This window comes from Benincasa hispida, chromosome 1 (genome assembly GCF_009727055.1).
Source record: "Benincasa hispida cultivar B227 chromosome 1, ASM972705v1, whole genome shotgun sequence".
Lineage (NCBI taxonomy): Eukaryota > Viridiplantae > Streptophyta > Magnoliopsida > Cucurbitales > Cucurbitaceae > Benincasa > Benincasa hispida.
In genome coordinates, this window is record NC_052349.1 from 2,134,017 (window position 1) to 2,196,950 (window position 62,934).

Consider the following 62,934-nt stretch of genomic DNA (forward strand, 5'->3'; position numbering starts at 1 on the left):
GTATAGCCTCAGGTAAACGATCGTTGGGATTTGCTACACGATCAAGTGACGAGGCTTTAAGCGAGCGGTTCAAGACTCTGTTCACCTATTCGAACCGGTTGACTCAGATTTTTTGTAATAGTTTAGCTTTTTTTTTTTTTTTCCAATTTTTAGACATATTATCTCGATCCATCAATTTTTATTGGATGTACATGTGATGTATGTTTAGTTTATATGCCATAATGTATGTATTTTATTCATGCATCATCTTTATATTATAAGTGATATAATATAGTAGTTTGCACGATTAAATTACATTAAAGCGTGCTCATGCATCATATAATATAAGAGTTATAATATATGCATGCATTAAAGCATGTTCATGCATCATCTTTATTATAAATATTATAATATAAGGATGTATGTTAGCATGTATGCTTAGTTCATTACTTATAATATAAAATTTATATATTAGTAATGAATGAACATTGCATGAAGCATGACATTTAGGTTTATTTAACAAAGTTATAAATGCCTTGTGAATGTCTAGCTTAGCAATGTGGTTGGTTTTAATTTTTTCATTGTTTATAAGTGTTATAATTAATGAAATTAGTATTAAAATATATAAGAAAGGGTTGCATAAAAACTTAGGCTTTAATCATGTTTTAAAAGAATTTTAAAATTTTATTGAGATAGACCTAAGATCACGGTTCTAATGAGATTAGATACCTAAATTTATTCTTTTAATTCGATTTAATATGATTAAACTGACTAATAAAAGATTAAATATGTACCAAATATATCTATAGTGACCTTTTGGCTAAGGCTGGTTCTAGCTAGGCTGGGGTATTTAAGTCAATGGAAACGCCGCACCCCTACCTGGGAACCTACCTGGAAAGGTGAATTAGATAGATTTGTTACATATATGCAAATTTGATGATAGTCTGTTAAAATGTTTAATAAGACTTGAATCAAACTTGTTTAATCATCAAAAGCAAGTGTTGTTTTTTAGCAAATTAAACAGCACTTTTATATTACAAGTAATTAACTAAGCATACAGTGGAAGGTCATTGCGGTATATGATACTTCACTTTACCTCTACACATTTCTCCCTTAAAAGTTCACACCGTGAGATCTATCCTCAGCCTTGAGGCACCTTGAGAGTCTCCCCGTAAAGGATGGCATTTGGGTAGGTCAATATCAAGGTAAATGGAGAGAATGTTCATAGTAAGTGGGAGCGGGACGTGTGACAACATATCCCTCGGTCTCTACCATTAGGATGAATAAAGTTTTCGTGCATCGCCTCGAGAACCCCTGGGGAGTGTCCCCCTAAAGGATGGCTGTATTTGCATGAATATTTATTTGATCTCCAAAAGTGGATAAGGTTGCTTAAGTCTCTTGTCCTAATATGCTTTTTCCCTTCGGTGGGCGCATTAGGGTGGGACTCTAGGGCCTAAAATGAGGGGTTACACTTATACAGAATTGTTAAGGATGTTAACAAATTCTGGACCGAATAATGGTGACTATTAGATTCAGTTACAAGGAGTTGTTTCTGTCTAATGGTTGAGATTGTCTCATTCCAGTGAAGGGGCACTTGATCACCCTACAGTGACTTTTGTCCTTCCTCACTAGAGCATCATTTGCAAAATAGATGTCACTTAAGGTACAATAGAACTATTTTGCTAAAACTTAATAGGTGTTAAAAGTGGTTAGATGCAAACAGATTTATTAAGTTTGTTCTTTTTTCAGCAACTTTTATAATTATAGCAACCGCTACTTTATCGCTTTCAGCCACCGATAAACTGACTAGCGAGAATTACGTTAGTTGGAAGAATACCATTAACACGATATTTATCATCGATGACTTGAGGTTCGTCCTTACGGAGGAGTGTCCTCCTATTCCACCTCCCAACGTTGCTCGAAATGTTCGAGAGGCATACGAGCGTTGGACACGAGCGAACGAAAAGGCCCAAGCATACATCTTGGCCAGCCTTAACGATGTTTTGGCCAAGAAGCATGAGCCCATGATCACTGCACCTGTCTCTTATACACATCTTGGTAGGGGAAGGCGCCTGCTAACCCACGATCTGTTGATCTGCGGGGTAGGCAACTAGTGCGGGTTGACAAGAGAAAGTGTTTCCACTGCAACCAGGATGAGCACTGGAAGCAGAATTGCCCTCGTTATTTGGCTGAGAAGAAGAAGGCCAAACAAGGTAAATACGATTTACTGGTTTTTGTGACTTGTTTAGTGGAGAATGATGATTCTGCCTGGATTATTGACTCTGAAGCCACTAACCATGTTTGTTCTTCGTTTTAGGGAATTAGTTCCTAGCGGCAGCTTGGTGCTGGTGAGATGACAATGCAAGTTGGAACTGGGCACGTCATCTCAGCTGTGGTAGTGGGAGGTCTCTGGTTGACTTTACAAAATAGGTTTATCATTTTGAATGATGTGTATGTAGTTCCCGATTTAAAGAGAAACTTAATTTATGTAAAATATTTGCTTGGATGTAATTATACACTTAATTTTTCTTTTAATAAAGTGTTTATTATGAAAAATAGTGTTGATATAAGTTCGGCTCAATTGGAAAACAATTTGTATGTGCTAAGGCCGTTAGCAACAAATTTCCTCCATAATATAGAGATGTTTAAAACGGTTGTAACTCAAAACAAACGCCTTAAAGTTTCTTCTAAAGAAAATGCCCAACTTTGGCACCTACGTTTAGGGCACATTAATCTCAATAGGATTAAGAGGTTGGTGAAGAATAGACTTCTAATTGAGTTAGAAGAAAACTCTTTACCTATGTGCGTGTCATGCCTTGAAGGCAAACTGACTAAAAGACCTTTTACTGGAGAAGGTTATAGGGCCAAAGAGCCTCTCGAGTTAGTGCATTCAGACTTTTGTGGTCCGATGAATGTGCAAGTCAGTGGAGGCTATGAATACTTCATCACTTTTACTGATGATTATTCAAGGTATGGGCACGTTTATTTAATGCAACATAAGTCTAAATCTTTTGAAAACTTCAAAGAGTTCAAGGCTGAAGTTAAAAACGCATTAAGTAAAATGATTAAAACGCTTTGATCTGATCGAGGTGGAGAGTTTTTAGATTATGAGTTTTAGAACTATATGATAAAACATGGAAATGTTTCCCAACTCTCAGCACCTGGTACGCCTCAGCAAAATAGTGTATCAGAGAGGAGAAATCGAACCTTGTTAGACATCATTCGGTTAATGATGAGTTATGTTTCCTTACCTGACTGGTTTTAGGGTTTTGCAGTAGAGATTACAGCATATGTCCTCAACTGCATTCCCTCCAAGAGTGTTGTCGAAACACCTTTGGAGTTATGGAATGGTTGTAAAGCTAGTTTACGAAACTTCTGCATTTGGGGTTGCCCAACACATGTGCTTGATGAAGGAACTATATACAAAGAGAAACAATTAGCGGAAGCAAGATAGTTCCAAACTCCATTGTGACAGAACATACACATTTACAATGAAACAGCACCAGTTATGCATAAACTCTAAATTACAACATGCTTCATAAAAATAACACTAAGAATCAAGTGAACTTACCCTTAAAGAACTTTTCTTTTTATTTCCCTCGATCTAACAGTACAAACATTCAATAGCACGAACGTCACTTCTCAGCAATCTCCTTGAATAGGAATAAATAACATTTGACCCTCAAATAGCAAGCAGACACCACCACTAGGCTACCTTGGTATTATTGGTGTGAGAATCAGAAGTGGTGGGCTCTGTATGGATTTAGTAGAGGGAAAGAGGAATTGGTAGAGGGCCTGGTAGCAATCTCTTGTTGCCCAGGCTTTACTCTTCTCTTGCTCCGCCTTAAAATAAAAAGGAAAAACTATGGACAAAGACGAGCTAACCTTTTAAATTCGTAAACTGGTGAACTCGTTAACGGCTGAACCCCTTTTCTGAAAGATGCCTCTGGTATTTATAGAACTTCCAAGGTGAAAGGCGGCTTCTCTTTCATGATTGCATAGATGGGACGACTTTAATTCCTGACTGATGCGTCGAATATTTGTCACCGAAAAGCTAAATGTACTTGTTCGTTAACGATTGTCAACTTAATTCAGATTCGACTGTCATTAGCTTTCTGTCCTATCGTAATTAATTATGCCTTTCACTGGAATGCGCTCGCCATGTTGCACCGACCAAGTTGTAGAAATCCTTCTTGGGCAAATGTTTGCGAACACAATCACCGCAAAGCCTTGTGGTAATGCTGTGCTCGATCGATGATTTCCTATGATCGCAATTTTTCCTTGTGTCAATGCATATTCTGCATAAAACCACAAAAATCAACTGTTCCTATGCGTTGAACGCATGCGGCCACAATATAATAAACTTAATGCTTTTTGGATGCAATTTAACATATTTTTATCAACGCAAGCTAGCATTGTTTAAGAACTTAGAACTATGATAACCTGCATTTCTGCTCGTTATCAGTAGCTGATGGCGAGGTTGAGGATCCGTTGTCTTACAAGAAGGCAATGAAGGATATTGACAAAGATGAATGGGTCAAATCCATGAATCTCGAGATGGAGTCTATGTACTTCAATTCAGTATGGGATCTTGTAGATCAACCTGATGGGGTTAAACCTATAGGTTGTAAATGGATCTACAAGAGGAAATGGGGTGTTGATGGGAAGGTACAAACCTTCAAGGCTAGTGGCAAAGGGTTATACCCATGTAGAGGGAGTCGAATATGAGGAGACTTTCTCTCCTGTTGCCATGTTGAAGTCTATCCGCATCCTCCTATCCATTGCCTCATATTATAACTGTGAGATATGGCAAATGGATGTCAAGACTTCTTTTCTGAATGATAGTCTTGAAGAGACCATTTATATGGTGCAACCCAAAGGATTCATAACCTAAAGTTAAGAGCAAAAGGTTTGCAAGCTGAATCGGTCCATTTATGGACTGAAATAGGCATCTCGATCTTGGAACATAAGGTTTGATACTGTGATCAAATCTTATGGCTTTGACCAAAACGTTGATGAACCTTGTGTCTACAAGAAAATCATCATCAATAGTTTTCCTAGTGTTATATGTAGACGATATCCTACTCATTGGAAATGACGTAGGTTTATTGACTTCGGTTAAGAACTGGCTAGTGATTTAATTCCAAATGAAAGATTTGGGAGAGGCTCCGTTTGTTCTTGGGATTAAGATCTTTTGGGATCAAAAGAACAAAATGCTAGCATTGTCTCAGGCATCATACATTGACAAGATATTGATCAAGTACTCGATGTAGAATTCCAAGAAAGGCCTATTGCCTTTTCAGCATGGAGTTACATCGTCTAAGGAACAATGTCCTAAGACACCTGAAGAGGTTGAGGAATGAGGCGGATCCCCTATGCATCTGCCATCGGCAGTTTGATGTATGTGATGTTATGCACTAGTGATGACAAAAATTAGAGGGTTGCAATATGCGATGCATGTCTTAAGGTATGCATTGATTCTCATGCGTCGGTGGTCATGCGTTGGAATGAAACTATGTGTTAACGAATGTATGCAATGTCCATGCGTTTCTGTCACAAGTTTTCTTGCACTCGCGCCAAGTATAACGTGAACGCAAGATTCTCGGGTGATCCGAGGTCGAACTCAGGGACTTGTAACTAAATATATGTGGTAATGTCTTTGTGGCGGATGAATAAAATAATGATGGGGGTTTTATGCTAAACTACTCCTACTCCTAACTAACAGTCAAAGCAATGAGAACTATGAATGAGAGATAGAGACACGACAACTGTTAACGCGTAGTAAATGAATGGAAAAACAGATAATGACTTCATCGCAACCCTTAAGATTGATCGCAAGGGCAACCTTAGCCAACGCAAGCTATGCGATCATGATACACACACTTGTGCCTAAATCTAGGACGTATGCGATGTGTATGCGAAATGTTGAGAGGCCTTATTCCTAAGTCTCTATTCCTGCTTATGTGCTCTCACACATAAACAAAATGACCGCATACCGCCACCGTATCCTACTTCTGGAACGCATGCAATATCCTCTCCATAGGGTGCATATGCTACGTAATAACAAACGAAGCTTATTCCTAAGTTCCCCATTCTTGCTTATGCGATCCAATCTGCCCTCTCGAGTCTTGGATTTGGATATTAGACTACTCTTCCAAGTATGTCTAAATGATGAATGATGTGCTCATAAGACAAGGTAATCGCATAAACCTGGCTGACACAAGATTATTCCTATCTCTAGTGAACACTGGCTTACATTGCTTAATGCGACCAACCACTTACCCTCCCGAGCAGTTGGTTGTTACTTATTTAATCATGGACAAGCATTGTGTCTGCCTGTAGATAGGCGTTGCTACAGCTTCACACTAAGAAAATAAAGTTTTCTCACACACTCGCACAACGCACACCTTCCGGTGGTTTGCTACATGCTTCATATCTCTAATCTGCATGACTAAGTATGTGATACTCTAACAGTCTCACTAAGTGATGCAATCAAGGTTAAAGATGCTAAGTAAAGGAAGGTGGAGATGGAATCGAAAGAAATATAGAAATGCATTAAACACATAATGTATTAATTTCTGAATCCTAAATGTAATACAATACAATACAAGGAAAGAAGAGAAAATGAAAGGACCAGCTAGAAGCAATGTCTTGCTTCCAGCAGATGTGTGTCAAGACTGCTGGTGGTGCCATGGATGGGCGGAGGAGCTGACTCTCTCGAGATCTAACTCCGGCAAAGGCTCCGGTCGTCACTTGGAATGGATGAAGGAGATGAAGAACTCTCAAGCTTTCTTCTAACGCTTTCGTCTGGATCACAAGGATCCATCCAAAGGTAGGGAACCTTGGATGAAAACCTTGGATGATTTGGAATTCTGCTCAATGGTTTCTATTTATAGAGCTTGATCGCTGACAGCATTTATGGACCTGCTCTGATTTTGACATTCGCGATGCATTGGTCCTTTTCTGAATCTTTACTGCTAACGGCGTGGTAGGTGAAATGTCAACATCATCTTTTGGTTTTTCCAAGATATGTGTTGATGCTTCCATTCCACCAACCTTGCATTCATCTCACTATTATGGTTATCGTGTAGCCGCAATCGTGCAGTGACCGCATTCGCTTGATTACCGCAACTTCTACACGATGACCGCAATCGCTTGACGATCACAACTCCTATGTGATGGACACATGTGGTTGATTACTGCAACACCCATGCATTGAACTTATGTTTTTGCACTTGCGATGGAGATTTTCTCTGCATGCGGTCGTCTATGCGATAGCCCGGCTTCCGCATTTGTGTCCACTTCCTGTACTAGCTACAAAAATAGACAATTGAACACACAGTAACGCATAATAGTGGGTTAACCGAGATTCTTCATGCTGAATGACTCAAACTTATTTTCTTATGAATTCCTAACATAATTGTCGCATATTCTGCTTAACAATCCTCATAATTCTAAATAAAAGGCCTAAGATGATGTGCATTTTTGCATGTCATCAACTAGACCTGACATTTGCTATACAATAGGGATAGTTAGTAGATATCAGTCTAATCCAGGACCTGGTCACTGCACAACCATCAAGAACATCCTCAAGTATCTTCGGAGAACGAGGGACTACATGCTTATGTATAGTTCTAAGGATTTGATCCTTACAGGATACACGGACTTTGATTTTCATACTAATAAGGATTCTCGGAAATCCACTTCAGGATCGAGTATGTAACGGATATTGAAGCTGCTAAGGAGGTCATTTGGCTTAGAAAGTTTCTGACTGATTTGGAAGTTGTTCCAGACATGCTAGGTCCATCACCCTTCATTGTGATAATAGTGGTGTTGTGGCAAATTCCCTTGAGCCTTAGAGTCATAAGCGTGGTAAGCACATTGAGTGAAAATACCATCTCATCCGAGAAATTTTGCATCGAGGGGACGTGATAGTCACGAAGATAGCTTCAGAGCACAACGTTGCTGATTCATTTACAAAGGCCCTCACCGCTACAGTGTTGAGGGTCACCTGTAAAGTATAGGTCTATGGGATAAACCACGGTTGGACTAGGGCAAGAGTGAGATCTTGTACTAGGCGTTTGTGCCCTAGTTTATTGTTTTATGTACTTGTAATTTGATTATCTTGTACACCCCACTAGCTTTAGGACAAGTGGGAGATTTTTGGGGTTAATGCCCTAAATCTCTTAGGATCTTGTAGTTTGTAAACACTTGTGTGAACAAAGATTTTGTGATTTATAATATATGATTTTTATTCACTTCAGTCTATGAAATATTTGATATTTCAGTTGCGTTAACCAAAAACCAATTGTTGGGGTTTGGGCCCTAAAGTCTCATGTCCAGTAGTTTTTTAACAACTTTGTATGAACAATTATGATGTATAATATAATTGATATTTACTTCACTACTTGACTTCACACATTAAGATTTTACCACAAACTAATAAACATAAAATTCCTAGTTATCTATATGTGACTCAAGCATGTATATGGTGACATACAAGTGGATCATATCTTAAGTGATAATCAAAATGGTCTGTAGTATATGGTTATAGGAGGGAAACCTTATCCTAGTAACGTTACGGATGCGGCCTGCTTTGTGGAATGGTCACAAGTGTTGTGACTTGTCACATATGGTTTGATCCTAATCATTTGTGTAGGGGACATGCGAGTGGGGGCGTCCTATACAAAGAGTTTTTATAAGACCTAATTTTTGCATGTCATCTTAGACCTTTCACTCAGAATTATGAAGGTTGTTAAGCAAAATATGCGGCAATCATGCTAGGAATTCATGAGAAAATGAGTTTGTGTCGTTCAGCATGATGAATCTTGGCTAACCCATTATTATGCGATATTATGCATTCAATGTTCTATTTTTGTAGAAAACGTAGGAAGTAAACACAAAAACGGAAACCGGACCACCACATAGACGACCACATGCGGAGAAACTCTCCATCGCAAAGACAAATGCGTCGATCAACGCATGGATGTTGCGGTAATCAGTTGTATGTGTCCATCGCATGGGAGTTGCACTCGTCAAGCGATTGCGGTCATCGTGTAGAGTTGCGGTATTAAGCGAATGCGGTCACTGAATGATTGTGGCTACACGATAATACATACTAATGGGATCGACGCAAGGTTGGTGGAATAAACGCATCGACGCATCTACCTTGGGAAAATCTAAAGATGATGTTGACATTTCACCTACCACGCCGTTAGCGACAGAGGTTCAGAAAAGGACTAACGTGCCGAATGTCAGACTCAGAGCAGTCCATTAAAGTTGTCGGCGATTCATGCTCTATAAATAGAAGCCGATGAACAAAAATTCAAGTTATCCGGGGTTTTCGCTTGAGGTTTGCCTAGAGAGAATCCTTGTGATTCAGACAAATGCGTGAGAAGACGCTTAAGAGTTCTTCACCTCCTTCTTCCATTTCGAGTGACGACCGGAGCCTTCGACCAAAGCTAGATCTCGAGAGAGTCAGCTCCATCACCCATCCATGGCACCACTAGCAACCTTGACGCACGACCGCTGGAAGCAAGTCATTACTTCCAGCTGGTCATTTCATTTTCTCTTCTTTTCTTACATTGTATTGTATACATTTTGTGGTTAAGGAATTAATACATTATGTTTTCAATGCATTTTTGTGTTCCTTCGATTCCATCTCCACCCTCTTTACTTAGCATCTGTAACTTTCATTGCATCACTTAGTGAGATTGCTAGAGTATCGCATACTTAGTCGTGTGGATTAGAGATATGAAGCATGTAGAAAACCACCGAGAGGTGTGCGTTGCGTGAATGTGCGAGAAAATCTTATTTGCTTAGTGTGAAGCTGTAGCAATGCCTGTCTATAGGTAGACACAATGCTTGTCTATGAGTAAAGTCAACAACAACTAACTGCCCGAGAGAGTAAATGGTTGGTCGCATTAAGCAATGTAAGTCATTGTTCACTAGAGATAGGAATAATCTTATGTCAGCAAAGTTCATGCGGTTACCTTGGCTTATATATGCGCCCATCACACCTTTAGAGCTGCTCGAGAGAGAGTCTAAAGAAAGAACCTAAGACTCGAGAGAGCTAAGTTAGAATCGATTCTCGAGAGGGCTAGATTAGGTATGCATAAGCAAGAATGGAGACTTAGAAATAAGCTCTGTTTTTTATTATACATATATGCACCCTACGGAGAGGACAATGGCTACGTCCAGGAAGAAGGATATGGTAGCTATATGCGGTCATCTTGACATTTATGCATACACACTGCATACGTCCTAGATTTAGGCTTTTAGTGTGTATAGCATGATCGCATGGCTTATGTTGACTAAGGTTGCCCTTGCGGTCACTCTTAAGGGTTGCAATGAAATCATCCCACATTTTATTTATTTTTCCCATTCATTTGTTTCCTGTCAAGAGTTGTCGTGTATCTACTTCTCTTTTATATTCTCATTGCATTGTCTGTTAGCTAGAAGTAGGAATAGTGTTAGTGTAGAAAACCTTCTCATCATTCTTTTATTCAAACCCTGCATGCACATTACCATATTCATTTTTTTACAAGTCCCTGAGTTCGACCTCGGATCACCCGAGAAACTTGCGTTCGCATTATACGGCGTGAGCGTAAGAAAACTTATGATAGGACGCATGGTCACGCATACATTTATTAACGCATAGTTCTTCCAACGCATGACCATCAATGCATACCTTAAGAACATGCATCGCATATTACGTCCAAGGGATTTTAGTTGTCAAGTAAATTGACATCTAATTTCCCGTCATCAGAGTTTTTGCGTCGTTACGGGGACTTGGTAGCTAAATGTTTGTTGAGTTTTTGTGTCTCTACAAGCAAACTTTTTATCTTGGTTGCATTGCAGCTTGTGCGACCAGGTTGCAAACAATATTGAAGAGTAGGTGATGCGCTTGAAAGCCAATATTGACCCCAGAGTAGAAGGGAAATCAGTTGCAAAAGAGCTGAAGGTAATTCTAAGCACATGACGGCCGCATCGCGCCCAACAATTGCTGGAAGTTCCAATGGGCAAGGAACTTGACCCGAGCAGTTAGAGTAATATCCTGCATGGAAGACTCCTTGTGGTGAACAATATTTTTAATTTTCCAGGGACGTCTTCTACTCTATCTTTAACTTGCTTTCTTATTATAGTTATTTTTTTATTTTTATTTTCGTTGTTATTTTGGATATATGGGTGCTTTACTTGGATTGTGGTCGTTCTCTTGTAGGTGCAACCATAAGTCTCCTCGGTTCGCAGAACAATGGAAGAATTCCTTTCATCCTTCAATGCATGGCTTCGATCGTGTAGATACCAATGCATGATCGAATGCGTTGTTCCGCTTAAGGTCTTTTCCTGTCATCTCTGTATTCCACTATTCCTTTTGAATTCTTTCTTTCCGATTGCGTTGTTTTGCGATGTTTCTATGATTGGTACGTATAGTTCACCGCATCATCTAACTAATCAATGCAAGCGCTCTTTACTTTATTAGCTTCTTCAAATTTTGAAAGTCTTAAGTTTTATTTTGTGCAAACCTTTGTTCAAACATTATATACCACATTCTGTAATTTGTTTTTAGCTTTGCGGTGAGAACGCTGCCAACCTCTAAGTTTTGGGGGTGGCAATTGATCTTGGAGGAATTGCGTTTATTGCATTGCGATCATTTGAAAAAAAAAAAAGTGAAGTGAGTTTTTGAGAATAATATCTCCACTGTCAACGCAATGGGGAAACCCATGTTGATAAGAGTTAAGCTGTGAAGGCACTTGCTCAAAGTTGGATGTCCACATCACACACGTGGGGCAAGACAAAACGAAGGCAGGTCACCAGGATCAGCTCATAGCGCAAACTCCTCTGTCGGGCGCAAGCCTAATCAAGCAAGACAAGAGTTGAGTTGAATATGGAACGCAACCGAAGTTGGATGCCCGCATGACACACGTGGGGGTAAGCCAAAACGAAAGGGCATAACCAGGTTCAACGCCGCACTTGAATAAGTCATCGTAAGGTTTTGAATTATTTGACGAACCCATTCTCAAAAGTAAACGCATAATTGCGGTGAATGAATAAAAGTTTTTTAGTAAAGGCTTGCTGGATATTAAACTTAGAAAAGATTCTTTTTGAAGAAGCAGCCAAAGTGGAGGAGAGGCTTTGCAGCGATGGTTAGAGTATGAGGAAATTATATTTTGAGAAGCTGGTCATCGCAAAGGAAGGCATGAAGGTGAGTAGATTCTTTGGTGATATATGCATTGCTTGAGGACAAGCATGATTTTAAGTTTGGGGTGTGATGGCATGCAAAAAATGCATGTCATCTTAGGTCTTTTCACTTAGAATTATGAAGGTTGGTAGTAGATTTATGCGGCAATCATGCTAGGAATTCATGAAGAAAATGAGTTTGCATCATTTAGCATGATGAATCTCGGCTAAACCCATCATTATGCGATATTATGCGTTCAACGTGCATATTTTTTGTAGCTAACGCAGGAAGTAAATGTCAAAGCGGAAACCGACCACCGCATAGACGATCGCATGCGGAGAAACTCTCCATCGCAAAGTGGAATGAGTGCATCAACGCATCTACCTTGGGAAAATCAAAAGATGATGTTGACATTTCACCTACCACGCCGTTAGCGGTAGAGGTTAAGAAAAGGACTAACGTGCCGAATGTCAGATTTAAAGCAGTCTATTAATGCTGTCGGCAATCCAAGCTCTATAAATAGAAGCCGATGAGCAGAAATTCAAGTTATCCAGGATTTTTGGCTGAGGTTCGTCTAGGGCGGATCCTTGTGATCCAAACAAATGCGTGAGAAGACGCTTGAGAGTTCTTCACCTCCTTCCTCCATTCCAAGTGACAACCGGAGCCTTCGACTGGAGCTAGATCTCGAGAGAGTCAGCTCGACCACCCATCCATGGCACCACCGGCAGCCTTGACGCACATCCACTGGAAGCAAGTCATTACTTCCAGCTGGTCATTTCATTTTCTCATCTTTTCTTACATTGTATTGTATACATTTTGTGGTTAAGGAATTAATACATTATGTTTTCAATGCATTTCTGTGTTCCTTCGATTCCATCTCCACCCTCTTTACTTAGCATCTTTAACTTTCATTGCATCACTTAGTGAGATTGCTAGAGTATGGCATACTTAGTCGTGTTGATTAGAGATATGAAGCATGTAGCAAACCACCGAGAGGTGTGCATTGCGTGAGTGTGTGAGAAAACCTTATTTTCTTAGTGTGAAGCTATAGCAATGTCTGTCTATAGGCAGACACAATGCTTGTCTATGAGTAAAGTCAGCAACAACTAACTGCCCGAGAAGGTAAGTGGTCGGTCGCATTAAGCAATATAAGTCATTGTTCTCTCGAGTCTTAGGTTCTTTCTTTAGACTCTCTCTCAAGCAGCTCTAAAGGTGTGATGGGCGCATACATAAGACAAGGTAACCGCATGAACTTTACTGATAGCTACCTTGTCTTATGTATGCACCCATCACACCTTTAGAGCTGCTCGAGAGAGAGTCTAAAGAAAGAACCTAAGACTCGAGAGAGCTAGGTTAGAATCGATGCTCGAGAGGGCTAGATTAGGTTTGCATAAGCAAGAATAGAGACTTAGGAATAAGCTCTATTTGTTATTACACAGCATATGCACCCTACGGAGAGGACAATGGCTGCATCCAAGAAGTAGGATATGGTGGCTGTATGCGATCATCTCGACATTTATGCATACACACTGCATACGTCCTAGATTTAGGCTTTTAGTGTGTGTAGCATGATTGCATGGCTTGCGTTGACTAAGGTTGCCCTTGCGGTCACTCTTAAGGGTTGCAATGAAATCATCCCCACATTTTATCTATTTTTGCCATTCATTTGTTTCTTGTCAAGAGTTGTCGTGTATCTACCTCTCTTTCATATTCTCATTGCGTTGTCTGTTAGCTAGAAGTAGGAGTAGTGTTAGTGTAGAAACCCCTCCATCATTCTTTTATTTAAACCACCGCATGCACATTACCGCATTTATTTTGCTACAAGTCCCTAAGTTTGACCTCGGATCACCCAAGAAACTTGTGTTCGCGTTATACTTGGCGTGAGCGCAAGAAAACTTGTGATTGGATGCATGGTCACCGCATACATTTATTAACGCATAGTTATTCCAACGCATGGCCATCGATGCATGACCATCAACGCATACCTTAAGAACATGCATAGCATATTGCACCCAAAGTATTTTAGTTTTCGAGTAAACTGACATCTAATTTCCCATCATCACCTGACCATGGAGTGTTAACGTCTCGTTATATAACACCATTCATAACTGAGACTTCACTTCACTAGGATGACCATAGGTAACATGACCTCATTCCTGAGTGAGTTGGGAACTCCTACCATTGAGGGCAGTCCTTTGAATGCATGGGTGCGAGTGGCCAGAACACCGACTCAAACCTACCATTTTGGGGATTCATCTGATTTGGGAGCTGGGAACTCAGCTACACAAGATAGAATTCACTCCTTCCCCGAGGTAGGGGTAAGTAGATAGATAGCTCCCTTAAGGGCTGATTCCAGGGCTTGAACGATGTAGCGCCACGCACCTTCTCATGGCCCGAAAGGAGTTCACATATAGTAGGACTATGTTGTATTATTCATTAGAGGGATCAGTGGTACTTGACGAGGAAGATGTAATTACATGGGCAAAAGGGTAAATTGGCCTGTTATAATTACGAGCATCTGTAAAGGGTCATCGTACTAATGATTGGTTATATCCAATGGACATAGAAATATATCTATGGCAAGAAGAGTTCAACTATCGGTCTTTAGTGGAATGCCTGGCAATTAACGAATGGTGGATATCGTGACTAAAGAGTTTAGTCTGCTATTCATGTACCATTGGAGCTTCAAGCCATAAGTCCATAAGGTCCCCTTGGTAGCTTGGACACAAGTTGAGAGTCAGTTTTTGGGTCAATTTGAAATGTTCAAATTGACAATAGGGAGTTTGATTATATATGATATAATTGAACGAGTTAATTAAATATGATATAATTAACTTTATGTATGAGATACATTAATTTGGAGGAAATTGGATAAAAATATGATTTATATCTAGTAGAGAAAAAAATATTATAATTAATATATGATATTAATTTATAAGTTATGAATGTGATAAGATCTCATTCATTGGATGGTTATAAAGGAAATGAGGAGGCGCCTCGTCGTTCTAAATAATGGAAGAGTGTATTATAAATAGCAGACGGTGCGTTGATCTCGCTGTAAGCGGGTATTGTGAAAAAGATAGTGACATCATTTAGAAAATCAGTGCCTATATGATAGGGACTGCATGATCGCTTACATATACGATATTGTTAAACGATCGCATACCAATTACATCGTCGCGTGCTATTATCTAAACAATTGTTTACCTTTTTACTAAGCGAATGTTTAGCTCCTGGTATTTACTAAACAATCATATAGACGATCGCTTATTTTTCCTATGCAATCATTTTGGACGATCCGCTTCCGTTCGTAGGTACTCTTGAATAAGAGTTTCTTCACCAATAAACTAAGATCCATGGTTATCGTTGTAACTTAAACATGTATGTGCAGACATACAAATGGATCGTGTTTTAAGTAATAGCCTAAATGGTCTGTAGTATATGGATAAGGAGGGATACCTTATCCTAGTAACACTACGAGTATGACTTGCTTTATAAGTGTTAACAATGTTGTAAAGTGTTACAAATGATCTAATCTTGATCATTCGTGTATTAGACATGTAAGCGGAGACATTTTATACAATGGAGTTTGTATAAGACCGGACCACAAAATGTTTAATCTCGTTATATAACATCGTTCATAATTGAGACTTTCATTTCACTAGGATGACCATAGGTAACATGACCTTAATCCTGAGTGAGTTGTGAACTCCTGCCTATGAGGGCGGTCATTTGATTTGCATAAGTGAGAGTCTCCAGATCGCCGCTCAACAAACCTATCATTTTGGGAATTCGTCTGTTTGGGGAGCTGGGAACTTAGCTACACAAGATGAAATTCATTCATTCCCCGATGCACGGGTAAGTGGATAAATTGCTCCCTTAAGGGTTGATTTTGGGGTTTCAACAATGTGGTGCCACACCCTCTCTTGGCCCGAAAGGGGTTTATTCATAGTGGGACTATGATCTATTGTTCATTAGAGGAATCAGTGGTACTTAAGGAGTTAGATGTAACTACTGGGACAAAACGATAATTTTGCCCAACTGTACTTACAAGCGATTTGTGAAGGGTTATCGTATTGTTGATTGGTTATATCCAATGGACACAAAAATATATATGTAGTGCAAAGAGTGCCGCTATCGATCTTTAGTGGAGTGCCCGACAATTAACGGATGGTGGATAATGTCATTAAAGAGTTTAGTCAGTTATTCACGTACCGTTGGAGCTTCAAGCTACAGGTCCATAAGGTCCCCTTGGTAGCTCAATGGATTCAAGTTGAGAATCAGTTTTTGGGTTAATTTGAAATGTTCAAATTAATAAGAAGGAATATTAGTATATATGATATAATTAAATTAATTAAATTATATATGATATAATTGACATAATGTATTTGATACATTATTGTATGATTGGAGGAACTAATATTTGAATATGATTCAAATATGATTTCTATGAATTAGATTCATAGTTATTAAATGTAATGTAAATATGATTTATATTAAATGCCATAAAAAGAGAAAAATAACTATATATGATGCAATGTTAAAATTATAAGTTATAAATATAATATGATAAGCTAGCTATTGTATTTATTTATAGTTTATTAATTATATGGTAATTAAATTTCTTATTCTCTGGTTGGTTATACGGTTTTATAGCAAATGAGTGGGATAAAAATGAAAAAAAATGTTTTTTCTAATTATTCTAGGAACCACAAGACACAATTAGCAATCGAGTAAAAAAAGTTCTACTGCACGATAGCATTAGAGAGCCTAAATGATTGAATGTTGAGTCTATGCGATAGACCTCATCTTCTACATGACAGCGTTATCACTTACTCGATTGTTCTCCTCCTTCACTCCGAACCTTCCCTCAAACCAAAATCAGCCATCGCCCACCCCTCCTAGATTTTCACACAGAGAATACCAAGGTAATCTAGTTGCTGGTGTTTGAGGGAGATTGAGTTCGAGTTCTTGCTCGTTGCATTCGTGCTTGGTCAAAGGAAACACTTAAAGAAAGGTTCTTCAAAGGTATTGTTTTCTTGATCCTTTTTATTTAATTCAAAGCATGTTGTAATTTATGATTTAATGCATAATCTGTTTAGCATGCCTGTGAATGTATGAGTTCTTTCACAATGGAGTTTGGACGATCCTCTTTCGCTCATAGGTTCTCTTTAATTAGAGTTCCTTCACTTTAATCTAGATTTTGTTTAATGCTCTTAAATTAATTTAGTTCAGGAATATATATTTGGTAAACAATTTGGATGTAATGATATGAACTTTTGACATTTTAGTTAATATAGGTTATTATTTTGCATTACAAGTTGGTTAGAAAAGGTATACTTTTAAGGATGAATAAAGAATAAATCAAACTAAGGAATAAGTTATCAGTAGAATATAGAGAATGAATATCCCAGTTTTTAGATGTGGCGAAGTTTCATGTTAATGATTCGGATGAGTAAGATACCCATGCAAGAATTGTATGTATTCAATTTCTCCCAAAATTAGATGTTGTGAAGCGACATCTATTAACATATGGAATATCTCCCTCATACTTTGAATGGGTATATCATGGAGAGCAAGTTAACTTATCTAGAGGTTTTGAAATTCACACAACTCATTCAATACACAATGTTGAAGTAGATAGTATAGAGGATAATATTGTTGAAGAAAATGAGATGTTGAATCTTATAAATGATCTATAAGTACCAATTGAAAATGAAGATGCAAATAAAGATGAGATTGAGAATGAAATGTCCTCTAACGGTCAAGAAAGAGATACCACAAACTTATTTGAGGATTTAATGACTGAAGCACATAATGAAATATACCTTGTTTGTTCGCAATTTTTGTCCTTTAACTTTTTGGTAAAGTTGATGCATATCAAAGTTCTCAATGGCTGGAGTAACAAATTGTTTGACATGTTACTGAAATTGTTAAAAGTAGCATTTCCTACTAGCACGACTATACCTACTTCCTATTATGAAGCTAAGTTAAAATTGTGTGATTTAAGCCTAGGTTATTAATCTATTCATGTGTGCAAATATGATTGTGTATTGTATCGAAAAGAATTTACAGATTTGCAACAATACCCCATTTATGGTGAGTCTCGGTACAAAGTTAATGATGGCAAGGGTAAAAAAATACCACATAAGGTATTGCGTCAGTTTCCATTGATACTGAGATTGAAGCAATTGTTTGCATCAAAAGAAGGCGCTTTTGACATGAGATGACATAAAAATAAAGAGTTGAAACGGAGGATGTGTTACGACATCCAACTAATGTAGAGGGGTGGAAACATTTTGATCATGAATTTCTTCATTAGCTTCAGATGGGTTTAATCCGTTTGGAAATATGAGTACGTCTTATTGTATGTGGCATGTGGTGATAATCCCTTATAATTTTCCTCCTTGGAAATGCATGAAGGAAACAAACTTCCTCATGTCTTTGCTCATACCTGGTCCAAAATCTCCTGGGAAGGAAATTGATGTTTACTTGTAGTCGTTGATTGAAGAGTTAAAAGACTTATGGACTATTGGTGTACAAACGTATGATTCTGTTACTAGTGAGCTTTTCAACTATATGCGACCTTATTGTGGACTATTAATGACTTCTCTGCGTACGGTGACTTATCTGGGTGGAGTACAAAAGGTTATCAAGCATGTCCCATATGCAAAGAAGATAATTCGTCCTTTGGGATATGAGAGAAAATATCATTTATAGGACATCGACGTTATCTTCCAGAGAATCATAGTTAGTGTTGAAGTAGGCAACATGATGGAAAAGTTGAACATAGACCTCCTCCATTCGTAATGAATGGAGAAGAGATCTTACAACAAATAAATATGTTGAACTTTTCTATGCTTAGCAAACATCCATTGAAGCAAGATAAAAAAAAAACGAATTCTAAACTGGACTAAGAAAAGTATTATTTTTCCAACTTCCATATTGGTCCGAACTATTTGTTACAACATAAATTGGATGTAATGCATATTGGAAAAGAACGTATGCGACAATTTGGTGGGCACATTGTTAAATATTGAAGGAAAGACAAAGGATACGATGAATACTCGATTAAACCTACAATATTTGAAGATAAGAAAGGACTTACACTTCATACAAGTCGATAACAGATTTGTAAAACCACATGCAGCATACATGTTAACTAATAGTGAATGGATTTCGTTTTTTTAAGTATTTGAAATTAGTGAAATTTCCTGATGGATTTGTGTCTAATATATCACAATGTGTGAATGACAAAGATGGAAAAATATTAAGGCTGAAAACACACGACTGTCATGTGTTGCTTCGTAGACTACTCCTTATTGGTATTCGAACATATCTACCGAAGAACGTATCCACTACTATTGTTGAATTGTGTGATTCGCGACTTATGGGCAAAAGCAATACGTGTAAGTAATTTGAATAGACTACAAGAAGACATCATAGTCATACTTTGTAAGTTGGAGAAAATATTCCCGCTTGCCTTCTTTGATGTAATGGTACACATTGCTATTCATCTACCATATGAAACCAAAGTGGTGGGTCCAATTAGCTATAGTTGGATGTATCCTATTGAAAGAAGTTTATGAACAATAAAACAATTTGTACGGAACAAAGCATGTCATGAGGGATCTATACCGGAAGCATATATAATGAATGAATCATGGAACTTTTGTTCGCGATATCTAAGTGTGATTGAAACGAGATAAATGAAATGATTATAACATTTTCGATCATGAGATATTTGGTGAATTTAAATTATTTAGGCAGAGGGTACAATCATTAGGGGCGTCAACTTTACGGACACTATCGGCAAAAGAAATGCATATTGTACATTATACATTCTCAACAATTGTAAAGAAATAACAGATTATCACATGTACATTTCGTACATTATAAATTTCTAAGTTCTAAGATAAATTCTTTGATATAACTTTCTAAGATCAATTCTAGGTAAAACTTGAGATTAATTAGTCGTGAAGCTCAAAGCACCTCTGACTTATATATAAGACATCAACATAAATTTTTCGATTGGTTCAGATCTAAAGTATACATAGTATTGGAAGTTGAGAGGTGATTCATTTTTTGTGGTCATTTTTAATGTATAATTAATTATCAGATTCTACAACAGCGCACTTGCAATGGGACCTTCCTCTGTGGTGTGCTCTTACAATGGATGCATTATCAATGGTGTACGATTTCACACTGTAGAGCGTGATAATCTTCGAGTTACACAAAATAGTGGAGTTCTAGTGTTGGGATTGGTATCTTAATTCTTCCGGAGTCTCGTTGTTTTGTAAAGATACACATTGTTCAATGAATAAAATAAATGTTATTTAATTCTGGCATTTACTCATATCCAATAAACAAAGCTCCTTGGTTATATTATGTGAACTTAAGCATGTATATGTGATATACAAGTGGATCATGCCTTAAGTGATAACCTAAATAGGTTTGTAGTATAAGAATTAAGTGGGATACCTGATCTTGGTGATACTACGGATACGGCCCGCTTTGTAGAGGTTTGCAAGTGTTGTAAACCACTACAGATGGTAGATCTAACCATTCATGTGGAGACGTGTGAGCGGGGTATCCTATACAAAGAGTTTGTATAAGACCTGGACCACGAGATGACGGACTTGTATATAACGCCGTTGATACTAGAGAATTAAATCTCACCTAAACGACCATTAGGTGACACGACCTCAATCCTAAGTGTTTTGGGAACTTCTGCCTTTGAAGGCGATCCTTTCATTAGTATAGGTGAGAGTGGCCAGATTGCCATCTCAACATGCCTACCTTTTTGGGGACTTGTCTAATCTGGGAGCTGGGAACTCAATCCACAAGATGGAATTCACTTCTTTCCCGAAGCAGAGATAAGTAGAAAGAGTGCTCCTTTAAGGGCTGATTCCGGGGCTTGAACATAGTGGTCATAGCTTCTTTTTGGAAAATAAGACTCAGTCATAATAGGATTATGACTTATGTTCATTAGAAAGATCAGTGGTACTTAAGGAGACAGATGTAACTACAGGGGCATAACGATTATTGGCCCCACTGTACTTACGAGCGATCTATGAAGGGTTGTCACACTGTTGATTGGTTAAGATAGACAAATAATATATCTGTGGTAAGGAGAGTTTAGTTGTCGGTCTTTAGTGGAGTGCCTGGCAATTAACGGATGGTGCATCTCGTGACTAAAGAATTTAGTCAATTATTCACGTATCATTGGAGCTTCGAGCTACAGGTCCATGAGGTCCCCTTGGTAGCTCAATAGATTCAATTGAGGATCAGTTCTTGGTGTTGATTTGAAATGTTCAAATTGACAAGAGGTATTTTGATTATATATAATATAATCGGTATGATGTATGAGATACATCTAGTGGAGAATTGATGTAAATTAGATTTACATTAAGTACCACGGAATAGAAAAAGAACTATGGTTTATATCTTTCATGAGATGAAATATTAAAACTATAGGTTATAAATATAGTATGATAAGTCGGTTATTATTTATATTTATAATAATATTAATTATTGGATAATTAATTCTTTTTCTTTAATAACCAAATGACTGGATGGTTATTGGATCCATGGTAATCATGAGTTTAAAAAAAAATGGTTTTCCTATTTTCAAAATGAAGATTTACAAATTGTTGAAAAAAATTTTGTAAAAAGTTTTTTGAGATTTCTCTCTTATGCAAAGAAACTCACGGAGTCGTCAAGTAAATACGAATTTACTAAACGATGGCTAGGGCGATCTAAACTTTTGTGCAGTGGCGAGCTAAACGATCGTACAGTATTTACTAAACGATTGCATAGTTTTGCTAGACAATCGCTTGCCCAAAGTAAATGATTGTGTACTGTCTGTAGGCGATAGACCGAGCTAAAAGATCGCATAGCTTTATCTAAACGATTGGGCATCGACTTATACGATAGGTCTTCGTCATCTCCCACTTGCCCAGTCGTGAACATGATCGGTGTTTCCTCCTTTGTCTTCCTCATACCAAGTCCGAACAGAGCCCACCCTCTAGATTCTCACACCGAGAATACCAAGGTAGCCTTGTTGGTGGTGTTAGACTCAACTCAACACCTTCGAGGTTTTCTAGAGGCCGTTCGTGCTATTATGGAGGAGTTTGTGATCGAGGCATTCACTGAGGACGAGCGCGGTGTTCGTGCTGCGGTGTTGCGATCGTCTAGATCAAACGTTCAAGGTTGCTGTTGTTCGAGCGATCGTGCGCAATGGAGTGTGGAGACATATCTTCAAATGTTTGTAGAGTTTGTCTCTTTGTTCATTTAAGTATTTCATGTTGTAATTTCTGTAGTAATCGCATTTGTTTGTTTTGAAGTCGATTGTAAATACATTGTTCATTCATGATTGTGATTTGGAATTATCTTACTTCTGCTGCTCATGAAAATCGTGAATCTGATTTTCTTCACCTAGTGGCTAGGGAGATCAGTGGGAATAGAAGTGCAAATAACAATTTCTACGGTATCGTAGACGAAATATTAGATTTCCAATATGCGAATAGAAGACGTGTTTTAATGTTCAAGTGTAGAAGGTTTGACACAGATAACAACAAAAGTAATAGGACACGTGTGGATTAGGATATAAATCAATCAATACACCACGCTTTTGGTATGTTGATGAGCCTTTCATCTTTGCTATCAAAGCACAACAAGTCTTTTACCTTAATGAGATAAAATATGGTAGCAATTGGAAAGTTGTTCAAGTAGTCCAAAATAAGTGAATATTTGATGTACCAGAAGTGGATTATGTTGAAAATGAACAACTAGATTTACTAGAAATGTCAGTGGAGTTCGAGTGGATGAAACCATTGAGGAGGTTACGTTATGCAGAGTTGATGTTGATCCTATATTTGTGGAATGACCTGGACATGGTGATGATGATTTCATAAACGATGATGAAAAACAATTATTTCCCAATAATAGATTAATTGTTGATGAATAATTTGATTTAAATGACGATAATGAGTAATCATGTATCTACTTAATTCTTTTTCTCTTTTACACGTATTTAATATTAATTTAATATTTTTTTTTTGTCTTTTTTGTGTTTTTATAAATAAGATTTCAACCCTAATAGGCAACAGGAAGCTGATGAAGAATTCCGGAAGCAAGAAATATATCTAAGCAACACGAGATCTTTTTTGGGTGACACTTCAGTTTAGTATTCGTACACATCTTCGATTGACTGAAATACATCCTAAACTGTTTTAAATTTTTTATTCCTCAGATAGTAGCTCTCCATCCACAGGAGAAATTGCGAACATTCATGGAACATCCAGTTGGAAAAATACTTTAAAAAACATAGGAAAATTCTAATCGTGGTAAATGAAGGGGGGAGAAAAAGCCATTTTCAACATTCAGTACGATTTAGTAATGCGATTGGCATTTTCGTCAGATCTCCATTTCTAGTACGATGTCGTTCTTTTGCTGATGTTCCAAACGAATTTGTAGAATTTGCTAAAAGTCAAGTTTTGGTAACTTTATAATTTTTTTCTTTTAGATTGTCATGAACATCATATATGCTAATTATTCCTTACTTCTTTTGTAGGCTTATTTCGTGCTTGATTCCAGTCAACCACTTAATAATTTTATGGAACATCAAATGCAAAACTCATTCAAAGAATTCAGAGCAGATATGCACAGGCATTACAGGAAATGTAGCAACTCTCAGCAAGCACGTGCTAGCCGGCCTAGCTTGCTTAAGAATAGACCAGAAGATTGGCATTTTTTGTGTGCTTTGAGAGTGAAAAGTTTCAGGTTAGAATTGTTGAGGTTGATGCCCTAAACTCTCATTGGGTCTTGTAGTTTGCAAACAATTGTATTGAACAAACGCTTGTGATGTAATAATATGAGTTATTTTCTTCATTGTTGTCTATGAAACATGAGATGTTTTATTTGCATTTACCACAAACCAATAAACTAAGATCCCTGGTTGTCGTTGTAACTTAAGCATGTATGTGGAGACATACAAGTAGATATTGCCTTAAGTAATAACCAAAATGGTCTGTAGTATATGGATATAAGAGGGAAACCTTATCCTGATGACACTACGGATGTGGCCCGCTTTGTAGATAGTTACAAGTGTTGTGACGTGCTATAGATGCTTTGATCCTAATCATTAATGTGGAGACATGCGAGCAGGGTGCTCTATACAAAGGAGTTTGTATAAGACCGAACCACGAAGTGTATAGTCTCGATATATAACGCCATTCATGGCAGAGACTTCATTTCACTAGGATGATCATAGGTAACATAACCTTAATCCTGAGTGAGTTGAGAAATTCTGCCTTTGAGGGTGGTTCTTTGGTTTGCATGAGTGGGAGTGGCTAGATTTTCGACTCAAACTTACCACTTTGGGGATTCGTCTGATTAGGGAGCTGGGAACTCAGCTACACAAGATAGAATTCATTCCTTCCCCGAAGCAGGAGTAAGTAGATAGATTACTCCTTTAAGAGCTGATTTTGGGGCTTGGACGATGTGGAGCCGCACACTTTCTCATGGCCCGAGAGGTGTCCATTCGTGGTAGAACTATTGATGTATTGTTCATTAGAGGGATCAGTGGTACTTAAGGAGTTAGATGTAACTACAGGGGCAAATGGGTAAACTAACCCAGCTGTACTTATGAGCATCTGTGAAGGGTTATCATACTGTTGACTGGTTATATCCGATGGACACAAAAATATATCTGTGGTGAGAAGATTGTTGTTGTCGGTCTTTAGTAGAGTACCCGACAATTAATGGATGGTGGATCTCATGACTAAAGAGTTTAGAACTATTCACGTACCGTTGGAGCTTCAAGCTATAGGTCCACAAGGTCTCATTGGTAGCTCAATGGATTCAAGTTGAGAATCAATTTTTGGGTCAGTTTGAAGTGTTCAAATCGACAAGAGGGAGTTTGATTATATATGATATGATTAAACCGGTTCAATCATATATGATATAGTTGACATGATATATGAGATATATTAATGGGACGAAAATAATATAAATATGATTTATATCAAATAAAAGAGAAAAGAACTATGGTTTAAATGTTGCATATGATGTGATATTAAAACTATAGGTTATAAATATAATATGGTGGTTTATCCTTAACCATGCGTGAAAGTGGGAGGTTGTATTTAGTTTTCATAATTGAAGGATAAAATGAAAAATGTTTTCATTTTTTGGAAGAGCATCGCTGAATCGCTTCATTTGAGTACATTGTCAATCGTTTAGCTCACGAGAGACTACCGTTTAGCTCATGAGAGACTACACGACAGCTTCAAGTGTTTGTCTAAACGATCGTGTACACATGCCATTATCTAAACGATTGTGTAGCATTTTACTAAACGATCGCATGGCTAGCAAGTTTTTTTAAACGATCGTGTAAACGATCAAACCTGTTTTACTAAACGATCGTGTACCTTTACTAAACGATCAAGCACCAGGGTCTATACAATACACAACATCCTTCTCCCACTTGCTTGGTCGTATAGTGTGATCATTGTTTCCTCATTCCCTCTACCAAATCCAACAGAGCCCACACCTCCTAGATTCTCACTCCGAGAATACCAAGGTCACAAAGTGGTGGTGTCCGAAAGGTTGCCTGTTCGTGGAGAAGTTTGTTCGTGGTTGACCAGACGATCTACTAGACGATTGGGTTGGCGTTCTAAGCAACAGCGAGAGGTTTCTATACTAGACTCCACGAGAGTGAGAGAAAGTTAGAAGAAAAGTTCTTCAAAGGTATGTCTCTCGTTCCCTTTGTATTTATTTATGATAGCATGCTGTAATTTGTTAAAATATGCATAACTAGTTTGTATGTTTGTGAATGCTAGGAATTGTGTCACAATGAATTTAGAACAATCTTGCTTCTGCTCATAGGTTCTCTTTTATAAGGGTTCCTTCAATTGGTATCAGAGCCAGGTTTTGATATTCCAAATCCATTGATGTATAGAATAACATTTACATACTTGGTGGGTAAAGCATGTCTGCATTCTGTTTAAGTGTTAAATATGTTTGTGGATGTGGATTAATAGAGTTTCTTGGATGGTTGCCTCTGATTGTTGAGTTCTTTGACATTCAAAGTTAATTGTAAGGGCCCTTGTGTTTTTGGGCATATTAACTTGCTATCGAGTCTATAATTCAAAGTGTTTGAGTTAGTGTGAGTCGCTCGTGATGAAGCTTCAAAGCAAGGAGTTGCAAATTACTTTGAGGAAGAAGAAGACCAAGTGTTAGTCAGATTGTGTAAACAATAAGGATAAGCGATCGTCGAGTATGTGATACTTAAATGAAAACACATTTAGTGCAAATATCATTTCATCAGAGAGATTGTACATCGAGGAGACGTGATTGTCATGCAAATAGTCTTAGAAGACAATTTAGCTAATTCATTGGCCCTCTCGACTAAAGTGTTTGAGGGTCACCTAGTGAATCTAGGACTATGGGTTATATAAATAGGGCAAGTGGGAGAAGTCGTGGGTATATGACACCCTAGCTTATTGTATTTATGTTCTTTCTCTTACACTCAACATTGTGTATGTAATTCATTGGAGTTTCAGTCCAAGTGGGAGTTTGTTGGGTTGTATGTCTTGAAAATCGTGGTTTGTAAATATTAAACATGTTCTATTTTTGCAATAAATATGTTATTAGGGTTTATTCGGTAAAATTGTTATTGAGTATGTGAATTGTACTTTTTAAACCTAAATCCAATAAACTAAGAACCTTGACTATAGTATGAATACTTGGACTTTATGTAGAGACATAAAAGTGGATCAAGTTTAAGTAGTAGCCAAAACGGTCTATAAGTATAAGGATAAGGCTTTGTCCACTTTGTAATTGTTATAATAGTTGTAAAGTGTTACAAACGATGTGATCCTAAATCGTTCATGTGAAGACATGCGAGTGGGGACATCCTATGCAATAAGTTTGCATAAGACCATACCACAAAATAATCACTTTTACTTTATAATACCATTTATTGATAAAATTGGCTATTTCAATTTGATGACCTAGGTAACTTTATCTTAATTATGAGCTAACTATGAACTCCTATCTATTTGGGATTATCCTTTAATCTGCATAGGTGAGAGTGGCTCAACATCGCCAACTCAATAAGTCTCCTATTTTAGGGGTAAGACCGGGTAGATAGTTGAGGGCATAATCCTTCAAGATGAAATTTGCTTATACCCGCATAGGTTGTTCTCTAAACATTGATTCCAGATCTTGAACAAGGGGCCCCGCCCTCTCTAAGGCCTAAGGTGGACTCGTTTAGTGATTGAACCACAAACCAATTATTCATTAGAAGATCAATAGGAATTAAGGAGCAGAATGTAATTTCAGGGATAAACGGTAATTTTGACCTTGCTGTAATTACGAATAATCTATGAAGGATCGACTTATTAATCATAGTTAAATCAAGTGGACAAAAATATATCTACATTGAGGAGAGTGCAACTATTGGGCTTTAGTGGAGCGTCCCGGTAGTTAACGAATGTTGATTAATTGGGTTAATGAGGTTCATCGGTTAATCTCAGATCATTGGAGCTCATGATCTATAAGTCCATTAGGTCTCCTACTAGCTCATATTGGATTAAACCTTGGAAGAGTATATTGAGAGAATTTGAAATGTTCAAATTTAGTTTAAGGGAATAAAGTTTTAATTATATACGATATAATCAAAACGTTTAATTATTGAATTAAACAATTGGAGAGTTGGAATTATTTAAATACGATTTAGATATTATATATATGAATAGCAATTCATGTTCAGGATAGGTATTTTATTAATTTAATATTCGATATTAAATTAAATAAATTAATTATTTAATATTAATTATTTTATTTAAAATTAAAAATTGAATTTATGAAATTCATTAAAAAAAAATTTATGAAAATCAATTTTAAATTGAAATTTAGATTAAGTGGAAAATTAGTGGGGTTTTTCCCACATTTTGCACCTTTTAACACCTAATTTTCCATTTTTTGTATTTTGATTTGGTGTCATTCAATTAAGCAATTGAGTTTCATGAAATTTTTTATATAAATAAATGTTTTATTTGTTGAAAACTGGTCCGTGCAATTTTTGAATTGAATCAAGAAACTGTTCTCTAAATTCATTACACTAAACCATCTCCAATCTGAAATTTTCCCTCCTATCCCTTTTCATTTTGGGTTACACAACCCATTCAAAGGTCGGAGAATAGTGGAAAAGACTCTTACGATGGTTCACGAACTATCCGTGATCTGATGTCAAAGTAGAGAATTTTTTATATCTACAAAACTTGTTTTCTCAAACCCTAATTCTCCTATTATGAACATGTATGCTTGTTTACTAAACTTGATGGAATTAGAGTGCTTAAAATCTTTATTGCTTGCACTTGTTAATGTTAACACCAACAGGACAAACTTATAATACTTGAAAAAAAAATTAAAAGTTGACCGATCAATCGATAATATATCTACAGATATTTTAACAATGAACTATATCTTTAGTTTTTTTTTTTTTTTTATCTGATTTATATCTATTATAATTTTCCAATTTAAAATGTCACATGTTTGGGTGTGATTCACCAAACACATGTCAAATGTTGGGGCTTGTTTATGAAAGGATTAAAAATCACTTTTGTCATTTTCAAAATCAATTCAAAACATGCATTATTTAATTATTTAAAACAAATTTTGGTGATACGAAATTGCATTTAAAAGTGAAAATTAAATATTAAGTTAATTTTGAGTAATTAAAGACGTGTTTCATAATGATATTCAATACAGCAAAAGTGATTTTAGCAATTTCGAAATCACATCCACACATGACAAACTCTTTTGACTTTTCATGAAAGTATTCGGTATATAGAAATGAATTTCAAATCTCAAAAATAAAATGTTCATTTTGAAATTTTAGATTATGTTCTATATTGTCAAATTCAATTTTGTATCATGTTTTCAACAATAAAATCTCAACAATATCAAAAAATTTGGTTGGCAACACGAATTCTATTTTACATTTTTAGATTCATTAAATTTGATAGATATGTATTTGGCAGACAAATTTTGTATTTTAAGACTATTTTTGTATTCTATGATCCAGACGATACAAAATTTTGAAGTTATATTTTTATGTTTTCATTGTATCAAGATTTTGAATTTTAAATTTAAAAATAAAATATTTAGAAATAGAATATGTAAGGTTATAAATTCAATTCATTTTATTTTATTAAAATTATTATAAATTATATAATATTACAAAATAATAATTATAATAATCTTTTAAACACAAAACATGTTCATAAATAAATTAATAATAGTTTATTGTTAACTAATATTTAGTAGGTAAACTATAACTAGTTTTATGATTTAGAAAGGTAGTATCAACACATTTTAAACAATTGTTTAAATTAGAATTCAATTTTTAAAACTACTACCAAACACATATATAAAAATATGAAATAACTCTATTTTTGGATCTCTTATTTTCAAATTTTTGTTTTGCTCACGCCTTACTATATATATATATATATAATATTATCACTTTTTTATAAGTACAATATTATCATTTTGATTAGACTAACTATTAAATATTAATTTGACAAATCGCTTAGTCAAATGTAATATATATAGTAAATAATTCATCCCCCTCATCAAAATTAATCTCACATAAATCTATCCCTAGATAGGTCTAAAATTTAATTTTATTATAACTTTTATCTCTCCAAAGATTTCACTAGCATGTCTTAAAAAGGTACTTTATTCTGTTTTTTCTTAATTAATTAGCTCACAATACCAAACAAAGATTTAATTAATTCATTAATCTTTCTTATAATATTTTAAAGTCACATTAAAAATTGTCTCAAGTTAAATTATAATTTACTCCCACCGTACATAGCTTAATCCACTTTGAGTTTGTCACCTTTTCAAGCACCTAATAATTATATATGTTTCCTCTTCATTAATTATTTTAATGAAAGAAACATAGTACTTTCCTAATTAGCTAATTATAAAGCATATAAAAATCATCATAATAATAATTTAACTTAACATATTTAATTAATATTTTATTTTATATAATTTGTAGAATTATCTATTCCCACCATTCATAATCATGTCTTAGAACACAAGATTATTTATTATTTTCATGAATCTATGTTAGATTTCAATTCAATGGGTGTAGATTTGTATTTTTTTAAAAAAAATATAAATGTTTCTTTTAATTTCTAATGATAGTCCAAATCAAACAATTTAAACCAAACTTATAGAGTAGTTTATTATTATTGCCTTTTCTTAAAAAAAAATGAAGAAGAAGAAAAAGAAGAAGAAGAAGAAGAAGAAGTTAGAAATCATTTTGTAAAGCCATTACTGATTATAATTATGCCATTCTCTAAGATAAAATGACCTTTTTTTTACTAAACTGTTTTTATATCATATTTGCATACGTAAATAATTTTTTTTTAAAATTTAGATATTTAAATATTTTATATAAAATTTATTTTAGTTTAAAAATAAGTGAGAATGAATGTTTTTTTTTTTTTTTTTTTTTGAGATAACAGAAAAAAAAAATAATCAAAGCCTGATATTCTCAGACTTAAGGATAACGTTCCTAGTATCAAACTGAAAATAAGAAATCGACCATTCTAATTAAAATACTAGAAAATCATAAAAACATAACACCAGATCTACCACGCTTTGCAAGAGCATGTACAGACCTATGATATTGAAGATTTATAGTTTAAATTCTAAGTCGAAAATTTAATATTTTTTTACCAATTGAAATATGCGTAGAAATATCAAATTTCTTTACGGGGATGGATCTCGCAAGGCCCATCCCGAATGGGACGAGGAGTGGAGGAAAAAGATTCCTCATGAGCTAAACAGGGATGGGGAATGCATTCTCCGACCCCAATCCCGTCCTGTTCTCCGTCTCCACCCCAATTAGCTTTTGCATATTTTTTTGATATAGTTATCTAATGTTATGTTATTTCCAAAACCCCAGTCTAGCCTACCGACTAATATAATCTAGAATCCACTCTCCGCCTTTACTTAACTTAGTAGTAGGCGAACAGTGACTCTATTATTATATAAATATTACATTTAAATTTTAAATTTGATTATTTATTGGAAAAGATAATGAATATGTATAAATTAAATGTTTAAATTTAAATTATATATGTGAATAATTTGATTTATATTTATTTCTTTCTACTAAAAAATTAATTAACTTTTTTAGGCCAAAATTTGAGTAATTTATCTTTAAATTCAAATTGTCATATAAAACTAACCTTAAAAAACAATTTGGTGATAAAGTTAATTATTTAATTAAAATTTGCTCACATTTAGTGGTTTAAATTAATTGGCATTTTACAAAAAAAAAAAAAAAAAAAAAAAAGGAAAAAATTTCCTGCGGGAACCGGATCCTCGTGAATTCCCTGCAGGAAATCTCCGCCCCGATCCCCGTGGAAAATTTTACGNCTTTACTTAACTTAGTAGTAGGCGAACAGTGACTCTATTATTATATAAATATTACATTTAAATTTTAAATTTGATTATTTATTGGAAAAGATAATAAAAAAAAAGGAAAAAATTTCCTGCGGGAACCGGATCCTCGTGAATTCCCTGCAGGAAATCTCCGCCCCGATCCCCGTGGAAAATTTTACGAGGATGGGGAATGAGATGGGAAACGGAGATGGAGATGGAAAATGGCATCTCCGACCCTGTCCTGCCCGTGTAATCTTTAGATATGCATTAGTAAACTAATCTTATATTATTGGAAAAAGAAGGTAAATATATATAAAAGAAAAGAGTATTTTGCAATAATTGAAAAGTGGGTTCATGTATTAAAATTAAACGGTTCGACTCAATTAATTATTCAAATTTTTTAATATGAAATTCATCAAATAGATCAGTCATTATATGATTTTTTAACTTCACCGAGTCAATATATGGTGAAGTTAGCAAGATTCAAATCTTTGATTTTTTTTTGATAGAATATGCCTATGAGTTGCGTTATGTTGACAAACTAAAACAAACTAATGTGATGCATACCTTAAATACAAATGTATGACTTTTCTAGTTCAAATTGAAATGTGAGTTTCTGATCTTTAGTACAACAATTTTGGGATGACGGATTGAACCACTAATCTCTAGGAGGAGAACTATGTCTATTACTGTTAAGCTAAGTTTACTATGACAGATGTGAGAATTCGAACAACACATGGAGAAATATCATTTTTTTTCATGAATCATGGTTAAGTTGACAAATGGTTTGTTTCGATGAGTTTATAATTGTTGAAAAAAATAAAAAGAAAATAAAAAGAAAAGACAAAGAATGAGCTTAAATTTCTTTTGAAAAAACAACCTAAATCGAAACTTACCCAATTGAGAGATTAAAAATATATGTAATAATGTCACCCAAAAATAACATAAACGACAGAAATATTTAGAATAATAAGAAATAATCATTTTTAAAGAAAAAAATCATACTATATTGTATAATTAACATTATATTTCTTTAATCTTTCAGAAAATTCAGAGATAATGTTTCTTGGATGAATTATCTATTAATTATAGTCATAGGTTTGTTTGACTTGCAATATTTGTTACAAAAATCTATTTGTTAAAAGGGTAAAAATAAAACCCAGGTTGATTTTTAATATTATAAATTTACTTTATTCATAACTATATAATAATCAAATTATTTTAATAATCTCAAACCCTTATAGTCAGTACATGTGATTATTGTAATTTTCAAGTAACCGTACAGAGTCTACAGACAACACTATCCAATACTCATTGATAATTCCCCACAATATATATTAAGATTAATAATCAACTAAACTTTGTCATTATGTATTTGAAAATAATATATTCGAAAATAATATATTCAATATAAAAAAAATACACATTTTGTTTATAAAAGATTTAATTTAATAAACCGATGAGCCATAAAGAACAGAAAACAAAAATAAACCACAGTATGGAGGGGATTTTTTAAAAAATAATTCTTAATTCAAAATAAATTTTAAAGTATTTGACCTCATTATTGTTTTTTTTTTTTTTTTTTTTGGGAAGATTAAGGTTGGTCAAAGAAATATATTTTACATAGGAATAGTATGAAAAAAACTAAAAGGAAAAACCCATTGAATCTAACTACTAGGAAAATATAGTATATATATATATATATCATAAATCCTTATAATATCGATTTTTCTCGATCAATTTAATTTGTACATTGTCTAAGAATATATATTTATTACGATATATAATAGTGAAAGAATTGAAACTCAGACCTCGAAATTGATAGAACAAGTTCATACAATCGATAGATTAAACATCATCTAAAACCTTTTAATTTAGTCTCTTACCTTTTAAACTTATATGTATTAAATTAGAATTCTTTTCTTTTTATGAACGTTATATATGTAAATAATAATGGACTTGCATAGAATAATACGTGACAAAATTATAAGTTGTCTTGAAATTTTAAAAAATTTGTGTGCATATATACAATGAGGAGAATTATAGGGTAACTAATATGATTTATTTAATATTTAGTTTAGTTTTTAATTTAGATTATTTAGTTTTTAATTAATAATTTATAATTAATTAGCTAATTAGTCTTATTTTCTTGTAAGGCTATAAATAGTTAATTTAGGTTTGTAATTGGAAACTTTTAATCATCCATTTCAATAGAACATTGTTTTTGAAGTCTTCTCTCTCGAGATGGATTTTCCTTATTTAACCATAAACTTGACTTGATTATCTTTTCCGATGCATCAATATACAAGTTTCTAATATATACGTTTTTAAAAGATTATTTAGATATAAGATTAATCTTTATATCTAATAGGATCGTAGACTTTCAATTTTGTCTTTAATAGTTCCTAAATTACAAAATGGATATGTAGAATAGGATAAAAACTATTAGACGCAATTGGAAAATTAGGTATCGTTTGTTTGATAACTAATATATTTTTTTTTTAAAAAAAATAAGCTTAATAAATGCTATTTTCATTCATGAATTTTTTTCTATCCTACTTTCTAATAATATGATTTTAAAATCTATCAAAATCTAAAAAAAAAAAAAAAAACTTTTTGTTTTTAAAATTTAATTAAGAATTCAAATGCTATACAAGTGAGAGAATAATTTTTATGGATTAAAAAAATTTGTGATGTAGCAAAACATAACTTCATCAGTCAAAAAAATAAAAAGGAAGATAATTTAGATGGGTTAGCTTAAAAAAAAAAAAAAAAGAATTAAAATGGGGGAAAAACTTAAAGCCAAAAGACGAAAAGAAGGTCAATTAGTAGAAAAACTATATTTTATGCATGCACAAAAAAAAAAGGGAAAAATAATAGATAATAATAAAGAAAACAAATTTCGATTGAATCTAATGAGTAGGAAAATACATTTAAAAATGAAAATATAATATAGTAATAATTTTAAAAAAAGAAAGGCATAAAAAAATAAAGAAAACATGGTCAGTTTAAAATAATAGAAAAAACCCTAAAGTCTCTCTCTCTTTTATATTTTATTAAAAACTTCTTATGTTTGTGGGAATCGCTGCATTTGCTTCTCTCTTCTTTCTCCTTCATCCTCTCTCTCTCTCTCTCTCCTCCTTCATCTTCTTCTTTCCCTTTCTTCCTTCCATTTGCTTAATTATAATTCCACTCTGTAGATTTTAAAGATTTCTCTCTCTCCCTCTCTTTTTTTAAACATAGAATTTTCCCTTATTTTTATTGTTATTACTATTAATTTCCTTTTTTTTTTTTAATCTGTTCATGGCGGGCTTAGACTTAGGCTCTGCTTCTCACTTTGTTCATCAACTTCAGCACCGTTCCGTGGATCTACACCTGCAGCATCCGACGGATGTAGACGACGGTTCCGACCACCAACCCAACTCCGGCGGCGAGATCGTCGCCCGGCGGTCCAGAGGCAGACCGTCCGGTTCTAAAAATAAACCGAAGCCACCGGTTATTATTACCAGAGAAAGTGCTAATACTCTTCGGGCCCACATCTTGGAAGTCAACACCGGTTGCGATGTCTTCGACTCCGTCGCCACTTATGCCCGGAAGCGCCAGCGTGGCATCTGCATCTTGAGTGGCACCGGCACCGTCACCAACGTTACCTTACGGCAACCTGCATCGGCCGGCGCAGTTGTCACTCTTCCTGGCAGGTTTTATTAAATCAATCCTAAACTCGAAAGCTTTTTTTACTTAATTAATAAAATTAGAGTTATGTTTTGTTTTTTTAATTTTAATTTGAAATTTGGTTATTTTGGGACTTTCAGAAAGCAGATGAATGACGGTAAATTTAATTTAATTTAATTTTTTAATTGTAGGTTTGAGATATTGTCTTTATCGGGATCGTTCTTGCCGCCACCGGCTCCACCAGGAGCTACGAGTTTGACTATCTTCCTTGCGGGCGGGCAAGGACAAATTCTCGGAGGGAATGTAGTTGGGTCTTTGATTGCTTCTGGACCGGTGATCGTCATTGCGTCGTCGTTTACCAATGTTGCTTACGAGAGGCTACCGTTGGACGAGGAGGAACAACCGTCCAACGGTGGTGGTGCGAGCCTTAGCAACCCGTTTCCGGACCCGTCGGTCGGGTTTCCATTGTTTAATCTGCCGTCGAACATGGCGGGGAATCAAAATCAGCTACCGGTGGACGGATGGGGTGGAGGGAACTCCGGTGGGAGAGCATCTTATTGAGCATCAACATTGGGGAGAAAAAGGTTAGGGAAATTGATAATAATTGTTTGGATTAATGCTAATGTTACTGTCTTTAAACTTTGGTTCAAAAACCCCAACTTTTTAGTTTTTTTTCCTTCTTTTCTTGTTTTTTTCCCTTCTGTTAGTAACTTTTGTAAATTTTAAGATTTCTAAGAGTGTGTTTGATTCCATATCTGGCTAAAATTTTGAACCATAATCACTTTCTTTTTGGTTTTAAGATCGTTAGTTTAAGTATTCTTTTAATTTAAAACTTAATATAAATTAATTTGAATCAGTATAACTATAACTTCATTTTTTAAAGTTTTTTTTTATACGAGCTATTAACATTTAAACCACACAAAGAAAAATAAATACAAGTTATCGTTGAACTAAATTCATATTCTCAACTTAAACAAAATAAAATCAAATAATTCATGATAAGTGAGAAAAATATTTCTCCTTTTTTATCAAGATTTTTTTAAAAGGATAGATACTTTTCCCCCTAATTTTTTTGTTATGATTTCATTTTCTTCTTCCTTTTTTTTTTTTTTTTTTTATGAAAAGGGATTTCAAAACTATTTTTAACAAGTGAAACAGACGAGTAAAGAAGTGATAAGTAGCAAACATCGACAAAATAAAAATAAAATCATTATCAAATAAAAACTCAACTTTATCTCATTATTGGATATATATATATATATATATATCATTAAAAAAGAATAAGATTAGCTGGAAAGGTAAACTTTGAGGAATTGTTGTATAATATAATGAATTTTAGATAAACATGAAAGTCTCAAGATAATGAAACTAATTAATAATATATATATATATATAACTTTGATTTATTTAGAAGAGTAGACAATTTGTATGAAGATATTGGATTATGAATATATCTAAAATATATATAACTTGAATTTGGGTCAGCATTGATAATTATCATTAAATTCAATAAATGCGTTAACATGGACAAAATTTTCAGATGAAGTATTCGAAATAATGTAATTTCGAGACTCCAACTTTTGTTTATATTGGTTTTTCACCTAGCTGAGGAGAACAATATATAATATTGCATTTTTTTAAAAAAATAAAAATAGAATTTATGATAACTATTTTAATTTTAGGGGAAAATCAAATTGTATTCTAAAACTTGTTAAGTTACAATAATTTTTATACTAAAATTTTCAACTTATCAAATTGCATATGCAATAATTTTAACCTTAAAACTTAAAAGGGGTGTTCAAATTTTTTTCTTCTGATTGTTCTTATGAAAATTTGAGTGTATAGTACAAAATCGATAGGATATCAGAGAAAATGACGTTGAGCTAGATTTTTTTTCTTTCTTCCTTTCCCTTTTTTTTTTCTTCTTGTAAAGATTTGTGAATTTTGAATTTTGATATGGTTAATTTGTGTATTAATCAATTTGTTTTTTAAAAAAAGTCAAAACTTGATATGATTGAAATTAATAAGCTTATGAAGATTTTTCTATTGTTTTTTCCCATATAATTCATTTGTGAATTAGTGAAATTTGAATAGAGGGTAAAAAGTATAACACATTAATCTAAGTTTAGAATCTAATTAAATTGATGAAATAATTGAAAATTTAGGGTGAAAGAATCTTAAGTTGCAAAGTTTAGGAATAAAAAAAATTGATTTTCTCCCAATTTTATATATCTTAATCCTACCATTTATATTTGTTTTGATTTATTTTATATGATTATAAACTCGATCAATTTTATATTATATATGACCATCTACGACCATATACTAGTGTGTGACACTACTTTCTAGAGTTGAAAAAACTCAAGACTATATATTCATTTTTACCTAATTTTAACTACTTATTTGAAGGTGATTTTCAAAAGATTAAAATAATTTATTTATCACGTTTAGAATCACTCCAAGATATATAAATAATCATTTAAATTCAATTTAACGTTTGATTTACATTTTTCAAAGTCATTTGTATATCATCAAATTTGATTTTAAATGATTTTGAGCTTGAGTTAACTGACTTTAATCATTTTAAACTTGGATATTGGCCGCTATACATATATATGTCGTATTTTCTTTCATTTAATAGTCAAGAAAACATAGATGTATAGATAACGTGATAGATTAAACTATCAACTTTACATTACTTTACATGCATTTGGATTTTCATCACTAAACAATTGAGGAGCATATACATAGTGAATGAAATAAGGAACGTTATTTTTATTATTAACATTATTAATTTCATTATTATTGTCTTTAGTTTGAATCTCTGCAACAATAGTCTTCTTGTCACTAGTCGTTTCAGATGAAGGTTTTTCTTTAGGCTTCTCTTTTTGATCAGTAATACTTTCTTTCTTCTTCTCCGGCGGCGGTGGCGTTGGCTTCAAAGAATCGGCCAATTTCGTATCGGCCGTAATGTCTGCGTGTTTCTGCAGCTTCTTCTTTAGATAGGATTTGAACTTCTCTGCTTCAATGCTTCCTTCCATTGTTAGGGTTTGAGCTTTCATGTCTGTTTTCACACTATATATTCCTGCCAATATAATGGGGTATTTAGTTTTTCAATTTTTTATGAATATTATAAATTTAATCCCTCTAATTAAAAAAAAAAAAAAAAAAGTTAGTATCCAGTTCTTAATTTGACAAACCTAATAAATAGTCTCGATGGTTTGATAGGAAACTATTTGTTAAGAAATCGATAATTAAATAATATAAAAAAAACATAAAATTAGTAGAAAATCAACACACAGATTTGCACCGTATGTTAGTTACGTCCACGAGATAGAGATAGAACAATTTTATTAGAAAGAACGTTACATAATATAAAATGGTGATGTGGTTAGGGTTAGATAGTTTATATGGTGTACTTTTCTAAATCATAAATAATTAAATATGCCTAATGCGAATTCAACAGTAAATTTTTGTACTTGATTCTAATACTATTGATTATATCGGAACTAAAATTTTAAATATAAACTATAGCGATGAAAATGGAAGGAAATTGGTAAGGAAACCAAATTAATAAATAAAAGGATTAATGTCACAAAACCTTTATGCTTTAACAACTTGTTCTTCAAGTCTTGCTCGCATTTGGCGCAGTGCAAGTGAACCTTAGCTGTTATTGTGCGATGGACCTGCAAGTGAAAAGAAAAAAAAAATCATGCAATTACTTTATTATTATTATTATTATTATTTTCAATTCTCTTCAACAAAATTAGTTTTAAATGATATATACTTTTTTTTCCTCCAAGTCTGGGGTTCAAATTTTCAAAAATTCAGTAAAATAAATGTAATATATTATTATTTAATCTAGAAAATGCAGATAAAAGTAAGCAAATATATAATCATTAACCAGAAAATGCTTTACAAGTTGATTTGAGTTTTTAACCATCATATCTTAATTAACATAATGATTTTTATGATTTATTAAAAGTATAGGTTAAATGGTGGTTAAAATTAGCGTTAATTTATTGTTTTCTTTAATAGTCTCATTTTCTATATAAATATTGAAAACATATTCCTATAATGTTTTTTTAGTATGCATAAAAATTATTGTTATTATTATTATATTTAACCAATATGGATAAAAATTAACTTTGAATTATTAACTTTAATATTTACCGAAAGTATATATACACTAAAATAAAATAGAATGAAACTCAAAATTTATGAATCAAATTAATTGGCATATTTTAACCTATATAACTGTTGCTTAGAAAGGTGAAGATGTATATATAAGTAATCAATTCATTGGGGACATTTGGAAAACATCAATTGAAGCAATTAACAATATTGATTTTTGATAATTTAGGTACGGTTTAGTAACAATTTGGTTTTTAATTTTTGTTTTTAAAAATTAATTAAACCAATTGACACTACTTCTACCTCCAAATTTCTTCATTTATTATCTACTTTGTACTAATGGTTTAAAAAACCAAGTCAAAATTTAAAAACTAAAAAAAAAAAGTAGTTTTTAAAAGCTTGTTCTTGTTATTAGAATTTGGCTAAAAATTCAACCATTATACATAAGAAAGATGCAAATCACGGAAAGAATATTAAACAAATAAATTTATTACTTTCTACTAGGTTCTTCTAGGATCCAAAGTCGAGAGGAAAACAACCCAGATCGTACGCTAAGGTCCCTAAGCAATCACTTAGTGAAAAAGGAAGTGATCGAGTGATGACAACCAAGAGGTGGGCTTGGAAGTAGCCATCCCGATGAGATTGATATTCCAATCTTTCTTCTTCGAACGTATTGATTTGACCCCATAAGCGGGACCGCCACCCTATAGCATGTTGCTACTAGAAACAGAACCTCATATTTCTTCTAGAGAATCTCCTAATTATTTCAAAGCAACTAGAAAGAGATTCTTTAACCAGAAAGAATTCAATTTAGATGTGGGATACCTATCCAGAAGTTTTCGTAACTCAATCATGTATGATGGAATCATTAAAGATTTCACATTTTCGAACTCTGTTTGTAACTCACTATAGGTTCAAAAACAAAAAGAAGATGTGTACGAACAAGAAACAAGGGTGCAAATGAATATTACATAATTATATAAAAAAATAATAAACTTAAGTTTAGTAATAATACTCACAATGGTTGGTTTGGGTTTGTTGTGAGGGGGTTTAGGAGGGTCTTTCTCTTTGGGCTTCACTTTGGGAGAAATCAACTCAACTCTTTTCTTGCTCAACTTCTCTATTTGTTTCTCTATTTTTAGCACATCCAAATTTGAACCTTTCACCCTTATTTCATTTTTCTCCATATCAACTTCAACATTTTGAACTCCTAATAATAATAAATATGAAAAAATAAATTAATTATTTAACCAATCATATACTATGCAACTATCCTATCACTTAAATTTATAATTTGACCATACAATTTTATCGTTTTATAAACGTAAACCATTTAGAAATCGTGGTTGATTTGATAAAAACAGTGAAATTTTCAGCTCTACATTATTCATACTACAGAAAAACAGTGAGAAAGAAGTATAAATTTAAAAAACAAAAATCGAAAAACGAAACCAAAGGCTCAATTGAATTACCTTGTGTTCTAGAAAGAGGTTTTTTGATTTCTCTCCAACATTGATGGCAATGAAGATTTACTTTGTAAATGGCAGTGATGCCTTCAACTTTCTCTCCCATTTTGAACCAAAAAAAGAAAAAAAATCCACAACAAAATAATATGCAGAAGAAAGGTTAATTATGTACTTAATTTATAACAGAAGAGAATAAAGAAGGTGAAAACTAAAAGTTATTAAAAATTTTCTTTTCCAACACGACATCGTTTTGGTGATAATTCCTGAGAGTTAGTTCACCTGCCTGCTTTGGATTCTCTTGCATTTTATTCTAAAATTAGTCTTTGTTGTGCCAAATTTTATCAACTCCCTTCCATTTCTATAAAAAATATAAATATATTCTTCTTCTTTTTTTTTTTTTAAATGTTACTTTTTTAGTGTATATTTTTATTTCTTCTTTTTGTTAACTTTTAGGTAATAAACAAGTTGGATTTGGCTCATTTTTTGTTAAAATCAATGCCAGAACCAATAGGATGGGTTTTTTTAGGAAAATTAAGCACTCATTAAAAATCAAAATAGTTTTCTTAAGCAATCAAATATTGGTTTTCTTTTTCTTTTAAGATTTATATATCCCTACTTCATTTCTATATATATATCAATATTCATGAAAAATTACCATTAACTTTCTCTGAGTTCTCAAAATCTTTATTTTCAATTGTTTTAATTGACGAGAAATTTTGTTATCTAATTCATGTGTTTTTTCCATTTATAAAACCATCATCTTCTACTTATCTAGACAATGTAGAATTTTGGTTACATTTCCACCTGTTTCAATGGGTTAAAATTAAGTTTGTAAACACTATTTTCAACTAACAGTGTGTTTGGATTGACTTTTCAGATGCATTTTGAAAAAGATTGGAGTGTTTGATATCCGATCAAGATAGTTTTTATAATACTTTTTAAAGTTTATTTTAAACCATTTTTATCAAAACAGTTTAAATAAAAATAATCTTTTTGGAAAATATTTTTTTTCTTCTGTCAATTCAAACAGACCCTAAGTTTCATCGTTGTAAAAATAAGTTTTTTTATTTTGTTATCTACTTTCACCGATATTTTTGAAAAATCTAGAAAATAGAAAATAATTTTTGTCTTTTAAAATTTGGCTACGAATACAAAATTTTTCTTGAAACAATGTGAAAACTATAGAAGGTAAACAAAATTAGTAAACAAACGGAGTGAACAAAAATATGATAATAGTATGATGTGGAAAATGAAACCAAATAGAATCTTACATTCTATTGTATATAAATTATATATATACTACACAACATCTAAAGATGTGGTAGAATAGAACTTGTAGAAAACAAATTAAAGTACCTTTGCAAATGAAAGATATCATTTTTGTTATGGCGTTACACAAGAATTTTACAGTAACTTCTTATTAACGGGAGGAGCTCCGGCCATGTTGACGGTGCCGGGGGCGTTGACAATAGTCACGCCAGGAGCGACGGCCATGTCGGCGGTGCAATCGAGAGCAGCGGTGCCGCCGGGAGCCACAAATGTATGGGTGTGAGTATTGGCATACTTAGTCATTTCTTTCTCAGCCTTCATTCCAGCTTTGGCTACATGAAGATCCATTGCAGCTTCAGCCTCTCTGGCCAATCTTACCTCATGAGCCACTTCCACTCTTGCCTTTGCTAGCTCCTTCTCTGCCTGCCATTTCACCATTCCAACAAAAAACCCCTCAGAAATCATCATTCAAATCTGGGATGTCTCCAATCGAGGCCGAGACATATATGCCTCGATTATGAAGAGAAATTATCAGAAATAACCTCCAAAAATTCTTTTCTTTTACAACTACCACTCGTTTGAAGAATTTGTTGAAATAGTTTTTATTAGTCCTTCCCAGCCGACATCAACTCCGAGATTAAAAGAAAATTCAACTTTTTTCCTCGTACATCTAAAGTATCTATTTTTTGGGATAATGGAATCGATAAAGATCGGGATCGTACATCTTTCCCAAGTCTCACTTAATATTTCCTAAATTGATCTTAGATAATTTTGCGATATGAAATTGGAGAAGATTTTAAAAATTATGTACAACCTTGGAGTTCATTTTGACAAAGATTTCAAAAAAATCAATAGTTTGGATGTAAGATGAAAAAAGTTAAAATTTTATTTGAATTTTGGTAGTGGATATGAGCTGGGAAGGACCGAAAAAAACTATTTCAACGAATTTGGTATTGGTTGTGATTGATCAAAATGTTTGATGGTTGTTTCTGACATTCGAATTGAAAATATTTTCAGTAATAATACAACTAAACTCAACATTATCGAGAGCTCACCTTCTCTTCGGCCTTTGCCTCAGCCTTGGCCTTGCGCATGACGCTTATGTCATGTAGCTTATCCTTAACTGCTTGCATCGTTTTGGTTTTGGACCGGTAGAAATTGAAGCTTGTTGCTTTGAATTGAACCTTCAAAAAGCTTTTGAAAGAATGTTAATGGTTAAATCCAAGTTTATAACCATATTTATAGTTTATTTGCATTCACTCTCTTGGTTGTTATAATCGACAATTGTAGAATGAGCATTAATTCAAGGAAAGAATTGTGGTCAATTCAAGACCACTTTTTCAATAACCTGAAATTTGAGATCTTGGTAATTTCATTTGTCCGACTCTTAAGTGAAAAGTTTAAGATGTGTTTTTATTGGGATTAATTTTTTAAAAAAAATGAAAAATAGATTAAAAGTTAAATTAATTGGCTTTATATTTCACAATTAATCAATATCCAATAGCCTAAGCCTTGTTGTTGGATTCCAAAAGCCACTTACTATTTTATGTAAATTTAATTTCTTTTTATCTCGTCATCTTTTAAATTAATCCATCTCTCTTTTTTTCTTAAAAAAGGAAAAAAATTATATCTATTTTAAATGGTTAATTTTATATATAGGAAAGAGGTAATTGAGTGAGAACCCTGAATCAGTTTGAAATTGAGCTTAGGAAGCCTTCCTATTGAAGTCTCCAAATTGTTTGTTTCGTCATGAAATTTTACCAACAAAATTCACATTCTTGCGTTCAAGGACCATCTTTTTTAATCATAAACTGACACTGCTATTCAGTTTTATACATTGTATACATATAAATAGATTTAAGCTCGAGTACAAGCCTCGTTTTGACGATATCTTCATATTTATTAGATAACTTGCACAAGAGTTTAATCATGTTATACAACATTCAGTACAGTCAACATCGTCGTTTAGCTACCAATTGACATTGCTTTATTCGCCTTTTGCCAAAATAGTGAAACAGTTACATGAACAGAGAACTTCTAGCTTCCACGATATGTGGAGAATGAGAATGGTGAAAGCAGGAGAGGGACATGGAAGTGTTCCAACTTCTGGGATTCCCTGATTTCGAACACGATGGAAACGTATGGAAAGAACCCGGCGGGAAAATACTTTCCTGTGTTAAAACTTATTCTGTATATTCCTGGATTTAGAGCTTCAACCATGCTCAACAATTGGCCACTTCTGCCATCTTTATCTGTTGCTGAAGACCCTTCGAGTACCCAGCCACCAACATCGCCCTCACCGAATAAGGGGTGTGGTTGAGTACCAATCCACCTTTCCAAACGGACATCAATACCTGCAGCTGGAGATCCTCGTGCAACATCTAACACGTGGGTCGTAATTGGGGGACGAGTTCGAGTTAAAACTTGAGATGTTTTTCCAGTTGAAGCTTCAGAAGTAGCACCTAGATGCCCTCCGATAATGTGCACACGATCTTCTAGAGTTTCAGAATGAGCAAATGAGAAAATGTGACCAGAATATATCAATTCAATCAACCTATTATTTTTGGAAATGACCATGCCATATTCATCCGTCCAGCTTAACAGTTAAAATTGGTTCAGTAAAGAAAATAACTTAAAAAGGATTAAAATTTGTTGTTTGGATAAGAAACCAAGCTTTCATTGAAAGATGGAATACACTAACTAAAAAAGGGCTCCAATCCAACAAAAGTGAAAAATCATGCCAAGATCATAATTACAAAAAAAAAAAAAAAAAAAAAAAAAAAAAAAAAAAAAAAAAAAAAAAAAAAAAGTCTATTAATGGATGCCCAAAAGAGGGTAAGAGGCAGCCCCACCCAGACATCCTCACTAGATCTTTCAACCACCATAATAGGATCTACAAATCTTATTATTTCTCAAACCGGATACCCAAACACCTAAAAGGACTAAGATGAATAGTTACTGCTTAAAATGCAAGGCATCAAGAAAGTTCAATATATGTAGAATGTGTGTAGTTTTAGAATTCATTTTCTCTGAGAAAGTGTTTTAATCTGTTCATCTCTTTGTTTTTCGTATTGATGCACTCTTAATTGGAAGATTAAGCGAGAAAATAAATTTCTGTTACGTTGGACATGCTGGTTCCGTGATGTTATATTTCACAGTAAATGTCACTGCTCATTGAAAACAGATAATAGCACGTCTGAAAGTTTAAATAGATTTCCATGAAGCTATGAACACACAGATGAAACAGATAAAGTATTCTTTGCAAGTTCTTTTGTTATATCTATAAACAAAGATTACCTTCTACTTTTCGTACAAAATCCGGAGGAGAATAGCTCTCTCGGGTTGAAGAGGTATTTTGTTTGGTTGAGAAAAGCTTTGCAAGACGCAGTTCTGTTATTTTCATTTGCTCCTGAGCAGCAATCTCAAACTCAACTATGGGTCGATTTGAATACCTTTTCTGCAGCAGGCACAATTGCTCATACTTCAGACGATGAAAACATTTTCAACTGAATGAAGAGGGATCGATTAGAGTTTTATACAATTGTAACACAATTCAAACTTCCAACTAAGCAACCCAATTTCTCCGTTGATTTCTAAGGATGGCGGACAAGCATATCCTAAGAATTGCACCTCTGGCCAGAAAATATGAACAAAATACAAGGAAAAGTAGCTGATATTATTGCAATTCACGACAGTAATGCCAATGGCTTCTCATCATTGAGCTAGGTTTCAAGACAAATAAACAGGTTTTCAATAAAGATGAAAGGTTATTCCATTTAATTGAACTCAGTGACTCAGTGTTGAAAGTAAGAAGATGAAGCAAAACACAGATTATGGAAATCCTTTGTCTGATTCACGTTATCCGTATTTTGCTTAAAGTTTCCTAATAAAAACAGGTGCTCCTGGGATCACTATATGTTTTAGAAAATTAGTCCATCGTATGATTTGACATTATTCATCTTGAAAAGGGTTTAAAAGAATGAATATCTAAGGTCCTATTTGACAATCATTTTGTTTTTTGAAAACTAAGCTTACAAACAATGCTTCCACCTATAGTCTGTTTCACTTAATTACTTACATTTTAAACGTGCTTTTAAAAACCAAACCAAAATTTGAAAACTAAAAGAAAAAAGTAGTTGAAATTTTTTATTTTGTTTTTGAAATTTGGTTTAGAATTCATGTGTTTCTAAGAAAAGTGAAAAACTTGTCAATAAATTATGAGGGTTAATCACAAATTTCAAAAATAGAAAAACCGAAAACAAAATGATTATTAATCAAAGCCTATAATACAAGAGACCATTATCATTAACTACAGTGAAGGATCTACCTTCAATTCTGCAAGTATCTCGCTAGTGCTCCTTCCAGATGCACAAATAAGAAAAACAAACCCAAACTTCTGCTGATACTGGCTATTCCATTCTGCTAGCTCCTGCAATGGCCAGCAAGTATTACGCAAAAGTACACTAGAAATCACTGATTTAATCATGAATAACTCAAACCCAAACACCTCTTCCAAAAAAGTGGTCAACTTGATGATATTAAAACAGACTCCAAATACTTTTCATATTTCTAAGCAAGAGGATAGCATGTTATAACCTGTAAGCTAGAACCAGTGGCGGTTGCCATTGCAGTTGACTGTTCTCCCTTACTCCATCTATGAAGAATTTCACTAAAAAGTCACTTCACGTGTACAATAGCATATGAAGTTATACAAGCAATGGAAAAATGTACGCATAATGAAAGCCTATAATGAAGAAAAGAAATGAACGTCTCCCATTACGATACCGCCCAACAGGAACCAAGATCTAAGATATATTGAAAGATAAAGGATGAAGAACTACAAGATAAACCAAGTATACTCCCTAACTGATTACCCTTATGCTCTTACTGATATCATACTAATATCCTTAACTAAGACCCTTACATCTCCCTGTTTCGACTAGAAATAATTTATTTTCTGACATCTATGTAATCTAATCTCCCTTTTCTCAGAGTGGATTAAGAACCATCACAACATCACAATTGTGCAGTGAAATAGCATCTTCACAACCACAAAACTAGAAAGCAACAAACAGGGGAAGAAGAAAGGAAGCTTCAAAATCATACAGCCCCTATTTCCAAACAATTCAGTATTTGGCATCAGTTAAAATTAAAACCAATGATAGATCTCTCTCACAGTCCTTGCAACCTGAAATCAAGCTTTACGTTCCAGCATTCAATTGCATCCTAATAGAATACTATCTTATTCCTAGTTCTGTTCAAAATTCAAATAACTGTAAGGACTGATTCCATAAAACTGATCCAGTCAATTCGATTTCGTCAAGAAAGATAGAGAAGTAATAATCTAGCATTTAAAGGATCTTAACTGAGCACTCGTCTGACTGGATGATTTGGAGACTTGACCACCAATCCGTGGATGAGCAGAGAAAGCTTCCAGCCAACCATTCACATCGACCTTTAGAAAACAAACAAATAAGCATGAAATTTTCAGTCTCGATTGATCACAAACAATGGTAGAAAGAGATTAAAGAACGTAAAAGAAAAGAATGGAGACCTGGTTGAACCAGATGTGTCTAGCTGCAGCTACAGCTTGTTCCAAGGAGGAAAAAGGGGAAGCGGAAACCATTTCTTTGGCGAATTTGGAGCTTCCACAGCATGCCTGAAACTCTTCCTCTCGAAAATCATAATTCGACGCCATAGTTATTGCCACCGATCACTCGCTCTTCCCTCTCTACAGTCGGAGTCTCTACGTCTCACTCAACAGCCGATGTGTTCGTTGAATGGAAATCTGCTGCTGCACTGGCGATGGCGGCGTTTGTATGAGTTGGGTTTGGTTGTATTTTGTCACATTTTGGACCAACCCAATCAAGTTTAGATTCCTACGATGCAATTAACCTTCCAATTTTATGGAAAATTGACAAAAAAATAGTTTTTTTTTAGTTTTAATTTTGAAATTTAGACCCTTTTTTAAAATATTATCTTTTGACCCACAATTTTGAAAACCAAGTAAAATTCCTTTCACATTTCAAAAGTCACTCCAAACCCTCCAAACCTCACTCTCACGATTTCTCTTGCCATTTCCCCCTCCATTTCCTCCTGCCATTTCTTCAATCTCACTTTATTTATCTTGATTTCCCTTGCTATTTGTCTTTTCATTGAAGATTATTTAGGATTTTTCATCTAATCAGATATGGATTTTCATTTTTTTTGCTTAATGTTAGTTTATCTTAGATGCTATAAAATGATTGTTTTAAATCTATGTTGAATGTTAATTTTTTTTTTTTCTAAAAACATCATGTTCGGTGTTTTCTGAACAATTTCGGGCCTAAAAATAAGTTTCTAGAAATCAATCTTACCCGGTCGGCTTCAAACGAGGGTGACCGGGTATGTGACCGGGCGGGGAAGATTGGGGAAGATTTGGGGAAGATTGGTGTCCGGTGTTAGATCGGTCGGACCCATGTATATTTCGACCGGGTATGGGTGGGAAAGAGAGAAAAGAACGAGGGGGAAGGGGGCAAAACCGGGTAAGGGTAGGGGTGTCCGGCAAGTTACGTGACCGTGCAGGGAAGATTGGGGAAGATTGGTATTTGGCCTGGTCCTGAGCCCAGTCGGGTATGGGGCCAAGCCAAAAACCAGAAAAGGGGACTGTGAAGGGGTATGATAGGGAAGGGGTGGGACTGGGCGAAAAGGGGAAGGGAACGGGTAGACTCGACTGGGACTGGGTAGAGGTAGGGACCGCCCGATCGAGTTTAGGAGCTGTCTCTTATACACATCTAGATGTGTATAAGAGACAGGTGAAGGGGTATGATAGGGAAGGGGTGGGACTGGGCGAAAAGGGGAAGGGAACGGGTAGACTCGACTGGGACTGGGTAGAGGTAGGGACCGCCCGATCGAGTTTAGGAGGGGGGACTGGACGCCCGATCGGGACTGGGAAGGGTACAGCCGGGCGGGGAGTTTCACCCATCGATATAGGATTTTGGCCCGGTCTCTGCTTGCTTTGTTTGCCACGTCACGAATTATTGCCATCGCATAGTTCAACAGTCTTGACGTATTGTTTGATGCATCCGTTCGATGTCTGTAATACAAATCCTATAACCAACCTCTAATATGGTCTAGAAATAACGTGATTGGTAAGTGTCTGCAAGTTTTAACTCTCCATTTATGCACTCGGCGAGGTTTGTTGTCATTTGATTGTACCTTCTATTACATTGGTACACCTTAGCCCACCGCTCAAGACCAATATCTTCTAAGTATTTGCATGCGCCTGGATACCCTGCAAATTGACTCCAATGGTAGTTGAACACAAGCTCACGACTTGCCTTGACTGCTTTGTCGAAAATATCGAAAATATCTTTATTCTTAAAATTAACTAATAAATTATCTTTCAAGTGATGGATGCAGATACCATGAAATGCTTCTGGGAAGACCATGATAATTGCCTTTTTTAGGCTAGGGCGTCTATCTGGTACGATAACCAAATCATTAACTTGCCCAATTGCACATCTTAATTGCTTAAAGAACCACACTTAAGATCCATCAGTTTCTCCACCAGATATACCCAACGCGACTGGGTATATTTGATTGTTTCCATTGACCCCAGTCGCAAGCAAGAGTTTATCACTGTACTTTCCCCTTAAATGTGTTCCATCTACAATTAAAACTGGGCGAATGCAGTTAGAAGCACCAAGATCCATACAGACGTGCTTGAAATATTTATCTTCTTGCATATCATATTTAAATGTTGAATCGGGATTTTCAATTTGTAAGGTTTCACCAAATTTAGTAACTTGTACGATTCTTCTGGTGGCCCCCAAACAAGCACTAACGCTTCTTCCCTTGCCTTCCATGCCTTGTCATAACTTAAACTCACACCATACTCTTGTTTTATATCCTTCATAATGTCCTTCGGTCTATATGAACAACATCTTCAAACTTCGACGAAATTAAATGTCCGAGAACCCAACTAAAAGCTTGTCTATGATTGTTAGTCAATATTTCATTTCTACATGTGTGAATATTGTCATACTTAGAGATCTTAAATATTTCACAAATTTTCAATTTAATGGCTTGAAGTCTCCATTTTCATTCTTCAATTAAGCATATAACTTTGTATAATGTTGTAATCGACTTCTTAACCCTAAACTGAAAGTTACCTCTAATTCCTAACATAGATAACCGCATCTTTAAATCCTTCTTAGATATAAATATGTCACCAACTTGCATATCTTCAGAAGAATAAGACTGACCTGGCATGGTGATTGTGTTACTAGATGGATGTGACAAGTCACGACCCGTTTCATGTGACGAGCCTCCGTAGTTTTTGATTGTTCGTTCTTCTACATGAGGTGTATGGTGGGTATTAATCTTGGGTTCCTCTCCATCATCCTTCTCCCTCCAAGACCAATCATTGAAATATTGACCTTTATCTACTACATCCCCTAAGTTATGAGTCGCCAAATTACTAGGCGACGAAGTAAGTGATGGGTTAAAATATGTGGGGGAAAATGGACTATCTGACTCCATCTTCCAATGTACTGGCCTAGATGTTGAAGGGATTTCTTCAGTTCGCAGGATATATGAATTTTTTTGGATGAAATCCTTGATTTGTTGAACACTTTAGAAATGTGGATACGTAAAGAGGTATTATTGAGACCTCTTCTCATGTAAGGAATGTGGTGTAGAACTTCATCATTCTGAATTACAAATGCAGGGGTTCTGGACCACAATTGAAGTATACATCTTATAACAAGATTATACTCATCTGACATTATACAACTTATCCATAAACTTCAGTCAGGAATTCATTATAGGTCATGCCGAACTCAATGTCAAACCCCCACAACTCTTCCATCGTAATCCTTTTCCCTTTCATTTCAAATCCACTGAAACAAATCCAAACATGAAGCATTTTCCTACAATTTATATAAAAAATGTATAAATATAATGTAGTTAAGAAAAAGCAAAAAAAAAAAAAAAAAAACAAAAACAAAAAAACAAAAACAAAAACAAAAAGCAAAAAAAAACTAAAAACAAAAAAGGAATTATTCTGTTTTTTGGCTCGGTCATCCACCCAGCCGGGTAGAACACCGGGTCAAAAATAGAATCATTCCTTTTTGTGCGCCTGGTCAGGCTAGGGTTAACTCTACCGGGCCTGGACCCGAGAAAGACCCGGTGAAGCCCGACCGGGTCACCTGGTGAAGAGTCGATCATTTTATTCCATACCTGGTGAATACTCGATAAAGCCCGACCGGGAATCAAACTTATTTCTGTTGGGATTGATGCCCTAAAGTCTCGTATCCTGTAGTTTGTAAACAGTTTGTATGAACGCTTGTGTTGTATAATATATGATATTTACTTCACATCTTGTTTTTTTGCTCAGTTGCATGTTTTATTTACTTTACCACAAACCAATAAACATAAAATCCCTAGTTATCTGTATGTAACTTAAGCATGTATGTGGTGACATACAAATGGATCATGTCTTGAGTGATAACCAAAATGGTCTGTAGTATATGGATATAGAAGGGAAACCTTATCCTGGTGTTGTGACTTATCACAGATGGTCTGATCCTGATCATTTGTGTAGAGGACATGTGAGCGGGGGCATTTTATACAAAGAGTTTGTATAAGACCTGACCACGAAGTGTTAACTTCTCGTTATATAACATCGTTCATGACAGAGATTTCACTTTACTAGGATGACCATAGGTAACATGACCTCAATCCTAAGTGAGTTGGGAACTCCTACCATTGAGGGTGGTCCTTTAATTTGTATGGGTGCGAGTGGCTAGGTCGCCGATTCAAACCTACCATTTTGGGGATTCGTCTAATTTGGGAGTTGGGAACTCAGCTACACAAGATGAAATTCACTTCTTCCCCAAAATAGGGGTAAGTAAATAGATAACTCCCTTAAGGGCTGATTCTAGAGCTTAAATGATGTGGTGCCAACACTTTCTCTTGGCTCGAGAGGTGTTCACACATAGTTGGACTATGTTATATTGTTCATTAGAGGAATCTGTGGTACTTAAGGAGTGAGATGTAACTACATGGGCAAAACGATAAATTGATCCAGCTGTACTTACGAGAATCTGTGAAGGGTCATCGTACTTATGATTGGTTATATCTGATGGACACAGAAATATATCTGTGGTAAGAAGAGTTCAGTTGTTGGTCTTTAGTGAAATGTCTGGTAGTTAACGGATGGTGGATCTCGTGGCTAAAGAGTGTAGTCAGCTATTCACGGACCATTGGAGCTTCGAGCCACAGGTTCATTAGGACCCTTGGGTAGCTTGGATAAAGTCGAGAATCAATGTTTAGGTCAGTTTGAAATGTTCAAATTAACAAGAGGGAGTTTGATTATATATGATATAATTGAACTAGTTGATTATATATGATATAATTGACTAAATGTATGAGATACATTATTTTGAAAGAATTTAGATATAAATATGATTTATATCATGTGGAGGAGAAATTACTATAGTAGGTATGTGATATCAAACTATATGGTAAGAATATAATATGATTATATTCATTAATTATTAAATTGGTTAATTATATGATAATTGGCCTAAAACTTCTCTTGGTCGTGCGTTAGTGGGAGCAGCCATATTCGGTTATGGTAACCGATGATAAAATGAAAATTTGTTTCATTTTACAAAAGTTCGAAAAAATTGGCAATCGGTGTGAAAACGTAACGATCGCATAGCTTGAGAGCCTATACAATAGTCGTTCATCACCTAAACGATCACACATCAATGCCTAAATGATCGTACGCTAGCTTTCCTAAACGATCGCATAATGTGCCGCGTTTTCTAAACGATTATCTACCATTTACTAAACGATTGCTTAGTAAAACCTACATGATCGTGTAGCTTCTTCTAAACGATAAGCACAGAGCTATGATAGCTCATTTTCTCTCCACTTGCTTATCATCTACACGATTTGTTCTTTCTCCAACCTCTACCAAACTCACCTAATACCACTTTTTGGATTCTCACTTCGAGAATACCAAGGGCTTCATTTGGTAGTGTCGTCCCCATTGTTATTCACTCGTTCGTGACTTCGTGTTGCTGCCGTTCGTGTAGACAATCGTGCTGCTGCAGTCGACTTGTTTATTGGGCGATAAAGTGCGGGTGGAGGTTCTTCCGTTGCGTCTGAGTTCAAAGCTTAAAGAGGATCTTCAACTGGTATAAGAACTCTTTCCCTTATATTTTAGTGTACAAAGCATGCTTTTAATTAGTGTGAATTTGCATAACTATATGTTAGAATGTATGTGTTTTATTTCGGTCACAATGAAATCGAAAAGATCCGAACGCACTCATGAATGCTCTTCGTTAAGAGTTCCTTCATTCCAACATTTATTTTGTTCCCGGTGAAGCTCGACCGGGTAATTTGAACTCATTTTCTTTCTACCCGGTAAAGCCCGGTCGTGTATCAAACTTATTCCAACCTTTATTTTATTCTCGGTGAAGCCCGACTGGGTAATTTGAACTCGTTTGCTTTCTATCCGGTGAAGCCCGAGCGGGTATCTTAAAAAAATCTACTATTTTTTAAATGTTATTTTAATAAATTTATAAATAAATATCAAATGCAGTGCATTATTATTAAAAAAAAAAAAAACAATCAACAAAGTAAGCATAAATCAAACCTCAAAAATGTCATTTAGTTTTGTCAATTTTCCCAAAAGTTAGTGAACTATTGAGAATACATACAAAAATGAAATACATGCCTTCTTACGACGGAGTGTACAAAATTATAACTTTGTGAAATACAAGTTTTGGACTTACGCATTTCGTGCTAGAAACAATTTGGTGAAGAGAATTTTTTGCAAGGTTGTAAACAAATCAAATTTGATGGAGAATTTTTTGTGTGAATAATTTTTTGTTAATAGTTTTTGGATAAATTAATTTTAGGTGGAGAATGTGAATTAATTTGGTAGGTGGTGGTTGAAATTGAGAGTGGGAATTTAATAAGAGGCATAAGAGTAATTATACAACCAATATTTACCATGCTTACATCATTTTCATCATAAGGGAGTAAAAAAAATTGTTTTTAAAAAATAGGTCAAAAAATAAAATAAAACTTCCAATGAGTCATTTTTGTTAATCTTCCAAATTTTATCTACAATATATTAAAGGGTTCACCAGAGAAATAGCAAAATTTAAAGTTTTATTTGAAAAAATGGCAAAAAAGTTTCAAAATTGTAAAAATAGAAAAATAAATTTAAATAATAAAAAATACAATTTGGTAAGTGACCAAATTATCCCAAAGATTAACAAATTGAGTACAAATAGACAATGCTTCAAAAACTGCAAATACACTTTATCTAAACTTCTAGAAGCAAAAAAATCACAATCTCAACCAAAAACTTAAAAACAAATAGCATGGTCAAAATCTTAGAAACGGTTCGAAAATCTAAAAACTCACCAATATGGGTCTCATCGAGAAACAATTGGCAGTTGGTTCTTCAATGGACGACCACGATGGTGTGTCTATGGTGCGATGGTCACCGCTGGTGGTATGCGGATGCTTAGAGAACCAATTGATAATGAGCAAAAGAAGATTTGACAATTCATGCAAACCAAAATGTAGTAGAGAGGGTGATGGTGAGAGAAGAAAGAATGGAAGGTTCTAAAGAAGGTGACCCAAGATGCAACTGCGGTGAGAAGGGTATGTTAACATAGATTTTAAACAAGAAATTGTGGAGATGTTATGGCTACAAACTTGCTACAAATGGAAAATAGGAAAGAGAGAAACAAAATGATAGGATAAGAGGAAGGTAAAGTAGAATTAAGATTTTTTTAAAAAATATATATTTTTGAATATGTAGGGAAGAAAGTGCTTAAATTTTTTTTCACAAAAATTATAAATATATTGAAACTTTGGAAATAAGGGTTGGGTTTTTTTTTAAAAAAAAAAGTGAAACAATATAAAACAAATCTTATCAAAATAATAAATAGGTATATAAATAGTAATAATAAACGCACAAAAAAATTAATATAATAACAAGATGTATAAACAAATAATAAAAAAGATAAAACATCTTATAATAAAAAATAGATTCAAATAGATATTGCTGGAGAAAAATTAGGAGAATCTATAATTTAAATTTGGAAACTGAAAAATGAAGATTAAAATCGCATAAATATGTGTAAATGTAGATTAGTTAATCTCATAACTTCATGTTACAATTACACTATATCTGTAAATGTATATTAGTTAATTTTCAGAGCACATTGAGGACAAACTGAAAATACGTTTAATTTTATATTGCATTTTGGAGTTGATAACAACATGTTTAAACTAATAAAAAAGATTTAGATAAAGCTAAATATGGTACCAAAAAGTTAAACCAATTGAAAAAGAGTTAGATAAACCAAAATTGATAATAATGTGCTCAAAAGGTTGAAGAGAATGTTTTGTTTATTCAAATGTATAGTGTATTTGCAAGATTCACAGGTACATTAGAAAATAGTCAACCACACACAAAAATCATAATTCAAATTCTCCGACGTTCCCTACAATCGTGGAAGTTCTGATTTATTGTGGTGTCTAACTTGATTCTCTTCGATGAACAAGATTTCATCTTCTTTGGCCGAAAAAAAAAAGAAAACTTATTATAATAATGAAACAAAAGAAGATTGGATCGACATACAAGAACAAGTGAGGAGGAAAGAAAAGAGAAGTCCAATCAATTAAACAGAAACAATAGATTGTGAAAAAAAATACTATAAGAAAATCTAAATCGATAAACAATTTGTGTGAATAACAAAAGTGATGGGTATTTTTTTTATGATAGTGATGAATATTTTTTTCCAAATCGTTAAAATAATATAAAAAACTAATAATATAAAACAATTTAAGCCTTCAACAATATGAGAAATATCCGGCTAGTTTATTAAGAATATGTATAAAATTATGAAAAACAATTCAAAGATTAAAATAAATTTGAAATTTGATTAGATAAAATGAAATTTGATAATTTACGGAAATTTAAAATAAAATTTGGTTGAAAAATCTGGATATTTAATTAAAGTGAGATTAATTCGAAAACTGGTTAAACGGAATCTAAATTAATAATAAAGTATGTAAATTACGTCAACTACATGAGGAAAATCAGGAGAACAATCAAAATAAGTAATTACCTGACTCGACCTTCTTTATGATTCTACACTTACCATGTATTTGTAGTTTTGATTTTACACTTACCATGTATTTGTAGTTCCATCAATAACAATAACTACGAACTAGACAATGGCAAATAAGATATTTAGGAATTTGTGGTCATGTACATATCATATGAGTGGCCATAAATTTTATTATTGGCTGATTTTGACCCTAAATTAAATTTTGTCATATGCTCCAATTCCCCTATATTAAAAAGCAATCTTTGTAAAACTTTTTTTTTTTGGACTATTTTGTCCTTTTATCAATTTCAAAATTTACACAATATACCACTTACAATTACTTCTAACATTAATTGATAAATAGTAGATTGATTAGCAATAATAATAAACATGGGGAATTAAAAAAAAAAGATATCTACAACTTAAGACTTTATTTACATTTAATTATAATGATTTTTTAGTACCATTTTAATTATAATTAATTACTGAATTTCAAAAATTTTAGAAAGTTAAAAGTCTTGCAACTTTTTATCATCAAAATGACATTTTTTCTATCATTCTTCCACCAACTCTTTCACCAAATATTTTTTTAAGGTTCTACTTTCTTTCTTTTGTTATTTTAATTAATTGTTATCGTTGATATTAGGTGGATTAAAAACTTCAATCATTTGTGAAGCGGTTGCAGTTGTGTTCACTATCAAATGTCGTCATCCCACACTTTTAAGATGTTAAGAGTAACTGAACTTGCATCTTTTGTTGAAAGAGCCAATAACTTGGACAAAGACAAAAGTGCAATTTTTTTTCCATCAAAATCCTCGAGATAAAAAACAAAGGTCAATGAGATGCAAAATCTATGTGTTTCACTTTTCCACCCTCAATTTTAGCCTTATTGTATTCCCATATAGAATGTTTTAAAAGGGTATTATATGGATTTTGAACATGAATGATGCTAATGTTTTAAAAGCATTAAGCCAAAATGGAGGCTCTTGTCTCATATTTAAACAATGCTCACAATGTCTATACAATCTCAAAAGATCAAGATGTCTATTTACGTTATTTTAATATTAATTAGTGTAGTAGTTTTTATCTATAACATACAATCTATAGTAGATATAAACAGGGCAAAATTGGGAGAATCTTTACTTTCAAATTTTGTCCCTCATTTTTTTTTTTAAAAAAAAGACTATTATACTCTAATATATTGTGGTTAGTTATTATTTACAACCATTAAACATATTCATTAGATTTAGTGGTTACTAGTAAAATACACCTATTCAAAGCATTTGTAACTCATGAATAACTATTTCATCTCTTTTAAATTTAGGAAAACATTCAATTTTCAAGATGCACCCACAATATGAGCAATGAAAACCTCATGTAAAGAATGATTATCAAGTTTAAGCTTTCATTGCGTGATCAACATTTATGTAACTCATACATTGAATTTTGCAATGTTGGGAATGTCCTAAACTCGTAGTTCGTAAATATTGTTAACATATTTTATATATCAATAAATGTACCGTTGAGTATCTTATTCAATAAATTGTTATTGATATTGCAGTCTATTATAAATCCAATAAACAAGTCCAGGACTATAATATGAATACTTTAACTTTATGTGGCAACATATAAATGGATCTAGTTTTAGTATATAGCCAAAAAGGTCTATAAGTATATGGATGAGATTGGGTACCCCATCCTTGTGATCCTAAAATCATTCATGTAGAGATATGTGAGTGGAGGCATCCTATGCAATGAGTTTATATAAGATCGAACCACGAAATAAACACTTTTCTTTATAACGGCTATTTACTGTTAAAACTGACTATTTCAAATTCAAATGACCTAGGGTAGCTCGATCTTAATCCTGAGCTAACTATGAACTCCTGTTTATTCGGGATTATTCTTTGATCTGCATAGGTGAGAGTAGTCAACAACACTACTCAATAAGCCTCCCATTTTGGGATAAGATAAGATAGATAGTTGGGGACATAGCTCTACAAGATGAAATTCACTCCTACTCGAGTTAGAGTTAGCAGATAGGTTGTTCTCTTAAGCACTGAATCCTGGTCTTGAACAAAGGGGTCCCACCCTCTCTTGATCAAGAGGATCATGGTTTGTGAGTCAGACTATAAATCAATTATTTAATAGAGGATCAGGGGAAACTTAAGGAGCAAAATGAATTTACAGGGGTAAAATGGTAAATCTGACCTAGCTATAAATACAAACGACTTGTGAAGGATTGACTTACTAATTATGGTTATAGTGGACAAAAATATATTTATAGTGAGGGGAGTGCAACTACTAAACTTTAGTGGAATGAGCCGGTAGTTAATGAATGTTAGTTAATTGGGTTAAAGAGTTTAGCCATTAATCTCGGATCATTGGAGCCCATGATCTGTAGATCCGTGAGGTCCCTTACTAGCTAATATCGAACTAAACCTTAAAACAGTGTAACAAACGAATTTGAAGTGTTCAAATTCAGTTTATGGAGCAAAGCGTTAAATATATTTGATATATTTTAACCTAATGTTTAATTGTGAATTAAATATAAAGAGAGATAGAATAGGAGTTTTTAAATAAGATTTAAATATCATTCGTATTGAATTGGATCAGTGTTGGATTTAATATTAAATTCATGTACACTGTTAATTTCACTATATTCTATATTATCTGAAATATTAATTTAGTATTAATATACTTATAATTAAAAATATCTCATTGAAACCCTTATAATTTGCCCTGAAAATACATAAATTTTAAAAAATTGTCAGAATTGCATCTAAAAGACACTGTATGAACATCAAATATGCAATAAGAAGTCAAAATGTTGATTTTAGACTTGAGAGTTAACAAGTCAAATTTGTTGACTTTGGACTTTTTAAGTCAAATCTTTGACCTTTGACCAAATGAGTGGGAATGTCCAACAATGTTGAGTGGAAAATTTCAACTATTATATTAAGTGTTGTTTCAATTTAAAAGCACTTGCCTCACTTAATCCCTCTTTGAGTTAGTGGTTTATTAAGTGTCAAATTCTCATCAAACTCAAAATTGCATGTCATACATAAAATGTTTTATAAATAGAAGAGTGCTAGGATATATTTTTCTTCTTGACAAGTGGACATTTATGAGATTTTTAGAGAAAAAATCTTGAGCCTAATTCTCTCTCAAACCTTAACCTATTCCTCTCTAAATTCGTCACTCGCCGAATCCCACCATCCCGTTCTAAGGCTGAAGTATAGACGAAAAGGCTCTTTTGGTGGTCTACGAACTGTTCGTGAAGAGGTTAGAGCGGAGTTGGAGAAATTTAAAGCTACAAAGGTTGTATTTCTTTTTTTTTTTTTTTTTTTTTTTTGCTCTATTTTCTATTGTGTGCTTATTCTTTACAAATTAACTTAATTAGAGTACTTTAGATCCTTTATTACTTCCATTGTGCATGTGTTCGTTCCATCAATTAAACTTAATTAGAGTACTTAAATCCTTTATTACTTCCACTGCGCATGTGTTTGTTTCATCAAGTGGTATCAGAGCATACTCAAAGTACTCAATTTTAGTTAATTTATGCATATGGTGGGTATTGATTCATGTGACGAATGCTAGTGTTTTAAAATGGATAATTTTGGTTTTGGTATCCGTTTTTTCTCTTGGGTTGTAATAATTATTGTAATTGTCCAGTGTTTTATGGGCTTTAACATATCTTGAAGGGTCTGTAAATTTGCTAGAGTCATTAAAGTTGTTTTTAAGCTATAATTGCTTGGTTCCGACGAAGATGACAACTTCTATTTGGAGAAGAATTTAGTACAGACCCGAAAGCTACCTCCTAGACCTGAGAACCTGGCGACCTGACCCGGTTCGGTGAGCTTCCCAATGCATGCCAGTTGTCTCGTCCAGCCCATCTCGACTCGGTGGAGCTCCCGCGCACGTCAGCCTTCAATGCGGCCTGACCCACTTGCCAACCGAGCATTCCACATCCGACCCGACCCGTCCGCACTCCAAGCATTAACCTCGCATGCATGCGTTAACCAGTCAGTTCAGATGACTAGGTTGAGCTGGTTTGACCGGTTCAACCTGGTTTTTTGAGTTTCTAAGCCAGTTTGAATGATTTTTGGCCGGTTCGGGTTGGTTCAAAGAGTTTGAAGCCGGTTCGAGGGAGCTGCTTGCTGGTTTTTGTAATAATTTTAGCCTTTAGCTAGCTTAGATGCCAAAATCAGTCCATTTTAGTACGTTTGTTTAATTATGCATTGTGTATGTATGAATTAAATATTTTATCTGTTGTGTGCATATTGTATGTCATGTAAATTTAAAATCCCACTAGAGATAAATATGTAGCATGCATTGTAAGTATCTTATAAGTGTTATAATGTATAGTATGTATGTGTAAGTTTCCATTTTCTTTATATAAGTTGTTATATTGATGTATGGAATGAATGTTTATATAATTGTTATATAAAACATGTTAGGTGCATGTTATAGATTTATTCTCTATGTTATAAGTGTTATAAAATGAAATAGACTTTACAATTTATAACAAAGATAAAAGCATGCTCATTTAGGGTTTAACAACTTAATTTAATAATTAAAATAGGTCGTTAACACATAAAATTCGATTATAAACTCAATCAGTTTATAAACCTATCTAAAGCTTGAGGTATTTAAGTTGATGGTTTACGTAACACCTCCTATCTGAGGATTATAGCCGAAGTACTGAGCAATGTTAACTGATTTTATGAGCTTGCTTGAGCGGTGTAAGGTTTTAAAATTGGTTTGTCACCTAGACATCGTAGGTTAAATCCAAATATAAACGTTACACTTAGATAAACTATATAGACTTAGGGTTTTTATTAGCTGGAATATACCAAGTAAAAGAATACCCAAAAATTTAGAACACTTCAGTGTAAGATTAATAATAATATACGATATATCATTTTTTAAGCTCTCACGTCCCCAAGAGCTCACACCGTGAGATCCTGTTCGCTTCGTGTCATTTTTATCATGACTGCTCCACTCGAAAAGTGTTTGCATGGGTCAATAACAAGGTGAATGGAAGAAGTAGTTCATAGTAAGTGGATGAAGAAAATGTGTTAACATATTCTATGGTCTCCTCCATTAGTTTGAACCATAAGATTCCTATTTTACACTTGCTGTTGTTTTTAGGCGGCATGTTAACTGTGGCGATCCCTTCACAGGGTTGTAACATAGGATTTAAAATAACTTAAGCTTCATAAATGAATAGGGCTTTATAGTTCCGTCTTGAATCTTGTTTTCTGATTCGGGAGCATGTTCATACCGTTCTATAAAATCTGAAAAATGGCGGGTCACACTTATAAGAGTTACTAAATGTTAGTAAAGTTCTTGACCGAAAACCATAACCAAATAAGTATAGGATAAGAATTATTCTAGATATAGTATTCGGTAGAGACCGTCTTGCTTCAGTGAAGGAATATTTGATTGCCTCTTGGTAGCATCTATTCTAACTCACTAAAATTAGTTGCAAATAAAATAAAGAAATATAGGTACTTTATTACTTTTGTTAAAATTGGATTTAAATGCACAAGTTTAATAGAATTTGTTTATTTTTCAGTAATGTCAAGCTCGATTATTCAACTTCTTACTTCCGACAAGTTCAATGGAGAAGGTTACTCTAATTGGAAATCAAATATAAATACAATATTAGTAGCTGACAACCTGAGGTTTGTTTTAACAAAGGAATGTTCCCCTCTTCCGATTCAAATACTAACGAAAATGATCGGAAAGTTTATGATAGATGGGTAAGGGCTAATGAGAAGGCGAGAGCCTACATCTTGGCAAGCATATCTGATGTACTCAATAAGAAACATGAAGCCATGCCCACTTTCCATGAAATTCTGATATCATTGCAAGAAATGTTTGGGCAACCGTCATCTTCTATGCGACTTGAGACTATAAAATATGTTTATAACTCATGTATAAGAGAAACCAATGTCAGGGAGCATGTCCTATACATGATGGTTCACTTTAACATTGCAAAACCTCATGGTGAAGGATCTCATACCAAGAGTTCCATGAGCGGGCTTAGATCGCTCCAATTTCACAGTGACCGAAACACAAATAACATACATTCCAAAAATAGAGTTATGCATATAAAACTCATTATTGGCATGCTCGGAATACAATAATTAACAAGGAAAAAGGTTCATACCAGATGAAGACTCTCTTCATATGTGTGAACCTTAAGCAGCAGAAAACCTCCCATCGATTTACCAGCACCCAACGAATATGTCGACTACAACAGCACGATCCAAACGTACACGAATAATGTAGCGGGGACGATACCACCACAAGAGAAACCCAGGTATCCTCGGCGTCAAAAACCCAAAGAATGGGCTCTGATGAGTTTGGTAGAGGATGGAGAAGAAGACGTCGTGTAGACGATAAGCAAATGAGAGATGAAACTCTGCTATCATAAAGCGAAAATGCTTATCATATAGTAGAGCTATACGATCGTGTAGGAAAAATTGAACGATCGTTTATGAAATATGTATACGATCATTTATAGAACGCGTGAGGTAGACGATCGTTTAGACAAACAAGCTTCCATCATATAGGCTCTCGCGATCGCTTTCACTGATTCTTTTGGGCGTGGGCGAAT

At 34.1% G+C, this 62,934-nt stretch overlaps 4 protein-coding genes across 5 annotated transcripts; 1 reads left to right on the forward strand and 3 right to left on the reverse strand.

The window, feature by feature from the left end:
* Window positions 1-34,939: 34,939 nt before the first annotated feature.
* On the forward strand, window positions 34,940-35,869 carry LOC120069031 (AT-hook motif nuclear-localized protein 23-like). Its single transcript, XM_039020693.1, has 2 exons — window positions 34,940-35,334; window positions 35,500-35,869. Exons 1-2 carry the CDS (start codon window positions 34,940-34,942, stop codon window positions 35,867-35,869), a joined length of 765 nt encoding a protein of 254 aa, XP_038876621.1.
* Window positions 35,870-37,998: 2,129 nt separating this feature from the next.
* LOC120070238 (heavy metal-associated isoprenylated plant protein 4) lies at window positions 37,999-41,014 on the reverse strand. The gene is made up of 4 exons (XM_039022124.1): window positions 40,915-41,014; window positions 40,462-40,652; window positions 38,910-38,994; window positions 37,999-38,393 (listed from the first exon to the last, which is right to left on the reverse strand). The coding sequence occupies exons 1-4, from the start codon at window positions 41,012-41,014 to the stop codon at window positions 37,999-38,001; spliced, it is 771 nt and encodes a 256-aa protein (XP_038878052.1).
* A 1,143-nt stretch (window positions 41,015-42,157) lies between these two features.
* On the reverse strand, window positions 42,158-43,367 carry LOC120070240 (late embryogenesis abundant protein 6-like). The gene is made up of 2 exons (XM_039022126.1): window positions 43,233-43,367; window positions 42,158-42,600 (listed from the first exon to the last, which is right to left on the reverse strand). Exons 1-2 carry the CDS (start codon window positions 43,308-43,310, stop codon window positions 42,313-42,315), a joined length of 366 nt encoding a protein of 121 aa, XP_038878054.1. The 5' UTR covers window positions 43,311-43,367; the 3' UTR covers window positions 42,158-42,312.
* A 662-nt stretch (window positions 43,368-44,029) lies between these two features.
* On the reverse strand, window positions 44,030-48,058 carry LOC120070228 (uric acid degradation bifunctional protein TTL). 2 transcript variants are annotated; one of them, XM_039022111.1, is made up of 6 exons: window positions 47,732-48,058; window positions 47,544-47,632; window positions 46,774-46,831; window positions 46,505-46,606; window positions 45,475-45,634; window positions 44,030-44,669 (listed from the first exon to the last, which is right to left on the reverse strand). In XM_039022111.1, exons 1-6 carry the CDS (start codon window positions 47,873-47,875, stop codon window positions 44,215-44,217), a joined length of 1,008 nt encoding a protein of 335 aa, XP_038878039.1. In that variant the 5' UTR covers window positions 47,876-48,058; the 3' UTR covers window positions 44,030-44,214. The 2 variants fall into 2 exon arrangements, with proteins under 2 accessions (XP_038878039.1, XP_038878038.1); XM_039022110.1 differs by having other exon boundaries at window positions 44,030-44,672; window positions 47,732-48,057.
* Between the last annotated feature and the right edge of the window lie 14,876 nt (window positions 48,059-62,934).

What these genes read in the sequence shown, in the direction of transcription:
- LOC120070238 (XM_039022124.1), bottom strand. Translation starts at nt 41,014, where the DNA reads ATGGGAGAGAAAGTTGAAGGCATCACTGCCATTTACAAAGTAAATCTT. An exon ending in ACCTCTTTCTAGAACACAAG is followed by an intron (nt 40,653 to 40,914) that starts GTAATTCAATTG and finishes TATTATTATTAG; the next exon opens with GAGTTCAAAATGTTGAAGTT. An exon ending in ACAAACCCAAACCAACCATT is followed by an intron (nt 38,995 to 40,461) that starts GTGAGTATTATT and finishes TTTCACTTGCAG; the next exon opens with GTCCATCGCACAATAACAGC.
- LOC120070228 (XM_039022110.1), bottom strand. Translation starts at nt 47,875, where the DNA reads ATGGCGTCGAATTATGATTTTCGAGAGGAAGAGTTTCAGGCATGCTGT. An exon ending in AGATACTTGCAGAATTGAAG is followed by an intron (nt 45,635 to 46,504) that starts GTAGATCCTTCA and finishes TGCCTGCTGCAG; the next exon opens with AAAAGGTATTCAAATCGACC. An exon ending in TTTTGTACGAAAAGTAGAAG is followed by an intron (nt 44,673 to 45,474) that starts GTAATCTTTGTT and finishes CTGAAACTCTAG; the next exon opens with AAGATCGTGTGCACATTATC.
- LOC120069031 (XM_039020693.1), top strand. Translation starts at nt 34,940, where the DNA reads ATGGCGGGCTTAGACTTAGGCTCTGCTTCTCACTTTGTTCATCAACTT. An exon ending in GTTGTCACTCTTCCTGGCAG is followed by an intron (nt 35,335 to 35,499) that starts GTTTTATTAAAT and finishes TTTTAATTGTAG; the next exon opens with GTTTGAGATATTGTCTTTAT.
- LOC120070240 (XM_039022126.1), bottom strand. Translation starts at nt 43,310, where the DNA reads ATGCAAGCAGTTAAGGATAAGCTACATGACATAAGCGTCATGCGCAAG. An exon ending in AGGCAAAGGCCGAAGAGAAG is followed by an intron (nt 42,601 to 43,232) that starts GTGAGCTCTCGA and finishes GTGAAATGGCAG; the next exon opens with GCAGAGAAGGAGCTAGCAAA.